The sequence below is a fragment of the Oncorhynchus mykiss genome, chromosome 2, assembly GCF_013265735.2.
Source record: "Oncorhynchus mykiss isolate Arlee chromosome 2, USDA_OmykA_1.1, whole genome shotgun sequence".
Classification (NCBI taxonomy): Eukaryota; Metazoa; Chordata; class Actinopteri; order Salmoniformes; family Salmonidae; genus Oncorhynchus; species Oncorhynchus mykiss.
The window spans coordinates 56088304-56142510 of NC_048566.1; the positions used below are offsets into that span (position 1 = coordinate 56088304).

The following is a 54207-nucleotide window of genomic DNA, read 5'->3' on the forward strand; positions in this document are numbered from 1 at the left end:
CACTGTTACAGTGCAATTAATGTATTGCTCAGTGCCGTGGCTTTGCTGGCATGCATCAAAAAAAAAAAAAAGTTTAGTTTGCCTCACCAATATTTACATGCTAAAAATCGCCACTGATCACATTACACATTGAGTAATGACAGAATGCATTTTCAACTTCACGCAATGTAACACTTTTGTATGACAAAGTGTGCATTGAAAAGCACACCAAAGACGGCATTAATAGTAAGTAATACTATAAAGACGACACTTCTAAAGCACAAGCATTTCACTACACTACACCCTCAAGCCTTTCACTACACCCACAATAACATCTGCTAAATCTGCTCTGTGACTAGTCAAGGATCATATTACCTCCACCTTACCGGTCACCCTAGACCCACTTCAATATATACTTACTGCCCCAATAGGTCCACAGATTGTGCAATCGCCATTACACAGCGCACTGCCCTATCCCATCTGAACAAGAAGAATACCTAGAGTTGAAGTCAGAAGTTTACATACACATAGGTTGGAGTCATTAACTCATTTTTCAACCACTCCACAAATTTCTTGTTAACAAACTATAGTTTTGGCAAGTCGGTTAGGAAATCTACTTTGAAATCTGAAGCTGTTTAGCTTTAGAAAACCCTGTGTAGATCTAGCTTGCTTCTGGGGTGCTCTGTAGGGCTGTCTCAATTTTATTTATTTTTTAATCTGTCCTCTTCTCCCCTTCATCTGCAATGATTAGAGACTTGACAGGGGGAAAACCATACAACGGAAGCTTATAATTAGGCTGGCTTTCACCTTGTCAGTTCTCTAAGATCAGAGCAATGAAGGAGAGGAGGCGAGGATGGATTTAAGATAATTGAGACAGCCTATGAGTACAATGACACCAACATGACAACCTTTACACCAAATAGTGCAGGCAATGTTGACTGGCACACTTTTAGACCAGCACAAACACCACACCCACAGTCCTCCTTTATCTGGTGTCTCCATCCATGTGATGCCACTGTAGTCGAACTGTAAACAGGGAAATGGAATGACAAAGGAACAGCCATAGGCACAATCAGTGATACGTGTAAACTGAAGTTTACACGTCTGGGTTGGCGCCCCCCCTTGGGTTGTGTGGTGGCGGAGATCTTTGTGGGCTACACTCGGCCTTGTCTCAGGATGGTAAGTTGGTGGTTGAAGATATCCCTCTAGTGGTGTGGAGGCTGTGCTTTGGCAAAGTGGGTGGGGTTATATCCTTCCTGTTTGGCCCTGTCCGGGGGTGTCATCGGATGGGGCCACAGTGTCTCCTGACCCCTCCTGTCTCAGCCTCCAGTATTTATGCTGCAGTAGTTTATGTGTCGGGGAGCTAGGGTCAGTTTGTCATATCTGGAGTACTTCTCCTGTCCTATCCGGTGTCCTGTGTGAATTTAAGTATGCTCTCTCCAATTCTCTCTTTCTTTCTCTCTCTCGGAGGACCTGAGCCCTAGGACCATGCCTCAGGACTACCTGACATGATGACTCCATGCTGTCCTCAGTTCGCCTGTGATTATTATTATTTGACCATGCTGGTCATTTATGAACATTTGAACATCTTGGCCATGTTCTGTTATAATCTCCACCCGGCACAGCCAGAAGAGGACTGGCCACCCCACATAGCCTGGTTCCTCTCTACGTTTCTTCCTAGGTTTTGGCCTTTCTAGGGAGTTTTTCCTAGCCACCGTGCTTCTACACCTGCATTGCTTGCTGTTTGGGGTTTTAGGCTGGGTTTCTGTACAGCACTTTGAGATATCAGCTGATGTACGAAGGGCTATATACATACATTTAATTTGATTTGAAGTTTAGAAAGTATGGAGGCTCTCTTCTGTGTGGAATCACTCTGTAATTAGACTCACAGCTGTACCCGAAGAGAAAAGTGTAAGGGTGATAACGCATATATATCTTTTTTTCTTTAAGTGTTTTATTATCCTGGTATTTAGTCACATATTAGTCGGGTACATGTTAATTAACAAATATTTACTCATTTCTATGGGGTTCATTAAAATAAGTACTATTATACCATATTAAAAAGGGGGAAACCTAGTCAGTTGTCCAACTGAATTTATTCAACTGAAATGTGTCTTCCGCTTTTAATCCAACACCTCTGAATCAGAGCGGTGTGGGGGGGGCTGCCTTAATCGACATACACGTCTTCGGCGCCCAGGGAACAGTAGGTTAACTGCCTTGCTCAGGGGCAGAATGACATATTTTTACCTTATAAGCTCTGGGATTTGATCCAGCAACCTTCTGATTACTGGCCCAATGCTCTAACCACTGACATGTAGTCACCAAGCACAAGAAAGCATGTAGTTACAAAGCACAAGAAAGCACAATAAAGTATCCATTGTAATCACATAATGTCCTCGTAAATACCAGGTAAATACAAACATGAAACAAGACAGTCAAATAAAATTCTATAATTTGAGCACAATGGAACAAGAGGTGGCTATGGAACTATTCCTGTTGCCATGAGACCAGCCTCATAGGGATAGCAGTAGAAATCTGTATCCATAAGAGTTAATGTGTGTCCATCCATACAAGAGGATGGTACAGAGGAGGAAAGTGCAAAGGGATGGAGGTAATGATTTAGATAATACCGTGGTATAGGAGGGATAGATTAGCCTTCAGGGTGTTAAAAATGCTAAACAGGCAAATGGACCCAAAGATTCCTGCCCTTTACATCCTCTCCCTTTGAAGTGAAAATGTCTGAAATTAATTCAAGCCTAATGGATTCATGTTACTGTCGGGTAAAAGATACAATCTGGCATTTGTTCAGGCCATATGAATGACCAAAAATGCCTGCAAATATCACAGATTGCACCTTTAACCCAATGCAGGTGAAATGGAGATGGTGAAATTGAAACCAGGTTCGCTACTGCACAATATACAAGCTGTCTGATGTTAAATCCTTTATTGTTTATGTCTTGAGAGTTAAGGGAATTCTTTTAAGAAACACAGAAAACAAGAACTGATCAATATTAATAATATCGCATAAAAACACATCAATTGTATTATTATTTTTTATGAATCATATAAAACCAGGACATTGTGGAAAATGAAAGAATGGGAATAACTAGAGTCTGATGAACGAATCAGAAAAATGTACAGAGAAAACAATATAATCAAAATGTCTATGTTGGATCAAATAAAAAAGTATAGTCAATACAATGCATGCAGACATCAGATAATAACTATTTTGGAACAGTCTACAAAGATTATAAATATATTAGTCTGACACCACAATCCTTTCCATAGCCTTGCAAATGCATCGTTATTCACATGCATTTAAAAGAGGATATCTATCGCCGATGTTTTCCAGCTGTTCATATTAATATTCATTCAAATCAAAAACTAATCTTCTTATTGCACACACCCGTAATTCATAATTCATGGGGGGAGCTTGACAATGCTAGCTATGACCTAGGAGCAATATGCAGATTGCCATGTCACGTCTTACGTTCAGTGCAACCATAGAAATCGTTTTTTAAATTAGATTTTTCTTTTCCATCTTATCAGTGTGGCCACAGGCTTCGAATTCTACGCATCAATTTGGTCCTCTTGTGATAAATGGATGGCATTTGATTGGTCTGCTGCAAAACATTTACATATTACAACTTCAAGGAACACATTTTTACAAAAAGTATTTACATTAGGTAGGATAACCAGCTCAGAAAAAAACTAACTGGCAGAAATGTCTTTTTTTGGTTGCTATCATGTCAAAAATCTAAAACTGCCCCTTGATAACTTATGGAAGCCATATAACTGCTCTCCTATGCAGTGACATGACAGATTCATAGTATTAAAACGCTTTGTTCTCAAACACTCAATCTTCAGGGAAGTGTCAAAATAAAGGAAACACCAACATAAAGTGTCTTAATAGGGCGTTGGGCCTCTACGAGCCACCAGAACAGCTTCAATGTGCCTTGGCATAGATTCTACAAGTGTCTGAAACTCGAATAAAATGAATAAATGGAGCAAATTGAAGGGATGTGATACCATTCCTCCACGAGAAATTCCGTCATTTGGTGTTTGGTTGATGGTGGAAAACGCTGTCTCAGGCGCCACTCCAGAATCTCCCATAGGTGTTAAATTGGGTTGAGATCTGGTGACTGAGACACACACCCTTTAAACACCCTATGCTCCTTTGAGACCCCTCTTTCAAAGTCACTGAGATCTCTTCTTCTGGCCATGGTAGGCAACATAATTGGCATTATTAAGCAATGGGGCAGTTTTATACACGATCCTAAGCATGCTGGGATGTTCATTGCTTAATTAACTCAGGAACCACACCTGTGTGCAAGCACCTGCTTTCAATATCATTTGTATCCCTCATTTACTCAAGTGTTTCCTTTATTTCGGCAGTTACTTGTATATGTCTGTCAACATCAGTACTTTATTTCTTTAATGGAGAAAACTTTGAGTTTCCACATATTTACCTCAGAAAACAATTATACAGATTTGACCCTGAAAGTGCCTTTTAAAAAGGGGGAAAACAAAATCATATTAAGTTGAGCTGTGTATCATAAGGGTTATAACAACATTAGTAGCACATATAATATGAAAATATGCCTGGTTCCAGATCTGCTGTGCCGTCTAGCCAACGCCTATGATCGTGTTTGTCAAGACAGCACATCTCTGGGATCAGGCTAGAATTGATCTGCCTTAATCTCAAAAAAACATCTGGCAGCATCATCAACTTGCTAACCCCCTATTTTCTATGTCACTTCATAATATTAGTCAATTAGTAATAAATGCATTACATTGACGTCACAACTCACAGTGCATTAATGAAAGGACAGACATCACAATCAGAGCAGATTGAGTTATAGAACAACACCACATACTGTAGGAGTATTACTGCACTTTTACATACCCTTTAGCAAAGAATTATAAACTAAGATTGCATTGAACTATTTGGGGATTTGAATATCACTCAATGTCACAAGATTACAGAATAAGAGTCTCTCTCCAGCTTTTTATACATGCTTTCTATTTTTTTTCTTAGGTCTGCTACTTATTTGAAAACTGCATTTAGTAAAAACATGGCTAATAAATCATAATGCATTCACAACTAGTCAACGAACACCATCAATTTGTCAACAAAGTGAAATTCATTTGGTATACCTTTTCTTTTTCAAAAAATACAAATCAATCTTATAAATCCTATAGTCACACGACGGGTCTTTCCCTGGTTAAGAAGCCCAACGAAATAAAACACAAACAAGAACTCCCGCAAAAACATCTCTTCCAGAGCACTGCAGAATCAAGGAAACGGCTAGGCGATAAGACTACACGAGGGTGTTCGATAATACTACTACGCACTTCAGTGTCTCAGGATGGTCAGGTGAAAATTCCCAGTTGGAAAAACATCACAGCCAAGTTAGCTACTACTGTATTGTACATCACTAGCGATGGGTCTCGGGTTCAGTCTTCTGTGCCCAGATTCATAAAGCGTCTCACAGTAGCAGTGCTGATCTAAGATCAGTTTTGCCTCTAAATAATAATAATTAATAATAGGGGGAACCAGATCCTAGATCAGCACTCCTACTCTAAAACTCTGAATAAGGCCCTGATCTAGGAAGGACAGGTTCAGAGTCCATGTAGTTCCGGCTGACACAGCAGTAGTCTGTGCGCTCGACGTACAAGTTGACCTTCAGCACCCGACCTAGGATCAGATTACCCCTACCTAATCTTACCCGTAACCATTAGGTGGGCTAGATCAGTGGTAACCATTATCCGACCCTAGATCAGTGGTTAGGGTCAATTTTGTACCTTCTCCAGGGTTGTGGTGGTGGTCGTGGTGTTTTGCTGCCCTCTACGGGTGTGAGCAAGGCAGTGCAGGCGTGGCTCAGGAGGTTTTGGAAAGGAGGAGAAAGATGAGGAAGGGCAGGGAAAGTGGAGGGGATTTGGCCGGGGACGGGGCTACTCATCGCAGCCCAACAACTCCATTCGCAAGGTGATGCGCTCGTGCCACGCCCACGGCAGGATGCGGACCAATCGGGCATAGAAGGGAGGCTCGAACACATTATTTTTGTGGACGTTGTTGTCGCTGTTACCCGGGAAGATCTGGAAGTTGGGGAGCCAAATCACAAGCACAGAACTGATGGGTGCTAGTTAGGGCAAAAGACACTGAACATCTATCATACAATATAAAGGTCATCATTAAATCTATGACATCTTGACTTTGCGTTTCAACCGTTGACTCAATAACACCTATATTTAATATCAACAAAGTAATTAAATTCAGTCTATTATTCGTAGGCAGGCACACATTCATGCTTGGCTCCCTATAAATGGATGTTCCACTCAAAATACATACGGCAGGGGAATCAACTCGACTTAAGGTTAGTGTAAAAACCATGATAGGTTGTATTTTGGGTGGAACACCCCTGTAAGAACACCCTAAGAGAACACACTACTTTGGAGAGACAGATTTTTGCCACCTACCTTGTCTGTGCTGGTGACGTCGTCCTTGACTATGCTCCAGGACTGGCCGTCGTCGCTGTAGGCCACCTTGAAGGCAGAAACAAACTGGACTGCTCCAAAGTCCTTGGCCCCCTGGGTAATGATGCCTGTGATCCTCTTGGGGGACTCCAGGTCCACCTGTTACAGAATAAGGAATTGTCAGAACAAGCATGGTTCAGTGCCGGACTCTGGTCTAGTGGCAACGCTGCCGACTCCAGACTACAAATCCTCCTGGCAACGGGGGTTTGAGCCCAATGTGTGTCTGCCACTTTCTCATCTGTGCCCTTATTTGTCTGCATCCCCCACTACATCTCCCACCACACTGTTCTCCCATGAAAAATAAGAATAGTGTCATTGGAACATCTTAGGCTTACCCAGATAAATTGAGTTCAAAACAAAATTGTCAGTAATTTGTCGGTAAAGTAAACTTTCAGAGAGAATCTTCCAGAACTTTCACCAGCACCAACTCTAACCTAGAGTTGAAGTCGGAAGTTTACATACACCTTAGCCAAACGGTAGCATTGCCTTTAAACTGTTGAACTTGGGTCAAACGTTTTGGGTATCCTTCCACAATAAGTTGGGTGAATTTTGGCCCATTCCTCTTGACAGAGCTGGTGTAACTGAGTCAGGTCTGTAGGCCTCCTTGCTCGCACACACTTTTTCAGTTCTGCCCACAAATGTTCTATAGGATTGAGGTCCGGGCTTCATGATGGCCACTCCAATACCTTGACTTTGTTGTCCTTAAGCCATTTTAAGTCATTTAAGTCATTAAGTCATTGTCCATTTGGAAGACCCATTTGCGACCAAGCTTTAACTTCCTGACTGATGTCTTGAGATGTTGCTTCAATATATCCACATAATTTTCCTTCCTCATGATGCCATCTATTTTGTGAAGTGCACCAGTCCCTCCTGCAGCAAAGCACCCCCACAACATGATGCTGCCATGGTTGGTATGGTGTTCTTCGGCTTGCAAGCCGAAGAACACCATAAGCAGTGGCTTCTTCCTTGCTGAGTGGTCTTTCAGGTTATGTCGATATAGGACTTGTTTTACTGTGCTTTACACTGCTCAAAAAAATAAAGGGAACAATTAAACAACACAATGTAACTCCAAGTCAATCACACTTCTGTGAAATCAAACTGTTCACTTAGGAAGCAACACTGATTTACAATAAATTTCACATGCTGTTGTGCAAATGGAATAGACACACACACACACACACACACACACACACACACACACATACATACATACATACATATATATATATATATATACATACTTTTGTACCGGTTACCTCCAGCATCTTCACAAGGTCCTTTGCTGTCTGGGATTGATTTACACTTTTCGCACCAAAGCACATGCATCTCTAGGAGACAGAACACGTCTCCTTCCTGAGCGGTATGACGGCTGTGTGGTCCCATGGTGTTTACACTTGCATACTATTGTTTGTACAGATGAACGTGGTACCTTCAGGCGTTTGGAAATTGCTCCCAAGGATGAACCACACTTGTGGAGGTCTCCAATTTTTGGGGGCTGATTTCCTTTGATTTTCCCATGATGTCAAGCAAAGAGGCGCTGAGTTTGGAGGTAGGCCTTGAAATACATCCACAGGTGCACCTCCAATTGACTCAAATGTCAGAAGCTTCTAAAACCATGACATAATTTTCTGGAATTTTCCAAGCTGTTTAAAGGCACAGTCAACTTAGTGTATGTAAACTTCTGACCCACTGGAATTGTGATACAGGGAATTATAAGTGAAATAATCTGTCTGTAAACAATGGAAAAATGACTTGTGTCATGCACAAAGTAGATGTCCTAACAGACTTGCCAGAACTATCGTTCTTTAAAACAAGACATTTTTCATGACTCCAACCTAAGTGTATGTAAACTTCCGACTTCAACTGTATCTCCCTCAGCTACAGACCACCAAGTGTCCAACACCCACACCACATCACTTCCTACAGTTCCCTCTGAACCTCCTGCAGTTACCTGCAACCACTCGGAGCGGTTGGTGGTGGCCGCTGTCCAGGCGTTAGTCTTGCCCTGCTTGTCCAGCCGGGCGTAGTAGGACTGCCAGGTGAACGCCTCAATTCCCCAGGTGCGGTGGACACTTGAGGCCGAGATCTGGCGGTCGGAGAGCAGGCGCGACTTCATGCCCATGGGCTCAGAGCAACCTGCCGTGTTTGAATACACTGAAGTGAGACGACGAGCACCGGGAGGGAAAGAGAGAGAGAGAAGTATGATAGACAAGGGACAGACAGAGAAGCAAGGCCCAAGCCAGCCAGTCAGTGAGCAGCACAGGGAAAGCACATGCATGATGACCAGAGTTGTGGGGAGGTGGAGTGAGTAGTGACAGCCTGTAGTCATGCGGTACAGATTAGGGTTTCTGTTAGGGTTTTGTACGTTAAAAAAATGTGAAAAGCCAATAACAGTTGATGGCCACAGTTAAAAAGAGCTACTATTTTTATTTCCCAACTGGTAATTGATGCGGGCTACCCATTTGCCATTCAAATGCATAGGCAACAGAAGACAGGTTTATCAGCGTGTCACACACCACTTTGCTATGAGCTGGAGGCAGTATGCATTTTGAAAACATATTTCAATTGTTCGAAGGCTGAACGTTTTACTAAATATTATGAGGCATGTCTTACCTTGCTTCAAAGTAGCAAGCCAAAAAAACGACCATATCCATGGAGGCAATTACTTTATAGACTTCCTTCCATATGCCATTGAAACCAGTAGCCTCTTTCTCTTATGTTCTATTGGTTTTAAATAAACATTTTCATTGTCCAGTAGCCAAAGGCACAATCCTAGTCATATTTGCATCTTTAGATCTCTCTCCGCTTTCAACATTCCTAATAGATATTTTCATGTCACATGAAACTGCTCACATGTGTGATGCACTTTTGACAAATGTTGTTTTCCTGCTAATTGTATTATGGAACGAACATTCACGAGTAGCCTACTTTTTTGACACATTTTTAATTTAACCTTTATTTAACTAGGCAAGTCAGTTAAGAACAAATTCTTATCAACAATGACGGCCTACGCGCATTGCTTATAAAATGTGAATAAATAATATAGTTTATCAACATTTTAAGCTAAAAGTTCTGATCTGTTGCATCAGACTCATTCTTCAAAAATAAAATGTATGTCGCCAGTCCCACAACTGTCTGAAAGTCTGTTTTGAATAGGATATTTCTTTCTTGACAAGCTGACCAATAAAATAGGTCACATTTTCTACAATGCGGGATAAATAGTGAATTGACATAGGCTTGTGATTTTGCTGTTCGTTACTCGTCTTGTTGACTGAGGAAAAGTCAAACGTGGACAGTTATTCTAACATGTCTTCATAGTGTGCATCGGAATTCGGCAATGGAGCACTTTGTTGCAGCCTCGAATTAGCACGTTCCGTTAAGATGAATTACCATAATCGAAATGGGATTTCTGTCATTCTGAACACTGTGGGTAGACGCTCTAATCAGGTTATACACCCAATACATATGGATCCGGTAAATTTCTCAAATGTCCGGAAAACCCTGGTTCAGCTATACAGCCATAGGGAATAGAGTTCAGACAACTTATCTTCCATGATGGCACAAAACACTCTGTGGAGATGACATAAAAATGTGTGTTCCAAGTATGTAAAACAGAGTGCAATTGCATGCAGAATGAGAACGCAATTGCCTTATGGTTTTTGGTGGCAAAATGTCAGCCGTTCAAATGATACATCTCAACTCAAACGGAGTTGGCCGAAGTACGTTCATCTACGGCTCTAACGATAACGGTGGAGAAAGAGCGAGAGCGATGGACGCCGCAGCATGCTTGTAGTTGGGCTGAGCATCGTTGAGTAGTACTGTGAACATGCGAGCCTACAGTAGCACTAGCATGCGTGTCAGGTGCCCAAGCGTGTCACTGCCATGCAGTTTGTATTGCAGGATGCTTTGTGTAACATGCATGTATGTGCGGTGCAATGACCATAACCAAGCATAAACTGGCATAGCATGCTCTGACAGACAGTCACAGATGGACATTGCGGATCACTTTTAAAAACACACACACACACACAGATCAGTTTCCCTTAATTAAATAAAACAACGCCAGTGTGTTGGCGAGAACTCATGGCATCATTATAAAGCAAATAGAAAGTGCAGAAACTTTGTACAGAAAGTTGTTACACCAGAGAAAACATAAAAGGCACTCCAAAATATCCATCTAGTTATACTGGCATGGGAACAAGGCTGTGATGATGAATGTGACTTGCATATTATTCTTTTGTTACAATCCCAACACATTTGAGTCATTTACATGATAGGTCTCATTGCCAATATTTACACTGCAAAAAATGTCCATATGGTTTTGAAAAGTAATTTTTCTAAACGTTAGCCCCACCCACCCCCCTTCAGTAACACTACTGAAACACTTTCAGTCAGACCTAAACCAAAAACCTTCTGGTAAAACCAAAAACATTCTGTATGATCTAACCATCTAACACACACTGAAAAGCAAACCCCATGCAGTTTGTTGACGTTGTTATCAGTGTGTGTGCGTGCGTTCAAGTAGACATGTGTTTGTGTGTGTGTGTTTACCATTGAGCTCACAGCCCACCAGTTCCATGCGCAGGGTGCAGGCCTTGCGACAGACCACAGGGATGATGCGGAAGTACTGGCCAATGATGGGAGGGTCAAACAGGTTGGTCTTGGTGCTGTCGTTGTCCACGTTCCCCACAAACACCTGGAGAAATAGAAGAAATTAAGAAAAGAATGAAAAATGTTACGAAATAATGACTTGAGGGAGTGATGTCAAAATGCATTACTTGAATTTCACCTGAGCTTTACAAAACAGGCCCCATGTGAATCAAACAGTAAACAGTATACTTCACCACCACCAACCAATCAATGCCTTTCATTCATTTCCATGGAAATGGCACACTATTCCCAAAATAGAACAAAGAAAAGCACACTACACAGTGAAGAGGGTGCAAATTCTACAACAGCCATAGTGATAATATGTCTGTGTGTAACTCTGAGAGGGTGTGTGGTTGTGTGTGCGCGCCTGTGAGTGTTCACTCACATTGTCCTTCTTCTGCCCATCCAGGCGGTACACGGTGTAGGTCCTCCCATCCAGACTCGACGCCACTTTGAAGGCCTTGATGAACTCTGCTGACCCCATGCGGCTGGCGCCCTGCGTCACAATGCCCGTGAAACGCATCTTCCTCTGCATGTTAATCTGCACAAACGACAACGCATTGTTTCAAATGTATTGCCATATAATAGTGGACATTTGGTCCCGTAGTCATGGACCTTTCGCTGCACATGGAGGGGAATGACAAAAAAAAAATTTGGTTACAAGGTCCATAGCAACAACATCAATCAATCAAATGTATTTATAAAGCCCCTCTTACATCAGCTGAAACCCAGCCTAAAACCCCAAACAGCAAGCAATGCAGGTGTAGAAGCACGGCATTGCATCCATGCAATGAGCAGAGCCTCCGAGAATCAAACACATTTTAAATTGTGTCAGAATTAAAGCATCTCCTTGTTGCCCGTCTTTCATCTGCACTGATATGAAATAACCAGACAGGGGAATGTTATTGCCTTGTAGGTAGCCACAAGCCACAATATATTGCTTTCACCTATCCCCATGATGATGTTTTCACATCAGTGCAGACGAGGGAGTGGAAGCCACTTTACTATGGAGATATCCTTTCTAGAGTAGATTAGGGTATTAGGAACACCAGAATTGTTTTGCTATACTAAAAAATAGCCTTTCTCATTAGACAAGTCAATGTAGCCTCTCCTGGTTTCAGTCAGTTTTCTTCCATTTGGTGCCTAGAGAACACGAGCCAGACAGTGGTGTTGGAGCCAGCCTGTCGTACTGTACTGACCTCTATCCAGGGGTTCCTATCATGGGAGGCAGAGGTCCAGGCGTTTACCAGGCCTTTATTGTGGAGACGGGCCAGCTCGGGCCCCCAGCGCTGCAGGCCCAGGATGCCGTAGTGCACCGACGAGGCCGAGATCTGAGACTCTGCAATGCCTCCGCCCTCCATGCCCAACAGAGAGATACACCCTGAGGGACAGACAGACAGACATAGGTCACAAAAACACAAACAGGGCAGACAGAGACAGACAGACACAGAACCTAGCGGTTGAGGGAGTGAAGCAATGAAGAAGAATCTAGCTGGTCAAATCCGTGGTGAAGTTAGTCTGGTTTATTATTTCACATTAGTACACATACATGCCCCACAAATCTATTGACTTTTTTGACAACTGCCAACAGTTTGACATGAAAACATTAAGATATAAGGAAAAGGAATATTCGTGCTGAAAACCTCATAATAAACACCAATGGTATTCACTAAATGTATGGTTTATATTTAGGATAATGTTTTACAGCTTTGTCATTGTAGTTTTTATTTTAAAATCATCTTAATTCATTATTTCATATATTTGAAAGGCCACACACTGAGGGCCAGAGATTATTAGACACCTGTGATAACCTGAAGTACCCAAAAGGGTCACTAGATGTCTTATGATAGATTACATAAAATCCTTCAAAGTTACCAAATTGTGTTAGTTTACTGGTAAACTTAGAAGTTTCCAGTAATATACCGTCCCATTGCATCCCTAGCTAGGACTGTCTGTGAGTGGTCTGGGGGGGAGGGGAAAACTGAAGACTAGCTGTTATTGGCAGAGGTTTGGATCTTTCTTATTGGTCTATTAACTAATTTACTGCCTGGTGATGTCACCAGGAAGGTGAAAACTCCCTCCCATCAAAACAGGCTGAGATTTCAAACAGCTCTTACACTAAAAAAGGACATTATCACCATTTTCACAATTTCACAGTATTAGTTTAACCTCATAGTGTAAATATATATACACACACACACAACACAGGAACATCACATTTTTGACTGCACTGGGCCTTTAATTTGGTTACATTATGATTTTCTTTATCACATTCAGCCTAATGTCTTTTATTGCACTTAACAATATCATGGGGGACTAAGACTAATAGAGAGCCAGTGTGTGTGTGTGCGCGTGTCTGTGTGTGTGTGTGTGACTGGTGCTCACGCAGTTGGCAGTGCTTGCCCACGTAGGGGGACGGACAGCGGCAGTTGAAGTCTCCATTTAGGTCCCTGCAGGAGCCACCATTCTTGCACGGCTGGCCGACACAGTCATTCACATCTGTTGAGAGAAATGATGGCCATTATCAGTCACTGGCCTACAATCAACAGAACAGAACAATGATTGATAAGATGATATGGACAGGTGTGATCGGATCCTAAAAATCAGCCCTCCTACTCTTGATATGCTTTTTTTTTGAGCACAGGCCCCAAACTGAAATCGGGAAATATGTACATGCTTAAACTGGATGATGAACTGACGTTTCATACGGTTTTCAGATGAAGTCATTTTTTGACTTCCTCCTAAAGTTTTTTTCCCCCTTTCATCTACGCTTGGCTTTTGACTATGTGCAAATGAGCTCTGATAAAGCTATTAGTCAACAGCAGCAACGCAATGACTCAGATGAGCTGTTGTGGCCCAATTATCTGAAACTCTTTGAACTACCCCTAGATGGCGCACTTTTCAATGGTATACGCTGGACGTGCGGTGTGTTTTTTTTTTAGAGAGAGGGTGCTTGGCAACTGGCAGCGCTTTCAGAGGACAGCATGCATCAGAACAAACTTTTTAATCTTTCGCCCACAAGATTTGAAGGCATGACTAAACTTCCTTTGAACACTGCCCTAGATTGATTGTGTTTACTGTTTACCATATTTTTTGTAGAATATGACCCAAATCTCACTTGTGAAAAGTGTGATTAGTGTGATTCTGTGCTCAGGGCCAGGCAGGCAGTCAGTCGCCCACTAGGGAGGCACCAATGATGTATATAAACCCGGCACCCTCTTCCTAAAGCCCACAGGGCATCCTGCTCTGTGATTATGTTACTTCTCAAGAGACACACTCAAAGTCACACACAATTACTCATAATACAGAATACTAGTACACACACAGTCTCATAACTAGGGCCTAGGGTTTTTCCAAGCCAGGACGCATCAGGACACACTCAAAGCCCTGGTCGTAACACTAAAACACACACACACACACACAAAATCAGCAGGAATGAGTCAAAAGCCAAAGCACCTTGGACTTAAAGCTCAATCCGAGATTTGCACGACTACAGCTGCTGTTTCTAAAAAGCCGAAAGCTCCTTCAAGCCCTCTTACTGTCTCAAGGTATTTTCGTGTGGTGTAGGCCTATTCCTATACTGTTACGGAGGAGCATATGGCTTCGCAGTATTTAAGGGCAACACCATATTCTCTCTTGACAGACTTCACACCTTAGCAAGAGGACATGGGGGGACACAGAGAGACTCATGGGCTTCCGAGTGGCGCAGCGGTCTAAGGCACTGCTTGAGACGTCACTACAGACACCCTGGTTCGATTCCAGGCTGCAACACAACCCGGCTGTGATTGGGAGTCCCGTAGGGCGGCGCACAATTGGCCCAGCGTCGTCCGGGCTTGGCCGGTGTAGGCCGTCACTGTAAATAAGAATTTGTTCTTAACTGACTTGCCTCGATAAATAAATAAATAAATATATATATATAAAAATAACACACATGCATACACAAACCTACAGAAATTGACAGACACCCTATTTTCCTTTCTATGTGACACCCTAGGTGACAGACGCTCTCTATTTGCGTCAGCGATGGCTCCTCTGTATCAAGAGGATTTGGCACATCGTCGACCAGTGGTATTCAAAGTCGGGGTTGCGACGAGGAACTGCAGTGGGGTTCAAAAAAAAAAAAGTATAGATTATTGTATTGGACAACATACGCTGAGTGTACAAAACATTAGGAAACCTGCTCTTTCCATTACAGACTGACCAGGTGAAAGCTATGATCCCTTATTGATGTCACTTGTTAAAGCCACTTCAATCAGTGTCGATAAAGGGGAAGAGACAGGTTAAAGAAGGATTTTTAAGCCTGGAGACAATTGAGACATGTATTGTGTATGTGTGTCATTCAGAAGGTGAATGTGCAAGACAAAATATTTAATGGGGTATGGTAGTAGGTGCCAGGCGCAACGGTTTGAGTGTGTCAAGAACTGCAATGCTGCTGGGTTTTTCACGCTCAACAATTTTCCGTGTGTATCAAGAATGGCCCACCACCCAAAGGAGATCCAGCCAACTTGACATCTGTGGGAAGCATTGAAGTCAACATGGGTCAGTATCCCTGTGGAATGCTTTCAACACCTTGTAGCGTCCAATACCCGATGAATTGAGGCTGTTGGGGGTCAACTCAATATTACGAAAGATCATTTGAAAAATACAATTTTATGAAGTAAATGTATTCATTGGAATTGAAAGTTATTTGTTGATGTAAAAATCTAAACTTAACGATTTTAAGCTTGTGTCATTAGATTTGGGGTGAGGCCGCGATAAATTCTTGGGAAAGAAATGGGGTGCCCAGAAATAAATAAAAATATAATAATAATGGGTTCCCCAATGAAACAGTTTGAATACCACTACCGTAGACCATGCTGCAGCCTGGCTGGTTACCTCAAGAGCCATACAGACGCTGTAATCTGCCATACTTAGAGAGAGGGGGAGTGAGGTAGAAAGGGTGGCCTGAGGAGGAGGAAGGAGGGAGGGAGGAAGGACAATAGCCCTGGGACACTACCCACCCTGGGACATCTAGTGCTCCAGAGTGACGTGGTGTGTGAAGGAGGTTGGAGGCCAAGGAACAACTGGAGCAATAGGTCACAGGAGGCCAAGGGCCAACTGGAGCAACGGGTCACAGCAGGACACAGGGACTGAGTTGTTTTTGTCTCAGTCATAAAATGTTTTATTTTTATTTTTTACCTCTAGTTCAAAATGATACACAGTAAAAATCTATGGTAAGAACTTATTTTATCAATAAAACACCATACTGTAACTCTCTCACATGTCCTGGTATGGATTTCAGCTAGCAGTGTGCCAATTGTATAGATAGATGTATGGTCCCAGTATAGACATATGAAAAGATTGAGGCTATTGAGTGGATGAGCGCACACAGGATCATCAATACTCAGGCTTTGTTTGTGCATGAAGCAAAAACCAATACAGATCTAATTGTCATTGTTTGTAACGTGACCCAGATAGATCAATGCAGAGCAAGGTCATCTGGCAGCGGTGCATGTGACAGAGTACACGACACAGCCTGAGCATCTGAGCTAGTAGGCAGCGCTAGCGGCATGAGGTGTACACAGAGGCGTCATGCCCATAAGGGGCATGTGCCCCCTCAGATTTGTCCTGTTAAAATAATAGTTTTAATTTTTTAGTTTCATTTTTTGCTGTCGTTTCTCTGTAATACTACCAGCCAACAAGCAATTTTATGAAGTTGGCTTTAACTAGCCCAAACACACTAGGTTCCCAATCTCATAAATAGCCTATCAGGCTATCAGTCAAGTTAGAGTAGCTAGCTTGTCTAACTATCTTAGCTGGCATGCCTGCTGGCAAGGTTGGAGACTAAGAAAAGCAAGCAATTAATAAGACTCACATTCCTTTCAATCTTTTACCCAGGAGAGAAGATTTGGTTTCTTTAACAAAATAACCACCAGACAGGAGAATAAAGACAGTTCAAGAGATATGCAGAAAAATAGACATTTCTATATAATTAAATATAATAATGATGGCTATAGATTGCAGGAAAAAGCTGTTTCAGGTGTTTGAAAAATGCCAATTCGCCAACTTTCCAACAGGGGCCTAGCCCCCCTCCGGACCACTCCCCAGCCATCCTCACGTACTTTATGCCCCCTCAGATGTTGGGGATGCATGACACCCCTAAGTGTACCGTACAGTTTTGTGCACTCCTGCAGGCCCGTGAGTAACGGCTTCCTTATACAGTATGTTTGCATTGTGATCCATTGCCTCATGCCCACTGATGGTTAAACTGGCAGTAACTCCATCCCTCTTTAAAAGGGACAATCTTTTGATTTTTAAAAACTTTTAAATTCATGATATAGCCATTGATTTTTGAAGAAAGTACCTTATAAAATGCCTCATGAGCGGACTTCAAATGTGAGAGTGGTCACATTTCTCCAGCCCCACCTGTTTACCGAAACAAATAACAGGGTGGTAGTTTTGTTATAATTTCCAATCCCAGATTTGCCTTATTATTATTCGACCATGCTGGTCATTTATGAACATTTGAACATCTTGGCCATGTTCTGTTATAATCTCCACCCGGCACAGCCAGAAGAGGACTGGCCACCCCACATAGCCTGGTTCCTCTCTAGGTTTCTTCCTAGGTTTTGGCCTTTCTAGGGAGTTTTTCCTAGCCACCGTGCTTCTACACCTGCATTGCTTGCTGTTTGGGGTTTTAGGCTGGGTTTCTGTACAGCACTTTGAGATATCAGCTGATGTACGAAGGGCTATATAAATACATTTGATTTGATTTGATTTCCCCTTTAAGGAATCCAGGTCAGAAAAGTCCCTGGCATGGGACACTGCCACAAACACCGGAAGAATTATAACTGTGAATCCTTGTAATGTTGTATCATGGAATATTTGTTCATGTGTAAATCAATCCCATAAGGGATGGGCTGCCAATTAGCGATTTGACACCCCAAAAATGTACGAAATCATTTCATTTATTCGTAAGGGTACAACTGGGGGTGCCCCCAACGGCAATATAGTGCCAGGTTTAGCCACAGAGCTGCTAAATTAAGTGTATGATAAAATTGATATTTGCCCAGTGAAAACCTTTTGGGGGCTAGCAGAAGTCCATAGAGATCCTCTAAAAATGTCCAAGGATATCCCTGGTTCCAGACTTTGCCAGACCTTGGTGTGGGACCATGCGTTAAGTGTTGGTTCTTAATGAATATGCAGAGATTTGACAGTAGAGTTTTGTAGTCACAGATATCCTATAAATGAGGGTTATATGCTTCTTTTTATATGTCATTCTATGATTGTAGTATTGTAGGTGGTCTGGCTATATACTGTGCGACAGAACGCTACAAGATTATAGCAACAGAAACATAAATTAGGTTGATTAGTGCAACGGACCTGAGCCCATTACGGTCTGGTGTTCTATCACCAATTTAGTAAAAATGACCTCCCCTCCTCAAACACTACCAGAAACTACTGTAAACAGAGCAGTGCGTGACCAGTTGAGTCACAAAAACAGTCACACAAAAGTGCACACACCCACATAAACAGAAATGGATACACACACACACAAAAGTGCACACACCCACATAAACAGAAATTGATATACACACACACACACACACACACACAACTCCCCAGGGGGTGCAGAGCTCAATCTGGCCAATTTGGACTAGCCACATCCTGGATGTGGTTGAAGCACCTCTTAAAACCAGAAATCTGCCTGCCTGCCACACACACAAGCTTACAAACAGACACACACGTGCACTTACACACAACCCTAATTACAGACACAGACACACTAATCTGTTGACAAACACCTCAAAATAACCAACACAGAATAAAAACAGAGGTCATCCCCAGTTTAACATTTAAGCTCTGAGGCCATTTCAGCAGTGCCATTTCAGTCTCACAGTTGCAGTCGTCGGAGCCTATTTAGGAGCTGACACTAAAGTGAGTAAACAGCATTGGACATGGCTTTCAGCATTAGACACTGCCTTCCCATTGAGGCTTTCAGGCCAATTTCACACAGCTGGTAGAAGTGCTGGTGTCAGACGTGAGTGGAGGCTGTGACATTGTCAGGGCAGACTTAACTCACTTTTTTCTTCCCATTTTACCCCGGCAACAGGGAGTGGGAGTGCTGCGCTCAGGACCACTTTCTGTTGGCTGGATGAACATGAGAGCCCGATTTGTGTGTGTGTTTGCCAAGTATGCGTGTGTGTTCTCTAAGTGTGTGTGAGCTCGCCAATTGTATCTGTGTGTGTGTGTGTGTGTGTGTGTGTGGTAGCTCGCCAAGTGTGTATGTGTGCCAGTGTGTTTTAGCGTGCAGGTGAGGACGCCAACCTAGCTTCAGCTACTAGGGTACGCCTCCGCGTTGGCTGCTTTCTAAGAGTCACCTTGACTGAGCCTACTGTACCCTGCTCCCACCACACACTTTGACCACAGTTTGCAGGAGCTGCTGAGGATGCGCTTCGCTCACACACACACACACACACACAAAGTACAGAGCAATAAAAAATGTTCAAACAGGCATCAGGAATTCTAAACGAATAGGTAAGTTGGGAGACAGAGAAAGAATAGGCCAAGTACATGAACAGCACTTAGGGACCTCATATACTTCTGCTGTCAAATGAATAATCTTTACAGTCCTCCCCACGACATTATTTAATTAGCGTAAAAGCTAGCTAGTGCTTAAGCTTTTATTTTCTGGGAAGTGGGTGATGTACTATGGAGTCAGGGCTTGGCCAAGCACTGTTTTGTCGTGCACATAGATAAGCATGGCCATGAACTTTTAAAGTCATGTTAAATGATTTATATTATATATATATATATATATATACATACACACACACACACACACACACACACACACACACACATACACACACACAGTGGGACAACAAAGTATTTAGTCAGCCACCAATTGTGCAAGTTCTCCCACTTAAAAAGTTGAGAGGCCTGTAATTTTCATCATAGGTACACTTCAACTATGACAGACAAAATGAATTTTTTTTTTCTCCAGAAAATCACATTGTAGGATTTTTAATGAATTTAATTGCAAATTATGTTGGAAAATAAGTATTTGGTCAATAAAAAAAGTTTCTCAATACTTCGTTATATACCCTTTGTTGGCAATGACAGAGGTCAAACGTTTTCTGTAAGTCTTCACAAGGTTTTCACAGTGTGTTGCTGGTATTTTGGCCCATTCCTCCATACAGATCTCCTCTAGAGCAGTGATGTTTTGGGGCTGTTGCTGGGCAACACAGACTTTCAACTCCCTCCAAAGATGTTCTATGGGGTTGAGATCTGGAGACTGGCTAGGCCACTCCAGGACCTTGAAAAGCTTCTTACGAAGCCACTCCTTCGTTGCCCGGGCGGTGTGTTTGGGATCATTGTCATGCTGAAAGACCCAGCCACGTTTCATCTTCAATGCCCTTGCTGATGGAAGGAGGTTTTCACTCAAAATCTCACGATACATGGCCCCATTCATTCTTTCCTTTACACGGATCAGTCGTCCTGGTCCTTTTTCAGAAAAACAGCCCCAAAGCATGATGTTTCCACCCCCATGCTTCATAGTAGGTATGGTGTTCTTTGGATGCAACTCAGCATTCTTTGTCCTCCAAACACGACGAGTTGAGTTTTTACCAAAAAGTTATATTTTGGTTTCATTTGACCATATGACATTCTCCCATTCTTCTGGATCATCCAAATGCTCTCTAGCAAACTTCAGACGGGCCTGGAGATGTACTGGCTTAAGCAGGGGGACACGTCTGGCACTGCAGGATTTGAGTCCCTGGCGGCGTAGTGTGTTACTGATGGTAGGCTTTGTTACTTTGATCCCAGCTCTCTGCAGGTCATTCACTAGGTGTGGTTCTGGGATTTTTGCTCACCGTTCTTGTGATCATTTTGACCCCACGAGGTGAGATCTTGCGTGGAGCCCCAGATCGAGGGAGATTATCAGTGGTCTTGTATGTCAACCTAATAATTGCTCCCACAGTTGATTGCAGATTCAGTCTTCTCAGCCTGGTGCAGGTCTACAATTTTGTTTCTGGTATCCTTTGACAGCTCTTTGGTCTTGGCCATAGCGGAGTTTGGAGTGTGACTGTTTGAGGTTGTGGGCAGGTGTCTTTTATACTGATAACTAGTTCAAACAGGTGCCATTAATACCGGTAACGAGTGGGGGACAGAGGAGCCTCTTAAAGAAGAAGTTACAGGTCTGTGAGAGCCAGAAATCTTGCTTGTTTGTAGGTGACCAAATACTTATTTTCCACAATAATTTGCAAAGAAATTCATTAAAATCCTACAATGTGATTTTCTGGATTTTGTTTTCTCATTTTGTCTGGCATAGTTGAAGTGTACCTATGATGAAATTACAGGCCTCTCTCATCTTTTTAAGTGGGAGAACTTGCACAATTGGCTGACTAAATACTTTTTTGCCCCACTGTATGTATGTATGTATGTATGTATGTATATATATATATATACACATACATTACACACATACATACAGTGCCTTGCGAAAGTATTCGGCCCCCTTGAACTTTGCGACCTTTTGCCACATTTCAGGCTTCAAACATAAAGATATAAAACTGTATTTTTTTGTGAAGAATCAACAACAAGTGGGACACAATCATGAAGTGGAACGACATTTATTGGATATTTCAAACTTTTTTTAACAAATCAAAAACTGAAAAATTGGGCGTGCAAAATGATTCAGCCCCCTTAAGTTAATACTTTGTAGCGCCACCTTTTGCTGCGATTACAGCTGTAAGTCGCTTGGGGTATGTCTCTATCAGTTTTGCACATCGAGAGACTGAAATTTGTTCCCACTCCTCCTTGCAAAACAGCTCGAGCTCAGTGAGGTTGGATGGAGAGCATTTGTGAACAGCAGTTTTCAGTTCTTTCCACAGATTCTCGATTGGATTCAGGTCTGGACTTTGACTTGGCCATTCTAACACCTGGATATGTTTATTTTTGAACCATTCCATTGTAGATTTTGCTTTATGTTTTGGATCATTGTCTTGTTGGAAGACAAATCTCCGTCCCAGTCTCAGGTCTTTTGCAGACTCCATCAGGTTTTCTTCCAGAATGGTCCTGTATTTGGCTCCATCCATCTTCCCATCAATTTTAACCATCTTCCCTATCCCTGCTGAAGAAAAGCAGGCCCAAACCATGATGCTGCCACCACCATGTTTGACAGTGGGGATGGTGTGTTCAGGGTGATGAGTTGTGTTGCTTTTACGCCAAACATAACGTCTTGCATTGTTGCCAAAAAGTTCAATTTTGGTTTCATCTGACCAGAGCACCTTCTTCCACATGTTTGGTGTGTCTCCCAGGTGGCTTGTGGCAAACTTTAAACGACACTTTTTATGGATATCTTTAAGAAATGGCTTTCTTCTTGCCACTCTTCCATAAAGGCCAGATTTTTGCAATATACGACTGATTGTTGTCCTATGGACAGAGTCTCCCACCTCAGCTGTAGATCTCTGCAGTTCATCCAGAGTGATCATGGGCCTAACCGACTTGCCAAAACTATAGTTTGTTAACAAGACATTTGTGGAGTGGTTGAAAAACGAGCTTTAATGACAGAGGACAGAGGAGCCTCTTAAAGAAGAAGTTACAGGTCTGTGAGAGACAGAAATCTTGGTTGTTTGTAGGTGACCAAATACTTATTTTCCAATCCTACAATGTGATTTTCTGGATTTTTTTTCTCATTTTGTCTGTCTTAGTTGAAGTGTACCTATGATAAAAATTACAGGCCTCTCTCATCTTTTTAAGTGGGAGAACTTGAACAATTGGTGGCTTACTAAATACTTTTTTGTATATATATGGGCATGAACATTTAGAGTCGAAATAGCATGCTAAGAGGCTGAAATCGTTCACCTCCCAATTGAACCACGTATTGCCCAAAAGGCAGTACCACCACAGTTCATTCACTTTGATGTGGGAGGGGAAAACTGAGTCAGAGTTGTTGACCTGATCGGACTCTTTCTGGTTTCTGTGTGCACGCTGCTGCGGATAAAAGGGAGGAAAAAAGTGCTGACCATTCTCTCTCTGTTTGGTATGATTGTCTGTGTGTGTGTGTGTGTGTGTGTGTGTATGTGTGTGTGTGTGTGTGTCCCAGCCCCCACAGGCAGTGCCAGCCAGCAGAAGGGTTGAACACATAGAGCAAAGCACCTGGGCCCAAACAAAAGGACACAGTACATTTCACTCATTTAAAAAGCCCTTATATGAAATGTAAAAAAAATAAAATGTTGCTCTACATTTGGGAAAGTACATGTACAGTATATATGGCTACTTCCTTTCAAACTAAAATTTTTGCATATTTTCGGTTGCTCCATTTGTCTTATTCTGTGAGATCGCAGCACACGGTCACCATCTGTCTCTTATGTGCAGCGCTTGAGGCGGCTCGGGGGCCAAGCACATTCTGCCAGTTGGGAGTTGAACCTTGCCATATCCGGAGAGACGCTCCTGTAAGGACAACAGCTGCGTGGGTTGAGAATCTCACTCACTGCCTCCTGGGCCTCTGTACCCATGTCAGAGTAACTGGTTTTATTGTATCACATGCTGCATTTAGACAGGCAGCCCAATTCGGATATTTTGTCAAATTAGTGGCAAAAGAGCTGATCTGATCGGTCAAAGACCAATTGGTGGAAAAAGATCAGAATTAAAAACACAGCCTTGTTTCTCTATGTCTAGTCCATTACAACAACACCTCCGACCTCTGGACCTCATTGTTTCCATCCCAGGGGCTCAGTTCTTGTGATTGCGGTGTTCAGTGGTGTTCAGTCGGAGTGTGTTGAGGTATCCGTTTGAATCCACTTGTTTTTTGTAAATCAAGTTTGATATGATTCAAATTGGATATCAATCCACCGTTCTGCCTAGATAACATTACAACATTTGCATCTTCATGCAAAGTAAATGGCGCCAAGCGTATCACATTAGCATTTTCAAATGAATATTGGCAGCCATGTGCTTCCATACTAAAACAGCTTGTCTAATAGATTCTATGTGAATTTAAACTGGGCAGCTTGTAGTTGTGGAGTGGCTCTCATAAATGAATATTTGGCAGCCATGTGCTTCCATACTAAAACAGCTTGTCTAATAGATTCTACGTGAATGTAAACTGGGCAACTTGTGGAGTGGCTCTTACTGTTCTGGCAGTGGACTCCGTCAAAGCCATCTTGGCACGTGCAGATGTACTCGCTGAAGACGTCCCCTCGGCGTGACTGGCCAGTCACCTCACAGATGGCATCGTTCTTGCAGGGGTTGGGGTTGCAGGGCCCTGGGTAGTAAATATAACTTATTATTAACCCTTATTGTACCAGGTAGGCTGACCGTGATCAAATTCTCTTTTTACAGCAATGACCTAGGGCAGAGTAGCAAGGGAGGGGGAGAGGGAACGATCGGATTAGGATTGGTAATAAGTGTAGTAGAGGCAGCCTCTCAGAATCTTCCTCTAACACTGTCTATGTAACATCTGTCGGTGTATAACACCTTTATGAAGCTGCTGAAAACACCCAATGAAGACTTCCTATAAGCATTCATAACAGCTTGGGCTTTTATTAGGATTCCCATTAACTGACGTCATAACGACAGCAAGTCTTCCTGGGATCCGACACATAACGAAAAAAATGACATTAGAGACAGTTGAAATACCTGAAAGGTAGCATTTAATCATTATATTCAGGGATCAGTATTTGTCCAGTCATGTTTGATCTCATTAGATGTATTTTTTAAAAATGTTTTCTTGAAGGTGAATTTACTTTTTGCTTGGGAAATATGAGTTGGTATAACTGGCTTACATATAACTTTACAAATGAATACCTATCCTTGATACTCAAGTCAAAGACCTATAATTGCTATATAATGCAGATATGAATACTGTTCTTTTCTCCGTACCAGCCTCTGTGTCGTTGCAGGTGTCCCCGGTGTATCCGTCGGGGCAGATACAGATGAAGGGGGCTCCGGCCCCGGTCACACAGATCCCTCCGTTACCGCAGACGTTAACCTCACAGTAGTCACCTGGGGGGAGAGAGGAACCGTGAGCATTATTGAAGTCAAGAGACCTCTTTCTCAAGGGAGAAACGGCAATTGGCCAGTTGGCTTTCCCGGGGGGGGGGGGGGACTTATCCAGAACGACTCACAGGAGCAACAAGGGTTAAGGGCCTTACTCAAGGGCACATCAGAATTTTCATCTAAAAATCGGCTTGGGGATTTGAACCAGCGACCTTTCGGTTAGTGGTCCAACACTCTTAATGGATAACCTACCTGCCACCCGTATTAGGCCAAGGGATGATACAGCACTGACTGTCATGAGTGGCTTGGCTGCGCTGGCCTAGCCTGCTGACACGACAATACTAGACACATAGACACTGGATGTTTCCAGTCAGTAGTGTCTGATTCCACTGTTGTCAGTTAGCCCACAGCATGTCAAGCTTTAGGGTAGGGAATCAGACCCTGCGTCCCAATAATCTTTACTTTCTCTTGAAAGTGTGTACTTGTACACTGCTCTCCCACAAGTGTAAAACCATTGGATTGGAGTAGAAATGGGCGACAGAGAGTTTCCACCATATTTCTTATTGAGGAAATACAGAGTGTCGCTAGGGTAAAAAGAAAGCAATGAGGGGAAATGTGTGTTTAAAAAAAAATGCTGATTGTAGATTAGACAACTGGGAAAACAATTGCAGTCTCCAATATAGAGAGTGATAAATCAGAAGGAACTTTGACAGTAAGTGGGGAACACTAGATTGCTATGAAGTGTTGCTTAAGACACTGTAGACTTGGCACTTTCCCAAATGGACACTGACCATTTGGATAATGTTCAAGGAAGTTGAGGTAAAACATATAGACAGACCGTATATAGGCCATCCAATTAGCTAATTATGGGTTCAACATAAAGTGAAAATAAGCTCATGTTCAAAATAATACAGTGAGTGCCCTAAACAGACTTATCCAAAATGCTGCCTCATATTTAGTTCCCAGCCGCCCACCTCAAACATAGGTTGGAAAGTCGTAGGAGTAGTAGAGTGTTTGGAAAGCTACTGTAAACTCCTGGAGGCTATCATTTTGCTGAGGTTATAGTCCTTCTCAGCGGTCCTAGAGAGCCTGGCCTCCCACAAGGCCATGGTGAAAATGGCACGTTCATGAGAGACTCCAAACTTCCTGTGTCTCAGTCTTCCCCTTCTATATTTCTCTGGCATCAAAAACACACCAGAACCTCTGTGCAAAGTTTATCCAGGGTGAACACGGCTCAAAGACGTGCCCGTGGAGCTCACGTCTTCATATCCTGTTTTGGGAACAGACTAAAATGTGGTTTCAGTACAGTAGCTCCCCTTTAAGTGAAGAGGCATTGGCCCTGTTCAAATACTTTAAAGTCCACACATCCTTCCTCATTCTCTAGAGGTAATCACAGATCATAAGTGTTTGATTTCGATAAGATAAAAGAAAATCTGCCACCTAATTGCTTTTTCACAATCTAACAAATTCAGATGTGAGGAAAGGATGCATTTCAAAGTATTCAAAAAGAGGGCCATCGTCCAAGATCTTCCTCAGTCGGATCTTCGTTTTTAGGAGGGGAATTACAAATGCCATCCATCTTCTTCTTCACAATGTACTGTCTCTCTATTTGGCAAGAACCTGCTAATAGAAATAGATACTGGACAGATGTGAATGCGTGATACATTTGCACCAACATCCTTTTTTGATATGTAGCCTAAAGCCAAGTCATCAACATGCATTTCCCAGGGATATCCATGTTACAGTGGTGTCATGGCCTTGATGGTGTTTTGAGTCTCAGTCTCTGGAGAGTTGCAACATGGCAAAGCCTTGGCTGGCAGCACCCACACAACCTTATCTAAATGTTTCTGTCTGTTTATCTTCAGGAAGGAAGATTTTTTTTTTTCCTAACAAAGCTCCTTCAGAAAAACCTTGATAGCTAAGCAAAATGTAGGCCTAGAATGACCTTCTGAACAACGACCTAACTGGGTCGTGTTGGTACACGATAGCGTAACTATTTTGCGAACGGAAAACAAAAAGTTGTGCTGATAGTACCTTGCCGTTTCACAGAGTTTTATTTTATTTGGTGCCTACTGAGAACGACCCTGGTCTTACAAGCTGATCTGTGGATCATGTGCTACTTTTAGGGATTGTGAGGAAATTTAATTAGAGACACAATTATTGTCAAATGGTTAAGGCTTAGAAATGGTGGTCTAACCACAATGACTCCCTAGAAATTCCCTTTACCTCATGTAGTAACCAAAAAAGGGTTAAACAAATCAAAATATATTTTATATTTGAGATTCTTCAAAGTAGCCATCCTTTGCCTTGATGACAGCTTTGCAAACTATTGGCATTCTCTCAACCAGCTTCATGATGTAGTTACCTGGAATGCATTTCAGTTAACAGGTGTACCTTCTTAAAAGTTAATTTGTGGAATTTCTTTCCTTCTTAATGCGTTTGAGCCAATCGGTTGTGCTGTGACAAGGTGGGGGTGGTATAGCCCTAATTGATAGCCCTAATTGGTAAAAACCCAAGTCCATTTTATGGCTAGAACAGCTCAAATAAGCAAAAGAGTAAACAGTCTTTAAGGATTGGCCCCTTTTTTCAATTTTCGCCTAAAATGACATACCCAAATCTAACTGCCTGTAGCTCAGGCCCTGAAGCAAGGATATGCATTTTCTTGGTACCACTAGAAAGGAAACACTTTGAAGTTTGTGGAAATGTTAAAGGAATGTAGGATAATAAAATATATTAGATCTGGTAGAAGATAATACAAAGACATTTTTTATATATTTTTTTGCACCATCATCTTTGAAATGCAAGAGAAAGGCCATAATGTATTATTCCAGCCAAAGTGGAATTTTGATTTTGGCCACTAGATGGCAGCAGTGTATGTGCAATGTTTTATTCTGATCCAATGAACCATTGCATTTCTGTTCAAAATTTTGTATCAAGACTGCCCAATATGCCCAATTTGTTCATTAATAAATGTTCATGTTCAAAACTGTGCACTCTCAAACAATAGCTACTGTAAATTGGACAGTGCAGTTAGATTAACAAGAATTTAATCTCTCCTGGGAAATGTTCTAGTTACATACAACCCCATTCTAACCGCATTAGCCTATGTTAGCTTAACCGTCCCGCAGGGGACCCACCAATTCTGAAGAAGGTCAGTCAATACGGAAAATTTCAAGAACTTTTAAAGTTTCTTCAAGGGCCATTGCAAAAACCATCCAGCTCTATGATGAAACTGGCTCTCACGAGGACCACCACAGGAAAGGAAGACCCTGACTTACCACTACTGCAGAAGATAAGTTCATTAGAGATACCAGCCTCAGAAATTGCAGCCCAAATAAATGCTTCAAAGAGTTCAAGCAACAGACACATCTGAACATCAACTGTTCAGAGGAGACTACGTGAAATCAGGCCTTCATGGTCGACATTGGCGGATGTGGTGGATTGAGACACAGTCCATGCGAAAAAACATCTCTGTAACTTAAACTGACGGGTTGTGATGGGGATTTTTTAAATGATATTTCTTAGATTGACGCACGGATGCGACAATAGAATTAATTAATAAGCACGGGAACTTTTCAAGAAAAATAAAAAAACATTTTGGCTGGCTCTTTCCCATCAACATTCTATTTTCTCCTCTAAGTAAGCAACTCTTCACAAACACAATTGATTCTGTATTGTGAAACAGCCTAACCAATTTCAAATGCATTCCGTTGTTCAGCTAAAGTTACCTGACCAACATAAAATGATAATAGGGAAGTGGTTTATTAGTTTCTATAGGACTTGGGGTCAACAAATTTCCATGATAACCTGTGGCTTTTCATTATAGCTACTTTCATTTATTGAGAAATGACAGTTTCATTTTTCTGACTCATTGGCGGTAGGTCACGGAATTGGAATTTCAGTATACTTCCTGAATTGACTTAAATTAAAATGGCATTGACCCCAACCCTTATCGTCAGTATTGAATGAAGATGGAGACAGAGCATAGGGTGGAGTTTAGAAGGGCATTGCTGAATCCTTGGCAGCAGTGGGATTATTAACATGTTCGATCAGCTGAACTGTTTGATCAGCCTCTCTCTCCCTCTCTCAACAGCTGAAGTGTTGAGTTCGGGAAGGAAGGAAGTCTCTGAGGAGACCAAAGCTAAAGGCCCTTTTATCATACTCATTGATTATATTTCATCTCTGTGAGCGTAAAAAATATATATATATATTTAGTACATGTATTGGCCAATGAGGAAAAGTTAATAGCAGTTGAATAAACATGCCCTGATAAAAGTGTCTGCAGTGGGGGGGTTTAAAGGGATACTGTGAAATTTACCCAGAGTCAGACATACTCATGGATACCATATTTATGTCATCTGAGTGAAGAAAAACACAGTATGCCTTTAAGATATTTTGTTCACATTTTTATAACAGCTTTGAAATTGTTGACCTCTCTCTGTTCACATAACACCAACAGGATCCCACGGCTGCCACCAAATGTGACACTATTATGAACCAACCAGAGAGTCATTCAGCTCAGTGTGGCTGCCAGGGTTGGAGCACAGGACATTGTGTTATAATGAACTTTGGTGAGTAACAGCCCAGACCTTTCCCATGTACCAAGTCCCCGCTGGTCCAAATACCAGACAAAGGCTGCAGCGTCCCAAATGGCACCCTATTCCCAACATAGTGCACTCATTTCAACTAGAGCACTATGGACCCTGGTCAAAAGTAGTGCACTATATAGAGAATAGGGTGCCACTTGGTACGAAGCCAAATAAAAATACCCTGAGCCTCAGCCACATGACTCTAATCAGGAAGTACATAGGTTGAGACAAAGAGAGTGGATTTGAGTTCACTGAGGGATCAGCAGCTCGGGATATAAGGCAGGCAGAAACACTCCCGACTCACGTTAACTCTATAATGAGGAGTGTGAGTTAGCAAGGCTAGGTATTTTATTAGGATCCCAATTAGCTGTTGCAAAAGCAGCTGCTACTCCTTCCTAGGGTCCACACAAAATGACATAATACAGAACATTAATAGACAAGAACAGCTCAAGGACAGAACAACAAATTTAAAAATGCCACCCATGCTATTTTTAAACCAGGTTTGATGTTCATTTGAGCAATATGAGATGGAAGGGAGTTCCGTGCAATAATGGCTCTGAATAATACTATACGCTTTCTTGAATTTGATATGGATTTGGGGACTGTGAAAAGATCCCTGGTGGCAAATCTGTGGCATTAAGTAACTATGCAAACAATTTGGGATTTTCAACACAAATGTTTTTTTATGAAAATAAGAAGTGATGCAGTCAGTCTCCAACTTTTTGCCAAGAAAGACTGGTAATTGCATAGTATTTATATTATCCCTCTGATTACAATGAAGAGCAAGACATTCTGTTCTGGGCCAGCTGCAGCTTAACTAGGTCTTTTACTTTGCAGCACCGATCTTGATTATTATCCAGTCATGTGGTTAAGACAAAACTAGAGCCTGCAGGACTTCGGAGTGTGGTGTCAAAAAAGCAAGGCATCTCTTTATTATGGACAGACCTCTCTCCATGTTTTAACCATGACAGTTTACGATCTCAGGTAACACCAAGTAATTTAGTCTCCTCAACTTGTTCAACAGCCACACCATTCATTACCAGATTCAGCTGAAATCTAGAACTTAGGGAATGATTTGTACCATATACAATGCTCTTAGATTTTGAGATGTTCAGGACCAGTTAATTACTGGCCACCCATTCCAAAATGGACTGCAACTCCTTGCTAAAGGTTTCAGCATACAGTGCGTTGAGAAAGTATTCAGACCCCTTGACTTTTTCCACATTTTGTTACATTACAGCCTTATTCTAAAATGGATTACATGTTTTTTCTTCATCAATCTACACACAATACCTCATTATGACAAACCAAAAACAGGTTTTTAGAAATGTTTGCAAATGTATAAAATAAGATATATAATATTTACATAAGTATTCAGACCCTTTACTCGGTACTCCCACTCTTCCGGTGTTCGACATCACCGGTTTACTAACCACCGGTCCTGGCAACGATCATTACGCGCACCTGGCATCAATCATTACGCGCACCTACGCTCTATCATGAGGCACACCTGGACTCCATTACCTCACTCATTACCTCCCCTTTATTTGGCACTCCCGTAGGTTCCTTCCCCAGGCAGTATTGACAATGTGTTTCCTGTCCGTATGCTTCTCTTGTATTGGTCATGTTCCGTTTATTATTAAACTCACCACCTGCACTTGCTTACCGACTCCCAGTGTCTCCGTTACAGAATGCTGCCTCAACAAAATGGAAGCAGTAGGAAATCAGGAATTCTCCCAGACGGTCGATGAACAGGGATACCTACTTCGTCAATACCATGACCAGCTGGTGCAACTGGGGACGGCTATAGAAGATGTTCTTCGCAGTCTTCAATGTTTAAAACACACCCAAGAGGGATTGCCTTCAACTAGCGGAGAATACTCTGCCATCAGTCGACCCAGAACACCAGTCCATTCAGCAGTCCACTCAGGTCAGCGATGCCCGTCTGTCCCTCCCGGATAAATATGATGGAACCCCATCTAAATGCTGTGGCTTCCTACTCCAGTGCTCCCTCTCTTTTGCGCACCAGATGGGAGCCCCACCACAGAAAGGTCCAAGGTTGCCACGGTTATTTCTCTGCTGACAGGGCGGGCATTGGAGTGGGCTACGGCCGTCTGGGAGAGAGTAGAAGAGGAGCTGGTTTAGTAAGAGGGGTTCATGGACTGTAGCAGCATCCAGTGGACTGAAGCAGGTTCTAACGGATGGAATGAGCCGGCGCTCCATACGCTATTCAGAAGAGGACTGCGAGAGGAAGTAAAGACGGAACTGGCATGTCGAAATGACAACCTCTCCTTGGATGCATTTATCGCGATGGCCATCTGGATAACCTACATTGGGAGTGTCGGTAGCCTCATTGCTTCTCTCCCTCCCTCAGTGACCACTCTGTATCAGAGCCTGAACACATGTAGGTAGGGGTCACAAGACTCCCCACGGCTGAACGACATAGACGGAAAAGGCTGGGGCTCCTTTCCTAAGGAGTGGTCCAGCAGTGTCCGGTATGTCCTACCTTGGGTCCACGAGAGCAGAGGAACGGTCATGTGATCTTCCACCTCCTGGGGCAGGTGTATCTCATCTGCATCATTTTCTGTCAGACCCTTTAGTGTCGCTAACACCAGCTGGCTGTCCCTCGTACTGTTTTTATAGCGCTAGTGGATTTCGGTGCTGCAGGGAACTTTATTGACCAGACCCTTGAATCCTCCCTCAACATCACCTCATACCCGCTCTCCTCTCAGTTTCTGGTTCAAGCCCTGGATAAATCGACCACTAGGATCTGGAACCATTACACACATCACCACACCACTAATCAGGTAAACATTCCTTTCTTCTTAATTCATGCTCCAGTTCGCAAGATCATCTTCTGCATCCAATGCCATAACCCCACCATCTCATGGTCGAGGATGAAAATCATGGACTGGGCACCCGAATGCCAGATGACCTGCCTTCAATCTCAAGTTGTATCCCCTGTGGTCTGGGACGTACTGTGTCTTGCAAAACTATTCACCACCTTGGTGTTTTTCCTATTTTGTTGCATTACAACCTGTAATTTAATTTATTTTTATTTGGATTTCATGTAATGGACATACACAAAATTGTCCAAATTGGTGAAGTGAAATTTTAAAAATAAAAGTGGTGTGTACATATGTATTCACCCTTTGCTATGAAGCCCCTAAATAAGATCTGGTGCAACCAATTACCTTCAGAAGTCACATAATTAGTTAAATAAAGTCCACCTGTGTGCAATCTAAATGTCACATGATGTCAGTAATATATATATATATATATATATATTACTGACATCATGTGACATTTAGATTGCAGCTGTACATACATACATACATATACATACACACACACATACACACACACACTGCTCAAACAAATAAAGGGAACACTTAAACAACACAATGTAACTCCAAGTCAATCACACTTCTGTGAAATCAAACTGTCCACTTAGGAAGCAACACTGATTGACAATACATTTCACATGCTGTTGTGCAAATGGAATAGACAACAGGTGGAAATTATAGGCATTTAGCAAGACACCCCCAATAAAGTAGTGGTTCTGCAAGTGGTGACCAGACCACTTCTCAGTTCCTATGCTTCCTGGCTGATGTTTTGGTCACTTTTGAATGCTGGCGGTGCTTTCACTCTAGTGGTAGCATGAGACGGAGTCTACAACCCACACAAGTGGCTCAGGTAGTGCAGCTCATCCAGGATGGCACATCAATGCGAGCTGTGGCAAGAAGGTTTGCTGTGTCTGTCAGCGTAGTGTGGAGGATGGAGGCGCAACCAGGAGACAGGCAAAGACATCAGGAGACGTGGAGGAGGCCGTAGGAGGGCAACAACCCAGCAGCAGGACCGCTGGTTCACACTGAGCACATGTGACAGACGTGACAGTCTGGAGACGCCGTGGAGAACGTTCTGCTGCCTGCAACATCCTCCAGCATGACCGGTTTGGTGGTGGGTCAGTCATGGTGTGGGTGGCATTTCTTTGGGGGGCCGCACAGCCCTCCATGTGCTCGCCAGAGGTAGCCATTAGGTACAGACATGAGATCCTCAGACCCCTTGTGAGACCATATGCTGGTGCGGTTGGCCCTGGGTTCCTCCTAATGCAAGACAATGCTAGACCTCATGTGGCTGGAGTGTGTCAGCAGTTCCTGCAAGCGGAAGGCATTGATGCTATGGACTGGCCCGCCCGTTCCCCAGACCTGAATCCAATTGAGCACATCTGGGACATCATGTCTCGCTCCATCCACCAACGTTGCACCACAGACTGTCCAGGAGTTGGCGGATGCTTTAGTCCAGGTCTGGGAGGAGATCCCTCAGGAGACCATCCGCCACCTCATCAGGAGCATGTCCAGGCGTTGTAGGGAGGTCATACAGGCACGTGGAGGCCACACACACTACTGAGCCTCATTTTGACTTGTTTTAAGGACATTACATCAAGGTTGGATCAGCCTGTAGTGTGGTTTTCCACTTTAATTTTGAGTGTCACTCCATGGGATGATATATTTGATTTCCATTGATACATTGTGTGATTTTGTTGTCAGCACATTCAACTATGTAAAGAAAAAAGTATTTAATAAGAATATTTCATTCATTCAGATCTAGGATGTGTTATTTTAGTGTTCCCTTTATTTTTTTGAGCAGTATATATATATATATATATATATATATATACATACATACACACACGTTCACAAAGGCCCCAGTGTCTGCAACACCACTAAGCAAAGGGCACCACCAAGCAAGTGGCACCATGAAGACCAAGGAGCTCTCCAAACAGGTCAGGGACAAAGTTGTAGAGAAGTACAGATCAGGGTTGGGTTACAAAAAATATCAGAAACTTTGAACATCCCACGGAGCACCATTAAATCCATTATTAAAAAATGTAAAGAATATGGCACCACAACAAACCTGCCATGAGAGGGCCACCCACCAAAACTCACAGACCAGGCAAGGAGGGCATTAATCAGTGAGGCAACAAAGAGACCAAAGATAACCCTGAAGGAGCTGCAAAGCTCCACAGCGGAGATTGGAGTATCTGTCCATAGGACCACTTTAAGCCGTGCACTCCACAGAGCTGGGCTTTATTGAAGAGTGGCCAGAAAAAAAGCCATCTGTGGTATGACTTAAATATTGCTGTACACCAGCAGAACCCATCAAACGTGAAGGAGCTGGAGCAGTTTTCCCTTAAAGAATGGGCAAAAATCCCAGTGGCTAGATGTGCCAAGCTTATAGAGACATACCCCAAGAGACTTGCAGCTGTAATTTCTGCAAAGGGTGGCTCTACAAAGCATTGACTTTAGGGGGATGAATAGCTATGCACGCTCAAGTTTTCAGTTTTGTCATATTTCTTGTTTGTTTCACAATAAAACAATATTTTGTATCTTCAAAGTGGTTGGCATGTTGTGTAAATCAAATGATACAACTCCCCAAAACATACATTTTAATTTCAGGTTGTAAGGCAACAAAATATGAAAAATGCCAGCGGGGTGAAAACTTTCGCAAGGCACTGTTTATTTGGACATTCACCAGGCTCTGGAGAGGGAATCCACACCCACTACCTGTCCTCCTGAGCGCATCTACATTCTCACAGGGATAAGGCTTTTGACCTGGGCATACACGTGCCTCAGCGTCCCTGGTCTTGTCTGCCCATTGACTTTGTTACTGATCTCCCCTCCTCTGACGGTTTCACCATCATTCTGGTGGTTGTGGACAGATTTTCAAAATCACGCCGGTATATTCCGCTCTCTGGTCTCCCTGCAGCTTTCCAGATCGCTGAGGCACTGTTCCAGCAGGTCGTCTGGCACTATGGCCTTCTGGAGGACATTGTCTCCGACCGTGGGCCTCAATTCACGTCATGGGTATGGAGGGCTTGCATGGAGAAACTGGGGGTCACGGTCAGTCTCACTGACGGGTACCGGCCTCAGTCCAACCGGCAGGTGGAGAGGATGAACCAGGAGCTGGCGTGGGTTCCTGAGGAGTCACTTGCCAGAACCGGCATGGGGAGAGGACCCGATTCCTTCCCTGGGCGGAATATGCCCAGAATTCATTATGTCACTCCTCCAGTGTGCCCTGGGTTATCAGCCAGCCCTGGCTCAGTGGATTCCGAGCCAGACCGAAGCCCCTGCGGTGGACGAATGGTTCCGGTGCACCGTCCGTCAGAAGGAGCAGGCAGACCGCCACCACAGTGAGACTCCCCTATTCCATCCTGGGAATTGTGTCTGGCTCTCTGCCAGGAATCTCCCACTTGGCCTGCCCTGCAAGAAGCTGAGCCCCTTGTTTGTGTGGCCATTCAAGGTTCTCCGGAGGGTCAACAAGGTGACATATAGGTTACGGGTTCCTAGTGACTACCTTATCGCACCTTTTCATGTCTCCCTTCTCAGGCCGGTGGTTTCTGGTCCCCTGGCTGATGCTGTCCCCCACAACACCCCTCCACCCCCCTTGGACGTCGAGGGAGGTTCCGCCTATGTGATAGCCCTACTGGAATCCTGAACATCGTGGGGGTTGACTCCAGTACCTGGTGGACTGGGAGGGAAACGGCCCAGAGGAGCCATGTTGGGTTCCGGTGGAGGACATTCTGGATTCCAACATTATCTGTGATTTCCATCTTCACTGCCTGGACCGGCCCGCTCCTCGTCCTTGGGGCTGTCCCTATGGCCTGCGGCGTCCTGTGGCGTCAGGGGTACTCTCACATTTACTCCCACTTACTGGCACTCCCTTAGTCAATACTGTCCGTACGCTACTTGTATTGTTCCCTTTATTATTAAACTCACCACTTGCACTTGCTCCCGACTCCCAGCTTCTCCGCTACAAGCTTGTCCACCTCTACTTGGGGAGTTTATCCCATTCTTCTCCGCAGATCTTCTCAAGCTCTGTCAGGTTGGATGGGAAACGTCGCTGCACAGCTATTTTCAGGTCTCTCCAGAGAAGTTTGATCGGGTTCAAGTCAGGGGTCTAGCTGGGCCACTCAAAGACATTCACAGACTTGTCCTGGGCCACTCAAAGACATTCACAGACTTGTCCCACAGCATGATGCTGCCCCCTTCCATGCTTCACCATAGGGGTGGTGCCAGTTTTCCTCCAGATGTGACACTTGGCATTCAGGCAAGTTTCATCAGACCAGAGAATCTTGTTTCTCATGGTCAGTGTTAGTGTCCTTTAGGTGACTTTTGGCTAACTCCAAGCTGGCTGTCATGTGGCTTTTACTGAGGAGTGGCTTCCGTCTGGCCACTCTACCATAAAGGCCTGATTGGTGGAGTGCAGCAGAGATGGTTGTCCTTCTGGAAGGTTCTCCCATCTTTACAGAGGAGCTCTGTCAGAATGACCATCGGGTTCTTGATCACCTCCCTGATCAAGGTCCTTCTCCCCCGATTGCTCAGTTTGGCTGGGCAGCCAGCTCTAGAAAGAGTCGGTGGTACCAAACTTCTTCCATTTAAAAATGATGGATGCCACTGTGTTCTTGGGGACCTTCAATGCTGCATAAATTTTTTGGTACCATTCCCCAGAGCTGTGCCTTGACACAATCCTGGCTCGGAGCTCAATGGACAATTACTTCAACCTCATGGCTTGGTTTGTGCTCTGACATGCACTGTCAACTGTGGGACCTTATATAGACATGTGTCTTTCCAAATCATGTCCAATCAATTGAATTTACCACAGGTGGACTCCAATCAAGTTGTAGAACCATCTTAAGGATGATTAATGGAAACAGGATGCACCTGAGCTCGATTTCAAGTCTCATAGCAAAGTGTCTGAATACTTATGTAATCAAGGTATTTTTATTTATTTTTTTATACATTTGCAAAAATGTTTTTTTTTTTTAAACAACTGTTTTTGCTTTGTCATTATGGGGTATTGTGTGTAGATTGATGAGAAACATTTTAAACGTAATCCGTTTTAGAATACGACTTTAACATTACAATGTGGAGAATTTCAACGGGTCTAAATACTTTCCAAATGCCCTGTATATAATGCTGTATAGACTGTCTGAGGTCTGTGTTCAAGAGTCACTCCAGATTAATCTGCTACTGAGAGGATCAAGCTCACATGCTAACTACACCAGTCACGCGTGTGCATCTGCCATCGCAAGCATTTAGATTTTCACCATCCACGCAAGACGAAATCATGACATGCAGGTTAAAATATAATATTTCACCGGTCATGCATAAGACCCTCTTTTTAGCTGGTTCTTTGAAGAATTTTAACCTGCACGAAATTGTGTGTGTATATACTCTGACGCTTAATCCACAGATAACTAACTAGGTTTCCCTTTTAATCTTTAAATGAATCTCTTCTTGTTTTGTCTTTAAAACATCCACGTGGGTTTGTAGCTTCCTGGTATCCAATAAGAAGGGGACTTGCAGCGCGTGGCACATTTCAAATAGGAACTAAGTTATATTTTAGCACTTGGCTACTCAGACGCTCATTCACATGCGCAAGTGGTGTAGGTGAAATTATTGAATATCATGTATATGTACATTTATTTTTCAATGCTCGTGCACACAACGTGGCCCGTGAGGTTTGCATGTCAGCCTGCTTGGGCCAACAGACACCAACAGGGGTGATCGCATTAGAAAGGCAGGTGGAAAACAAAAAACAACAGACTGACTGGAGACATTGGCATCATTTCAAAAAGACCTGGGACTGTTTACGCGAGCCAGGTTCCCTACAAACTCCCAGGAGTGGTCCATTTGAGGACACTTAGAAGGCCGGGAGGGGAGGGCAGGAGGAGGTTGTTGTCATGCTGTTGCAATAGAATTACCAGGCTTAATTCGCTACAAAAAGAATGCGCCTAGACGTAAGTGGGCAGTCTTCTAATCGAATTGATGCGCAAGAACATCCACTGCAGACAAAGTTTATTCTTACTGCGCGTGTACGTTCAATGACAAAATGTGCAGTTAGTAGATTAGTAAGCACATCATGCTATGCAACCAAGGGCAAAATCATGTGTCCTATAAAAAGGCAGTCGAGAACACTCAAGTTATCATCAAGCATGACATGAAGCTAAATCAGGGGTATAAACAAAATGATAAACTGGCTGGTTCGAGCCCTGAATGCTGTTTGGCTGACAGCCGTGGTATATCAGACCGTATACCACAGGTATGACAAAATATTTATTTTTAATTATATTGGTAACCAGTTTATAATAGCAATAAGGCACCTCAGGGGTTTGTGGTATATGGCCAATATACCACGGCTAAGGGCTGTGTCCAGGCACTCTGTCGCAAATAAGAACATATTGACCATATGGAAAAAGGCTGTTTTGTTTGAAAATGAGATTACAAAACCAAAAGTGCACTGTTTTAAGAGCACACTAGTCGTGTTGTATATCTTGTGTACACACACTACCGTTCAAAAGTTTTGGGTCACTTAGAAATGTCCTTGTTTTTGAAAGAAAAGCAAAAAAAAAAAATTGGCCATTAAAATCAAATAACATTGATCAGACATACAGTGTAGACATTGTTAGTGTTGTAAATGACTATTGTAGCTGAAAACAGATGATTTTGTATGAAATATCTATATAGGCCCATTATCAGCAACCCATTATCAGCAACCATCACTCCTGTGTTCCAATGGCATGCTGTGTTAGCTAATCCAAGTTTATAATTTTAAAAGGCTAATTAATCATTAGAAAACCCTTTTACAATTATGTTAGCACAGCTCAAAACTGTTGTGCTGATTTAAAGAAGCAATCAAAACTGGCTTTCTTTAGACTAGTTGAGTATCTGGAGCATCAGCATTTGCGGGTTCGATTTACAGACTCAAAATGGACAGAAACAAAGACCTTTCTTCTGAAACTCGTCAGTCTATTCTTGCTCTGAGAAATGTAGGCTATTCCATGCGAGAAAATGCCAAGAAACTGAAGAGCTATCCGCAATCCAAAAATTAACAACTTATATAAATATACATAAAAAGCCATTCTCAGACATAGGCTAACTCACGTAGCCTAGAGTACTGTAGCTTCTATGAACTTCATGTTATTGGCATAGCCTTATCGCCAAGTCTGAATGTCTACCATTTCTACTTGTTACACTTCAGATTGTGTATAAATCACTGTTCCGAAACTGTTCTAATCAAGTGAGTCGCTTTGCTGGCCACAAAAGGATGCTGCGAAGTTTGAATTGAGTTTGGCTGCATGTATCAGATCATAGGATGGCATTTAAAATATTTAACACAACAGATTGGAAAGTGGGACGAACGACACCGAGGCCCAAATTGGAATGTTCCATTTTGCAAAGAAAGATTGATTAGCCGGTCGCTATTAAAAATGAATACGAGGCCCTCGGAAAGAGTTGACATTAAACAAAGTCATCAGAACAAAAATGAGATGGGTCCCCAAAGGCAGGACCCTACTGGCACTGCAGATGGCAAAGGCTATGGCAGACTGCAGCTTTTTGAATGGTTCATAGGACACACACGTGCACACACACACACACACACACACGTCAAGCATTTGGCCCTGAATCTAACTATATTTAGCCCTGGTTCTCTCAGCTGCCCCATGTGGACTTGTTGTGAGAAAAAGTAAGCCTCAGCATGACACAAATCATGGCTTTGCACTTCCCTTACCACAACACTGACCAGTGACTTGACCCAGCACAAAGCTTGACCCAGCTAACAATTCTAGGGACAGAGAATGTTTTTGTAATGATACCCTGATGTTTGAGTGTCCAGTTTTCCGTTAGTTAGGGGGAAATTCTATGCATGTTAGCAAAAACCTCCTGAGAACCTATTTAGCATGTTGAAGCGTTAGTGTTAGGAGAACATTCCCTTAATGTCAAGCAGAACTTGAAAATGTATTTAGGGACATCACCGGAAGAAGCTGGGAACTAGACAAATACCTCCAGGGGACTATGCCAGAACTTCCTGCTTTAAACAGTTCCCATGAAACATGTCTAGAATATTTTATATTCTGAGAACATGGCAGTTTCTGTATATGTTTGGCATGAGGTTGATGCAATATTCTTCTAACCCCCAGAAACTGGACTATTCTTGCAACGTTCCAATGAAACCATACAACCGACCCAAACCATACTGTGCTGGCTCTGATATTTTATTTTCACATTATCCTTTCTAGCAACTATTGTGGATGTACAGAATAACCAGGCCAGCCATGTACAGTTCTGATAGTGTAAATCTACATTAGTTACAGCATTGAATCTTTCTCTGCGCCTTCCCAATCAAACCTACCCCTAACAAAACCCCAGAAAACCTGCCTTAGTTCCCAGAACCTTCAGCTCTTCCCTAGCTTTGTAAACATTTTTTTTATGACACTGCTAGGGCTGCATGCAGACCAAAACAGTAGCTCTTCCTTGCCTCCTTGTCTCTCTCACTGGTGCAGCAGGGCTGCTGGTGGTATAGTAACATGGAGAGGGTTAAGTGTGGAAAGTATAGGGACAATGCATGGCTGGAGCAGGAATTTCCCAGACTTCTTTGCTAAATCCTGTTTGTGGCATGCATGGCCTTCGCCAGCCACATCCAGAGAAGTGACTCAATATTTTTGTCCTATAGCCCAACCGACCGCAAGATGGCAGTATTATTTATTTTACGTCGTTTGTCATCTGACATTGCTCGTACACATATATTCTTAATTCCATTAGATTGTGTGTATTGTTAGATATTACTTGCTAGATATTACTGCACTGTTGGAGCTAGAAACAAGCATTTCGCTACACCAACATCGGCTAAAACACGCGAATGTGACAAATAAAATTTGATCTTAAGTCCAACTTTAATGTGTCCAGGCGACAATACACTCGTGTCCCCCGTGGACCAGTTCATATATTTATTTTAAATGTATTTATTTAACCTTTATTTAACATAAAACATCCTCCATTCAAGGCTGCAGAGTTGGCGGTTTCCTCCTTAACTGGATTGAATGGTTCGTTGGTGAAAAAAAAAAGGGAAAATAAGCATACTGTGTTAATAATAAATCAAAAAAGATCCACCACTATGCTAATGAGAGTTGTGCACCGCATTCAACCAATCAGGTAGCAGCAGTCTGTTTTTTCAACCCTGATCTGTTAAAAATACAGAACAAGTATTTATTAATTTAACATTTGTTTTGAAAAAATTCCTATTTACAGTGACGGCCTACAGGGGAAGTGGGTTAACTGCCTTGTTCAGGAGCAGAACGACAGATTTTTACCTTGTCAGCTCAGGGATTCGACCCAGCAACCTTTTGGTTACAGGCCCAACGCGCTAACCACTGGGCTACCTGCCGCCCCCTAATGGTAGCCATGTTCATGACATGTATTGGAACTCATTTTAGAGTAAAACGAGATTTAGAATATAATACATGTATTTTTCAACCCAGATGCACTTAATGTAATGAATGTATTGTTTACAGGTTTACTAAATGACATGTTCATAAACTTGTGCAATGTGAAAAGTCTAATTAACAGTCAATATATAATATCAATTTAAAAAACTCATTAACACCATAGTCTTGAAATGGGCCCAATATCAGTGCTTTGGCTTTGAGATATGTGTATTTACCGCTGCTAGCCTTATGCCCCTAGGAAGAAAATAAATGAGTTTAGACTACATTTTAGAGCAAGGACTTTCTCTTAAAATGAATATAGCTCAATTACACTGTCTATAAGTGCAGTATTAAAACCGAGTGTAAATGAGATCTGAGAAAAGCATATGGGCAATTCTGTAACAGAATGATGTTGAGATGCAGATTTTTCACAAACCGTCATTGTTACAAAACTTTGCATCCTCACTGCTCTTCAAGTAAATGTGTTTTTGTACAATTCTCTGTGGAAATGGTTAAAAGTAGTCATTTTGCATAGAGTTATATGATTTAGTGTTGGATGGTATGACAACACTTTTGCACTAGAACATGAAAAGCGGTACTATAATTTTTTAAAACTTTCGTAGGTTACTTCTGTCAAATGTGTTTGACACATCGTCTACTGATTGAGAGAGGATCAAGTCTGTCTATTATCGGCGCAGTTGATGTGTCCCCTTATAGCATGAGAGCAACGTGCCTGCTCCACCTACTCATGCTAGCTCTAGCCTTTCCTGAGTAACCACTGCACTCACTGGGATTCTGGGCTGCATCATGTTAGCTCCCCACTCATGTTGCACTGAGCACACTTGAATAATACAACACGGCATGTAGAAATGTTGCAACTATTAAATACTGGTTTGCAAAACAACTTGTATTACAGGCTAGAACACTCTACAGTGCAAGACTGAAGATACCGGTAGCTTCCAGCTTTGTAGGCTACCTTTCCTTGCTAGCTTACAGCTGAAGCCTAACATCAATTCATCATTGATAAATTCATGCATACACCGACACACCCTGACCTGTTTCACTTGTCTTTGTGCTCGTCTCCACCCACCTCCAGGTCTCACCCATCTTCCCATTATCCACTGTGTATTCATACCGGTGTTCTCGGTTTGTCTGTTGCCAGTTCGTCTTGTCAGGTCTTACCAGCGTTCTTTCCCGCCTTCCTGTTTCTCTAGTTCTGTTTCCTAATTTTTCCCGGTTCTGACCATTCTGCCTGCCCTGACCCTGAGCCTGCCTGCCTGCTGTCCTGTACCTGCCTGCCTCTGACCTGATCACAAACCTATGCCTGCCCTTGACCTGCCCGTTGCTTGCCCCGTGTTTCTAATAAATAATCGGAGAACTGTACTATCCGACTCCCATGTCTGCATCTGGGTCATATCCTGAGTTGTGATATACATGGCTTTCTCTGAAAAAAAATGTACAAAAGTTCAATTTTGTGACTTGGCTTAATTTTTTGCTATGGTATCGTTTTGGTATTGTGATGGTATCGAGTATCATGACAATAAACCTGGTATCGAAGTCCAAATTCTGGTATCGGAGTCTCAGAATCATTCTGTTACCATGGAATTGCCCATATCCAATATGCTTTTTGTTGTTGTCGTTGACATTTAAATTGCTTGTCAAATGTTTTATACTACAAAAATGCAGGGAATATGCAGGCAAACATTGAATGGCGAATGTTATGTACAAATATTTTATGATTGCTAAAAGGCATTTCCAAGGTTTTGACATGTGAGCTAGTATGCCCAACGTGAAAAATGCTAGCTCAAACACCCCCTTGTGAGTGTCGCAGCCGACAAGGCCCACTCAAGATAACATGCTACGGATCAATGAAATCTGGTTTAGACACAAAATAATTATCTAGCTAGCTAGTAATACAGTCATTTACAATCAACGATGTAGATATGATCCCAAGTGGTCCAATTTTCATTTTGTCAAAAGGAATGGAGCTAAGTTTTGTCCATTCCTAATGATATTCACACTTCTATCACCACTGCAATTTGCTTGCCTTGATTGGTGGTTATTAGCTGGCCAAAATAACAGTATTCCATTCATTTACGCAGTTCAGATTTATTTTGACTTTAGGTAGTAATCAATCGATATCCTATCGTAAACTTGTTGGAAGTGAGAGGCAGCTTTAGTCATCTTCCATCCTTTTTGAGCCGCATCCTATTTCTTGCTACGCCCTGCCACTTGTCTTCACTCCCCTCAAAGACGTAAAATCATCAGATAGGTGTCGATGAAATGTCTACCAATACACCAATCCATTGCTTTTAAATCTTTGAGGGGGTGTGAACGAGTGCACAGGCGAGAAGGGGTGAGAATTGAGATTGGGCTCCTGTCATCCTATAGTAGCCTAGAGCACGCAGTCTTCCCGCTGTCTCAGTCATCAATAATCATTAACAGCCGACTCAGATAAATAGCGATGTGGCTATTAGTTGTCATTACTAAGTAGTTGTCATTACTATGAGTAATGGTGCCAGTACGCTCTGAATTACCAGCAAATCAATGATTATTTTACGAGTGGTCCCAACGATTGTCAACAAAATGAGGAATCCAATCCAGTCACCTCATCATGAAGAGATCATCTTCAACTAGGAGCAAGCAAGGTAAGCAAGCTAGTTAAGTACACAAAGTCATTAGCTTAACCGCTAGGCTACCTGCCTGCCCTTCGAGCAGAGCAGGAAGGCCCATTGCCCTAACACAGACACAGCGTGTACACATGTTGCTCCAGAGCCAGTGCTGTTCTTCCTCCAGACAAACATTCATAAACAATGTGCTCATTCGCACAGTATCTTTAGTTCATTCGCTTGTTAATTTCCAAACTCACCAAGTAGCTACTACCTACACTCATAACTTTATGAGCTGGATTGCCTATCTCTGCGATTAGTTTGTTGTTTGCGGTCATTGGCCTATATAGGTCGCAGCCTCTATGGAAATTTGCTAGTACTTGTGCTAATTTTGTTAGCATTCTGGTGATAGACGCCAATGGGCTTTTTTAGCAGCCCCTTGTGTACTAAAACGGTAATAGGGAGAGGTTGAAAATGCCAGCTGTTCAGCGCATGCTCTGCTTACGTGTCCTGGTAATCCGTCTGTCCCTACGGCCTTGTGACTGTTAACCTGTTTAAAAAGGTCGGCTAAGGCGAGTGTGGTCACACAGTCATCCGGAACAGCTGGTGCCCTCATGCATGGTTCAGTGTTGCTTGCGTTGAAGCAAGCACAGAAGGCATTTAGCTAGTCTGGTAGGATCGCGTCACTGGGCAGCTCGCGGCTGGCTTTCCCTTTGTAATCTGTGCCGGTTTGCAAGCCCTGCCACATCTGATGAGCGTCAGCGCTGGCATATTAGGATTTGATCTTAGTCCTGTATTGATGCTTTGCCTGTTTAATGGCTCGTCGGAGGTCGTAGTGGTATTTCTTGTAAACGGCCGGATTAGTATCCCACTCCTTGAAAGCAGCAGCTCTAGATTTTAGTTCAGTACGGATGTTGCCTGTAATTCACGGATTCTGGTTGGGATATGTACCTACGGTCACTGATGTGGTAAACTTCTTAATGCCATCGGATGAATCCCGGAACATATTCCAGTCTGTGCTAGCGAAAATAGTCTGGTAGCTTACCATCTGCTTCATCAGACCACTTCTGTATTGAGTGCGTGCGCCACTGGTACTTCCTGTTTTGAGTTTTTGCTTATAAGCAGGATAGAGTTATGGTCAGATTTACATTTCCCAACTGGAGTGGAAGGGAGAGCTTTGTATACAATTCTGTGTGTGGAGTAAAGGTGATCTAGTGTGTGTGTGTGTAAAACGTGGGTCTTCATGACAATTTACTTTCTTGTGGACCAAAATAAATAAGACTGATAAAGCACGTGAAACATGTTGTTTTCTTCCCTTCGGGGTAAGTTGGTGAAGAGTGGGTAGGCTCATGGATCTGGTGGCCAGTTTTGGAACCGAGGTGGTTTTCACCATGGAGCACTCAGCTAAAGTGTGTGTGTCATTGACAGTCTCTCCCTCAGACACACAAACACAGAGAGAAAGACAGGACATCTAATGATCACAATCAATTAGCTAAAATGATGGAGTTGTCAGTAAACTTTTATGAATGATGATCTAAGGAGTTTGCGTTAGAGATCACTTTGTGTTTGTCAGAGAGATAGACACGGTCAAATGAATTAATATCAACATGAATTAAATCCTTTCTGCCCACTGCCATTGGGGTCTTTTGCACACTAGAACTCTACTATTTTACTTGCCTCACTACATATTTATATTTTGTACGATTGTCTTGTATTGCTGTGAGTATTTGTATTGTTTTTACTATTCCTGTATGACAAATTTCATCTTATCTCTCAGCAGATGAGATTGTTCCACCTGGCCATGGAGATGTCGGCAACGCGTTCCAGTACCTTTTCCTGCAAGCTGAAGTTCAATTATTGAAATATCAATTATTTTGGTCCTTATTTATGCGATCTTTCCTGCCATCCAGGGTTGTCTATTAGTGTTTATTTTTAAGGATTTGTTGTTGACTGTTCATAATCACACTGAAATGTAAAATTATCCAATTTAAATATATTTGTATATTATTGTTCAGTGTAATAATTAGTTCTAGTAATGGTTATTTAATACAAACAACACCAGCAATTGCAGTGAGTGTTGGTGTTTCTCTCATGCCTCTCAATGCAGTTAGAATGAAACGGAATAGAATCTTTGAATGTGGTTCTCACTTCTTACTTTTTGACTGAAGCACACTTTGAAAGCTCATAACTTGGGTTCTGGTAAAGATAGCTCAGTGATTTATTCATATCTGGATTGGGGACATTGTGTAGTTTGAGGAAGAAACAAATGCCACCATGGAAATGGTTTCCCCCATGCGTCCTTTCTATTCATCCACGCATGTCCTGGATGCAAAGTCCTTTCTATTCATCCACGCATGTCCTGGATGCAAAGTCCTTTCTATTCATCCACACATGTCCTGGATGCAAAATCGTTTCTATTCATCCACACATGTCCTGGATGCAAAGAAAGCAGAGTGCCAACAGCATAAAGATGGGACATAGGCAAACATAATGGGGACTACTGTGAAGAGCACTTTGAACACAATGCCCTTAGGTAGGTGTTAGTTATTTCAAGCAGAGGTTTTTATACCTACTTATGCCTAATCCGAAGAAATGCTTATGTTATCTTTATACCTATAGAATGACAATTAGCCTAGTTGGTTGATATGGAAATGCTTTTTTAAGCACTGTTGCTACAGAGGGAGTGAATAAAATTAGATTAGCCACATCAATCACACTTAACCAAGCACTAGATAACAACAACTGTGTTCAAAACTGTCCATTGCATATTGTTAAGTTAAATACTAAACAACAAAAATGTACATACACACACATATATATACACATATATATATATATATATATATATATATATATATATATATATATATATATATATATATATATATATATATATATATATATATATATATATATATATATATTAAAAATTCCATGCAGCAATGTATTCCCATGCTTCACTCAAGGACCTCTCCAAATGCCCAAAACAGGAATGGGGTGTTACTTTTGGAAACTGAATTGGTAGTGCCATTTATGCCAGCCTTGAAATGTCCAGCTTATACCCAAACACTGTAAAGATATATATATAAATTGCGTAGAGAAAATGACACCGCTTTCCAATGTATATATACTCGCATTACACCACTGCTCAATATCCACCTTGGACCGACACACGGTGTGCTCAGCGCATTATAAACGGCTTAAACTAGGTTAACTGTAAACAAAACAAAAACAACTTACCATTCACTGTGGAAAGGGCACCAACCAGAAAACAAACTACAAAGAGTGGTATGGAGAACGCGAAACGAATTTGGGTCTTCATTGTGGCTTCTTTCACTCTCTCTTTGAACTCTTGGGACAAAAACACAGCTGCTCCGTGTGGTGCTGCTGCGTTGGTTGGTGAGATTGAAAGATAGGCGGTGTCAGAGTGAGAGCGCGTGTATCTCTGCTTCCATCCAATGAGGTTCTGTTTTATAATTGTAAGCCCTCCCTGGGGGTGTGATTTGAAAAACGGTTTAAAGTAAAAAATAGCACGGTGAAAAGGCGTGGGTTGTAACTGTCAGAGTAGGGATGCGTTATTGATACATTATTATGTATCCTAATAAAAAACAGTTCAGTTAGGAAGTAAAGTATGATAATAAAAAAAACAGTTCAGTTAGGGAGTAAGGTATGATAAAAAAAACTGTAGTTATGAAGTAAGGTATGATAAAAAAAAACTGTTCAGTTAGAAAGTAAGGTATGATTAAAAAAAAAACTGTTCAGTTAGAAAGTAAGGTATGATAAAAAAAACTGTTCAGTTAGGAAGTATGGTATGATCAACTGCCATTTTTTTTTACCAGCCAGGGATTTGGTGGAATGATATTTCCCTTCACACATTATAATGGCATGGAATCGTATGGAATGGGAATAGCATGGAACAGAACAGACAGTGGTAGAAAAAGTACCCAAATGTCATACTTGAGTAAAAGTAAAGGCTCCTTAATAGAAAAGTGAAAGTCACCCAGTAAAATACTACTTGAGTAAAAGTTTAAAACCAAGTATTAAGTTTTAAATACACTCAAGTATCAAAAGTAAATGTAATTGGTAAAATATACTTAAGCATCAAAAGTAAAAGTATAAAAAATTATAATTCATTATATTAAGCAAACCTGAGGGCATTGTCTTGCTTATTTCATTTGTGGCTAGCTAGGGGCACACTCCAAAAATCAGACATCATTTACAATGAAGCATTTGTGTTCATTTAGCCCACCAGATCAGAGGCATCAGGGATAACCAGGGATGTTCTCTTGATAAGTGTGTGAATTGGACCCCTTTGCTGTCCTGCTAAGCATTTGAAAAGTACTTTTGGGTGTCTTGGGAAAAGGTATGGAGTTACAAGTACATTATTCTTTCGGAATGGAGTGAAGTAAAAGTAAAAGTTCTCAACAAAATCAATAGTAAAGTACAGATACCCCCTAAAAATACAAAGTAGTACTTCAAAGTAGTTTACTTAGTTACTTTACACCACTGGGAACAGAACATAATGGAACGGATGGAACAGCAGAGATCAGATCAAATCATAACAGAAAATAATAATATAGAAAGAAATAGAATAGAATATAAATACATACTTGATTGTCCATTTGGTTAGAACTGAATAAATCTTGAGTGCCAATCGATTAAGTATGGAAAGGTGAAAACATTGTCATTATAAAAAATAAACAATGTTTTTGTAATGCTCTTCGAATGTGTTTTGTATCTGATAAGCCAAGTGTGGTTGCAAACCAACTTTTGATTAAAATGTGGCTTATAGGCCTCCCGAGTGGCGCAGTGGTCTAAGGCACTGCATCGCAGTGCTAGCTGTGCCACTAGAGATTCTGGGTTTGAGTCCAGGCTCTGTCGCAGCCGGCCCCGACCAGGAGGCCCATGGGGCGGCGCACAATTGGCCCAGCGTCGTCGGGGTTAGGGGAGGGTTTGGCCGGCACTAGCGACTCCTCTGGCGGGATGGGCACAGTGCACGCTGACACGGTAGCCAGGTGTACGGTGTTTCCTCTGACACGTTGGTGTGGCTGCTTTCCGGGTTGGATGGGCATTGTGTAAAGAAGCAGTGCAGCTTGGTTGGGTTGTGTTTCAGAGGACGCATGGCTCTCAACCTTGCGTCTGTACAGGAGTTGCAGCGATGAGACAAGACTGTAACTACTACCAATTGGATACCATGAAATTGGGGAGAAAAAAGGGGTGAAAATACAAAACAACAAAAGAAGTGGCTTATAACATTGCCTCTATATAGACACAGACCATGGCATCATTCCTACACCACTATATTGTTGAAAGACCATGTTGTTTTCCAAGATTTAGTCTGACAGGTGCAACAGATGTTTACTTTTGCAGAATCTGTGGATAATTTTTTAAATCTCTTGTGAGGGAGTGCTTGAGAAGTCAACTGTTGGGTATGCAGAAATTGTAATTTGGTGGTGGTGGGTCTAACTAACTACTCTACACACACACATATACACACACACACTATAAGACTGAGTGTGGGTGTTATTCGGGCTGAGATCCATCCGTGGTGTCAGAGGTGATTTGTGTGTTGATAGAGTAAGTGGGTGTAAGTGAACTGAACTCAATATGTTCTCTCTCTGTTCTTATTATTATTTTGTGTGTGCACATTATTAACAGTAAATGTAACATTTTGAGATCCAATCTTTACTAGAAAACATGTTTGAGATACGTGACCCAGCCAGCACATACAGTGCCTTGCGAAAGTATTCGGCCCCCTTGAACTTTGCGACCTTTTGCCACATTTCAGGCTTCAAACATAAAGATATAAAACTGTATTTTTTTGTGAAGAATCAACAACAAGTGGGACACAATCATGAAGTGTAACGACATTTATTGGATATTTCAAACTTTTTTAACAAATCAAAAACTGAAAAATTGGGCGTGCAAAATTATTCAGCCCCCTTAAGTTAATACTTTGTAGCGCCACCTTTTGCTGCGATTACAGCTGTAAGTCGCTTGGGGTATGTCTCTATCAGTTTTGCACATCGAGAGACTGACATTTTTTCCCATTCCTCCTTGCAAAACAGCTCGAGCTCAGTGAGGTTGGATGGAGAGCATTTGTGAACAGCAGTTTTCAGTTCTTTCCACAGATTCTCGATTGGATTCAGGTCTGGACTTTGACTTGGCCATTCTAACACCTGGATATGTTTATTTTTGAACCATTCCATTGCAGATTTTGCTTTATGTTTTGGATCATTGTCTTGTTGGAAGACAAATCTCCGTCCCAGTCTCAGGTCTTTTGCAGACTCCATCAGGTTTTCTTCCAGAATGGTCCTGTATTTGGCTCCATCCATCTTCCCATCAATTTTAACCATCTTCCCTGTCCCTAATGAAGAAAAGCAGGCCCAAACCATGATGCTGCCACCACCATGTTTGACAGTGGGGATGGTGTGTTCAGGGTGATGCTGTGTTGCTTTTACGCCAAACATAACATCTTGCATTGTTGCCAAAAAGTTCAATTTTGGTTTCATCTGACCAGAGCACCTTCTTCCACATGTTTGGTGTGTCTCCCAGGTGGCTTGTGGCAAACTTTATACGACACTTTTTATGGATATCTTCTTGCCACTCTTCCATAAAGGCCAGATTTTTGCAATATACAACTGATTGTTGTCCTATGGACAGAGTCTCCCACCTCAGCTGTAGATCTCTGCAGTTCATCCAGAGTGATCATGGGCCTCTTGGCTGCATCTCTGATCAGTCTTCTCCTTGTATGAGCTGAAAGTTTAGAGGGACGGCCAGGTCTTGGTAGATTTGCAGTGGTCTGATACTCCTTCCATTTCAATATTATCGCTTGCACAGTGCTCCTTGGGATGTTTAAAGCTTGGGAAATCTTTTTGTATCCAAATCCGGCTTTAAACTTCTTCACAACAGTATCTCGGACCTGCCTGGTGTGTTCCTTGTTCTTCATGATGCTCTCTGCGCTTTTAACGGACCTCTGAGACTATCACAGTGCAGGTGCATTTATATGGAGACTTGATTACACACAGGTGGATTGTATTTATCATCATTAGTCATTTAGGTCAACATTGGATCATTCAGAGATCCTCACTGAACTTCTGGAGAGAGTTTGCTGCACTGAAAGTAAAGGGGCTGAATAATTTTGCACGCCCAATTTTTCAGTTTTTGATTTGTTAAAAAAGTTTGAAATATCCAATAAATGTCGTTCCACTTCATGATTGTGTCCCACTTGTTGTTGATTCTTCACAAAAAAATACAGTTTTATATCTTTATGTTTGAAGCCTGAAATGTGGCAAAAGGTCGCAAAGTTCAAGGGGGCTGAATACTTTCGCAAGGCACTGTAACGTTCGGAGACTTATATGTTTCTTAAAGCTTGGGATAGTGTGATTGTCCTATGGTTATTTTGCATTCAACCTTACCACAACGTTCTGGGAATTGTGCTAGAACCATATTTTTCTCAGGTTGGAATTTTAGTACTTCTGGATAACGTTTCCTACAGGTAGTGTTCTCAAATTGTTCCCAGAATGTTAAGAAACAACGTTCTTCTGTGGGAATTTCAGTACTTCCGCATAACATTTTCTGCAGGTTTCCTCATGGTTCTATTTCAAATCATTTTCTCAGAACACAAATATTTTTTTTACCTTTATTTAACTAGCAAGTCAGTTAAGAACAATTCTTAGTTTCATTGACAGCCTAGGAACAGTGGGTTAACTGCCTTGTTCAGGGGCAGAAAACAGATTTTTACTTTGTCAGCTCGGGGATTCAATCTTGCAACCTTTCGGTTGCCAGTCCAACGCTCTAACCACTAGGCTTCCTGCCACCCCAGGGGTAAGTAAATGGGTAATGATTAATGGGTAAGCAAATGTATTTCCTATCTGTGCTTGGAGTTCAAAACAGTTAACCCAAACTAAGACAGCAGTGTTATTAAAAATCTTATTAAAAATCTTATTCTCAGAAAGTTATTTAATTACCTTCAAATAACCTATCATTTCCATTCTCAGAACATGAATAAAACCTCCAATTAAACTTTCAGGGAACCATAGTAAAACGTTCTCAGAACCTCCATGCAACCTAAAAATGAACTTTCCAAGAACAGGCTAAATGTTCCCTTCTCAGAACGTTTAAAAAACATTCTGTTTTACTGGTCAGGAAACTTATGGCTTTGTTCCCAGAACCAATGGGAAACCAAAAATGTACTTTCTCACAACTTCCAAGGAACTAAATGTGCTAGCTGGGAGGAGTCCATACCAGCTGTATGACACTCTGATATACTCATTCTAAAAAATAACCAATGGTAATAACCAATAACCCACCATTTCTATTAATAGAATTGCTAAGTACATTTTGATTGACTGACATACATTACATTCCCTGACACCACATTGACTGACATCACCATTTACTGTAACCTAGTAACTGGTAGAGTTCTGATCTAAAAATAGATTTCTCAAAACATTACCATTGTGGAAGGGATTTGGTGCATTTTCCAGTACAGTGCTCTCCAGTAAAGCTCTTTGAAGACCCCTTATAATAACTTCAAACATGTATTCCTGATCTCTCCTATAGAAGGCCTATGATATGAACGCTCCATAGGCTCCCAAATAGCATAAGATTAGCTCATGGATCAGTTCATGGAGAGGGTCAGCATGTTTACTGCATGGGGAATCTGTAATGACTCCTGTTTCTAACTGATACCGAGATACAACAGAGGTTTTCAGATGTCATTTTCAGATGAGAAACACATTCATTTTTACATTTACGTTTGACATTTTACAGATGTAGGATCTTAATTTGATCCCTCTTTTGTTGCTGAGAATTTTCCTGTAAAGCAAAAAATATCCATGAATTATAATTCACATAATAATTCACATTTCCTATTGCTGCAGGATTATGTTCCTTCTGTAGCTAATATAATAATTCACATTTCCGGTTGCTGCAGGATTATGTTCCTTCTGTAGGAACCCCGGGAGGGCCAAGAGAACAGAGGTGTCTGGTTATATATCCGTCATAGCTTTCTGGATATAGTGTTATAATGAAGTTCACTACTGACACAATCTATTCTACTCTATTCTATTCTGATCTGTTCTATTATATTATATCTAAGCTGTTAAAGATAGGCTATCCGTTGTGTATCAGTAACAATTAAATAGCCTATTTTTCCAGCCTATTATTCAGTGAGAGGGGTCCACAGTTTGAATGCATGAGAACCACACCAAGGTATTTCCTACCCTGTGACTAAGCCATGTGGCTTTGAAACCTTGTCAAAAGTCATTATCGTACGGACAGAACCATACAACCGTTGTATAGTCGGCTTGGATAAATCAATCAGTCAACTTCAAACAAATAGTCAGGTATGGTGTGAGTCATCACATAAGTTTCCTATGATGTTCACCTCTTGTCTAAAGGGGCTTTTCCTCATTACTTACCTCTCCAATATCAGGCCTCTCTCCAAGGGGCTTAATCAGAAACGGACTGGCCATAGAGCGGTTCTGGCAAATGCCAGATTGACTGGTTCATCTTTAGCCCAGAGGGCTGGTCTAAAGATGGTAGTAGTTTTAGTGCAGAATTGCCATTATTTAGCTAATAATGGTGG

General features: G+C 42.1%; 1 protein-coding gene across 2 annotated transcripts; it reads right to left on the reverse strand.

The window, feature by feature from the left end:
• Positions 1–2908: 2908 nt before the first annotated feature.
• On the reverse strand, positions 2909–48047 carry LOC110491985 (lactadherin). 2 transcript variants are annotated; one of them, XM_021565907.2, is made up of 10 exons: positions 47856–48047; positions 25033–25155; positions 24284–24415; positions 13552–13665; positions 12366–12547; positions 11552–11707; positions 11068–11212; positions 8468–8652; positions 6460–6615; positions 2909–6078 (listed from the first exon to the last, which is right to left on the reverse strand). In XM_021565907.2, the coding sequence occupies exons 1-10, from the start codon at positions 47935–47937 to the stop codon at positions 5935–5937; spliced, it is 1419 nt and encodes a 472-aa protein (XP_021421582.2). In that variant the 5' UTR covers positions 47938–48047; the 3' UTR covers positions 2909–5934. The 2 variants fall into 2 exon arrangements, with proteins under 2 accessions (XP_021421582.2, XP_021421574.2); XM_021565899.2 differs by having other exon boundaries at positions 8468–8670.
• Between the last annotated feature and the right edge of the window lie 6160 nt (positions 48048–54207).

What these genes read in the sequence shown, in the direction of transcription:
- LOC110491985 (XM_021565899.2), bottom strand. Translation starts at nt 47,937, where the DNA reads ATGAAGACCCAAATTCGTTTCGCGTTCTCCATACCACTCTTTGTAGTT. An exon ending in GGGCAAGCACTGCCAACTGC is followed by an intron (nt 12,548 to 13,551) that starts GTGAGCACCAGT and finishes TCTGTCCCTCAG; the next exon opens with GGTGTATCTCTCTGTTGGGC. An exon ending in GGTGGGCTGTGAGCTCAATG is followed by an intron (nt 8,671 to 11,067) that starts GTAAACACACAC and finishes GTCTCACTTCAG; the next exon opens with TGTATTCAAACACGGCAGGT.